This window comes from Phyllobates terribilis, unplaced genomic scaffold (genome assembly GCF_046119375.1).
Source record: "Phyllobates terribilis strain yellow unplaced genomic scaffold, ASM4611937v1 Scaffold_2__4_contigs__length_985480577, whole genome shotgun sequence".
In the NCBI taxonomy this organism is placed as follows: domain Eukaryota; kingdom Metazoa; phylum Chordata; class Amphibia; order Anura; family Dendrobatidae; genus Phyllobates; species Phyllobates terribilis.
This window is the reverse complement of record NW_027362762.1, coordinates 399,401,804-399,473,892: the sequence shown is the minus strand read 5'-3', so window position 1 is coordinate 399,473,892 and position 72,089 is coordinate 399,401,804.

Here is a 72,089-nt window from a genome sequence, read left to right as displayed (position 1 = left end):
TGAACTGTGATAGAAGAAATAGATATTTTAGTGGGAATTTCTCATTGATTTCTATGTATTTTGGGCTCATTCACACTTGTGCTTCATTACAGGGGGTCTTTAATTCCTGATGCACATTGATAGCAGTTTGTGTTGACTGATCAGTCAGGATCAAGTCTTTACAAAAATGTAGCAGCTGCAAATATACGCCCCCTGCTGTGCGATTTGTGCAATGCAACAAATGTAAAATTGTATGGGAACCCGTGATTCACAAATAGTGGCGACTACTTCTCTAATTCCATAGTGATCTGTTGTATCCAAAATATCCATCAGAAAAGCGAGTGTGAGCGTTTCCGTACCAGCAGTCCAGCACTTACATCCTGATGGGTGATCTCCTCATGGAGGATCTGATATTAGTTCTGTGCTGTAAATGGTGTAAATCTGTGTAGCGGTGAGATGTAATGGTCACTATGGATCTGCTGGTGTATGGAGGGTGATGGCTGCAGTGATGTAACCTCATCTACTTACCACTCCTCTTCATACTGGGCGATCAGTTCTCTCTTCCGCTTCCTCATGGCCATCCTTCCTCTTCTTCCTGGAAACATACAGAAAAGGTTAAAACATGAATATGTGAGGCATAACTTTTTTTAAAGACCCCCTATTAGGGTATGTTCACATGTGAAATTTTTGTCACATTTTTCCTAAGAAAAACGCAGCATTTTGCTGTTCTGGTAAAGTCTATGAGATGTCTGAAATCTCGTGCACACGCTGCTTATTTTTTTCCTTGCAGACTTGAAGCAGTTTCAGATCTGCAGCATGTCAGTTCTTTCAGAGGTTATCACCCACTTTGATGAATGGGGAAAAAAACACATAAAAAATGCATCAAGATAGCTCACAAAAACATGCAAAAATACAAGCTTTTTATGTAGGATTTTTCTTGCCAAGAGACAGGTTTTTGATGCAGACTGAACATGTCATATTCAACATCTCTACATACCCATAGAGTTCTACTGACAACCTAATGTGTAACCCATAGATTAACTCCATTACATGTGCTGCACTATTGCAGCTTCACTGACTCAATTAGTGCTTAGTTGTAATACCCAACATGACCCAATGACAGAAGTGGCGCTGTATCTAGAAAACAAAGCAAACCCTATTTTCTACTTATAAAGGAAAAAACTTTTCACCGCTTGTATATGTCTACACAGATTGATTTTATGTCTTATGATAAGAAAAAATCATCTACATTGTACTGACTGTAGTGTGATCCGCCATATAAACCTCTGTATATATCCGGTACCTCCCTGTATAGTAACTGATGATCCAGTGCAATATTCTCCATATCTCCACTATAGTGTGATATAACTATGATATACAGGCTAATAATGACCATGCACTTCTATATATTAGATCTGGCGATATCTTGGAGAAATATGTGGCCCAGTGGTTTACAGATTAATATTTACACATCATTATCCACAATTTTATATTTATTTAAAGTCACCAATTCTTACCCTATTTATCCATAATCACCCCGTTATCTATATTTGGGTTTTTATGGGGAAATCATTTGCTTTTTTATATCCAATTAATTTCAGTTTTCTGATAATATAGATCCCAACTGTCAGAATCCGGGATGACATAAATCTGCAGCTTCTTCATCACACAGTGATACTCACCTCTGTAGAGCGGCAGGCAGCGGCTGTCAATCAATCCGCAGATAACAATCCGGGTGTAAATCAATCCGCAGGTAACAATCCGGGTGTAAATCAATGAGCAGGTAATAATCCGGGTATAAATCCAAAAAAGAGTCGCTTCTATCGATCAATAAGGAGCCGGTCCTATCTCTAATAGAGCTATCGCAGACTGGCACCAACTGACAGTTTTTTTCTTGCTTTAAGTTCAAATCCTGCGATGCGATTGGTTGTTGGTTGCGGCACATGCCATGATGATGCGGTGATAGATTTAAAGGGAAAGCGCAATCTAATAATATTATAAGGAGATACAGTGTATTACTTTATTATCCATCTTTATAGTTTTCATCCTTACTCTTGTTAGTGTTATTTGGAAAAGCAGCCATGTTGTTTCCATGATTGTAATACAATATGTCATACATTTATAGACTTTTTGCTTTAGGTTTTATCAGTGAATGGGATTTTACACTTGTAATAAAACCTCAGCTTGCTCTTTTCTGACGTCCTCCCAAATTATTTGTTGTTTGGAAAACGGCAGCAGTGAATAATGGTGACACTAAAGTCATGTGATGTGAGATGTGTGATGTATACATATGATGGAGCCTTCAGTGTATATGGAGTAAGAATAATTGTCATTTGCTTTCTTGCTTCCTGTAAAGTCAATATGTGAAGAGACTCATTATTTAACCAATTAAACCCCAATCATGACCAGGCACATTTCTTTTTTCAATTTGAGCTTCCTCAAAATGATTTTCTTGTTCGGTTATTAACAACATATTTGCTTCCTCTTCAATTCTTAATTCTTTAGGCCTATCATTTATGGCATTTTTATATTTATGTTTTTTTATTTTTTAAAATATAAGTGAAAATATTAATTGAAAAAGGAAATACATGTTTGTTTTACATATTTTTTTCTATTTTTTTTTATGACCACAAAGACTGAAAAAACAACATTTTATATTGTGTTACCCCCAATACATTACAAATAATTGTATATATCGGACATATGGGGGGTTAAAACAATGGTTTGCACTAGTAGTGGCTTGCCTCTTTTTGAATATTGTTTTATTTATTGCCTTTTCTTTACGTTTTACCTATTTCACACATTGTGCCCCCATAAGGTGGTAGAATAAGTCAGGAAACATTAACACATCTTGTTCTTGCTGATTTGCTCAGTAACTGGAGCAGCCATATAAGCCACATAGGGCAAATTCCGCCTCCTGTTGGCACCTCCATAGCTGATGTGGATCAGACCCGGCAGCCCCTGCTCCATCCTGACACCCGGCGATCACACGATCACTAGGACCGGGCGAGGAATCGCTCTTATTGCCTGAGTCCTGAGTCAGCTGCACAATTTCTCCATCTAAGCGCTCACTCACACAAGCGCATAACATTGCTGAGTGCTGTGCGATAAAACATAGTATAGCACTCGGACCAGTGATATTCTATGGGGCAGCTCAGATCTGCCATTAGTTTCTCATGCCGATTCGGAGAACAATTGCAGCATGATGCTAGTGCATTCAATAATTGAATCGTACTCACCCATACAAGTCTATGGGTACGTGCTAAACATCGAACTGCACTCGGATATCATCTCAGTGCAGTGCGATTACCACAGACCCGGCAATGGAGGAGATGGAGAAATTACTTTCTCCATCTCCTCCGGATCTGTGCCAATCTATTCCTTTATTTTTTCAGAGAATTATTGTGGATTTCAACCCTTTGACCAAGTTTGCACAGATGTCCTCATCCTCCCAGAGCAAATGACTCAGTGGGCAATGCAATAGCATACGTGCCTCAACAAATATCTGGATATAGGTTGTATGACACACTATGACAGGGTTTTTTAAGTTTTTAGTCGTTATTTAGATTTTTTACATTACAGCACCTGTTCTCTTTGCCAATGATCCAAAATAGTACGGCAGTAAAGTGGAAACATCCATCCACTTCTTGCTACAGATCCAGAGGTGTAGGTGCCTGTTTAGTTATGCAATTTGCGTCTCTGTCATTTTCTTCAGTTTTTGGGCCCTAACCTTCCTAGTGGCAATTGATAATAATTCCATATCATTAGAACATTCCATAACCTGATAGGTGGGGTTCTGACCTCTAGGACACCCACTCATCCTTAGGCCACGGCCCCACTATCAGTATTTGGTCAGTATTCGGTCAGTATTTTTTCTCAGGAGTGGAAAATACTGACCAAATACTGATAGTGGGGCCGTGGCCTTACAATAAGGATTTTTATTTCTTTTTTTTTCTATTTCCATCTGTGGAAAACTGATGTAACTCAGACCACACTCTGATGGTAAAAACTGACACACTGACCAAAAACACTAAAAGAAACTTCACAGAAGTGTGAATGAAGGCTAAGGCTATGTTCCCAAAATGAGATTTTGGTGAGTTTTTGATGTTGCAGATGTTTGGCAGCATTTCTTTACCTATTAAGTAAATTAGGTTGCTTCCTTTTTTATAGCGTTCTTGACGCTGCATTGTTTGTCTTTGATTGATGTGTCATGTTTTAAACAAAGCTGCTTTGTTTTTAATATGTTGTGGAATTTGGCTTTGACTTTGATACAGTCAGGAATTGAAGCTCGAGGAAGGTAATTTGCATATGTCCCGTGCAATCTGGGAAGAGTGAAGAATCGCTGTGCGTCTGAAGATCTTTGGGTGTAGCTGAATCGAGCTGCTTGAAGGAAATCGACAAACCAGGAATTGTAGCTCGAGGAAGGTAATTTGCATATTTCCAGTGCATTCTGGGAAGAGTGAAGAGTCGCTGTGCGTCTGAAGATCTTTGGGTGTAGCTGAATCAAGCAGCTTGAAGGAAATCGACAAACCAGGAATTGAAGCTTGAGGAAGGTAATTTGCATATTTCCGGTGCATTCTTGGAAGAGTGAAGAGTCGCTGTGAGTCTGAAGATCTTTGGGTGTAGCTGAATCAAGCAGGTTGAAGGAAATCGACAAACCAGGAATTGAAGCTGGAGGAAGATAATTTGCATATTTCCGGTGCATTCTGGGAAGAGTGAAGAGTCGCTGTGAGTCTTTACAACAATTCAACAACAATTTATTTTGTTCAACATGGAGAAGGAGATTACCCACGTGGTGTGCTGCAATGTGTGCTATATGTTTACAGACTTGCCAGAGGTAAAAACAAACTTTACGTGCCAGAAATGCAAGCTTGTGACTCTGTTAGAGCAAAATGTGCAAAGTCTTCAAGAGAGAATAGCTACACGGAAGCTCATCAAAGAAGATGAGGATTTCCTTGACATAGCAGAAGAATCTCTTTCGAATGTTGCAAGAGAAGAACTTTTCAGCGTTCCTGCAGAAGCTAATGACAGAGTAGAAATAACTATTCAGAATGTTCGTAGAGAAGCACCTTTCAATGTACCTGCAGAAGCATGTGACACAAAGAAGCAGAAGGATGAGGAGGCAGTCAGCACCCATATCGATGAAGAACCGCTACCAGGCTCTCACGCAGGACAACTACGAAGATGTACATCAAAAATGTGCTTTACCTACAAAGAACATTCCAGTAAGCAATCAGAAGCCTCTTGAAGAGAGAAAAAGTAGCGCTGTGGTGAAGAAGAAAAGGAGAGTGGTGGTCTTGGGGGATTCCTTCCTGAGAGGAACAAAAGTCGCTATCTGCCAACTGGACATCACATCACGAGAAGTGTGCTGTCTTCCAGGTGCCCTAATCAAAGATGCAACAGTAATGGGTCCAGAAAATTCTTATCTTCTCTCACTGACAACTTTATCTTTCAAAAGGGAGAATAGAGAAAAAGAGGATCTGCCATCTTGGACCTAATTCTTATCAACAGGGAGGAAATCGTTGAAGAAGTAAAGATGGCTAGGAATTTAGGAGGCAGCGATCATGCTATCCTCAAATTTTTTGGATTGCAAGAGGAGGAAGACTTGTGAGGACTCAGACTTTAAGGTTGGACTTCAGAAACTCAGATTTTAAAAAGGGCAGGGAAGGTCCAATGGCTTGATGGTCTAAAGGACAAAACTGTCCAAGAAGGATGGGAGATTTTGCTAAATGGAATTCTCACTGCACAATCAATAACAATCCCAAGAAGAAGGAAGAATTGGAAGCATTTAAAGAGAACAGGATGGATGAACACAGAACTTATACACTTGCTAAAAAGGAAAAAAAAATATAACAAATGGAAAGGGGAGCATAGATAAAGAAAAATATAATGCTGTCTGCAGGTAATGCAGGGCAAGCATTAGAAGAGCTAAAGCCCGTAATGAAGTAAGGCTTGCAAGGGAGACCAAAAGCAATAAAAAAAAGTATTTTGGGGGAATGTCAAAAGAAAAAGATAAGTCAAAGATGTCATAGGATTTTTACAGGATGAAAAGGGTGACATGGTCAAAACTTTTAAATTACTATTTTACATCTGTGTTCTCTAAGAAAGCAAATGTAACATCAACTGATCTTCACTGTACTAGAGAAGGAATAAAATAATCCACACTATCTATAAACAGAGAGATGGTGACGGAACACTTTGCTAATTTAAATTAATTTAAATCTCCTGGTCCAGATGAATTACATCCTAGGGTACTGAAAGAGATAGCAGAGGAAATTGCAGAACCACTAGCCAGAATCTTTGAAAATTCCTGGAGAACAGAAGAAGTCCCAGAAGATTGGAGAAGGACAAATGTTGTCCCTATTTTCAAAAAAGAAAGAAGATGGAGCCAGGAAATTACAGGCCAGTGAGTCTTACTTCAATACCAGGAAATATCTTTGAACAAATTATTAAACAACATGTATGTAAGTATTTGGATAAGAATATAGTAATTAACCAGAGACAGCATGAGATTGTAGCAAACAAGTCATGCCAGACTAAGCTAATTTCCTTCTATGATGGAATCACTGACTGGGTGGATCAGGGAAATGTGGTAGATATAGTATATCTCGACTTCAGCCAAGCATTTTATAAAGAATCTCATACTATCCTTACTGAAAAAATTACCAAGTATGGGATTGAAAAGGCTACTGTTAGGTGGATTCATATCTGTCTCAGTGATTGTACTCAAAGAGTGGTAATAAATGATTGCAAATCCAATTGGAAGAGTGTTTCAAGTGGGGTACCACAAGGCTGTGTCCTGGCCTCAGTCTTGTTCAACATTTTTATAAATGATCTAGATAAGGGAACTGAAGGTAAACTAATCCAATTTGCAGATGACGCAAAGCTAGGAGGGATAGCTAACATTAGAGAAGACAGAAAAGAATTCAGAAGGATCCACATAAGCTTGAACAATGGGCAGCTAATAGAATGGTATTTAACAGGGAGAAATGCAAGATTCTACATTTGGGCAAGAAAAATAGAATGGGAGGAATAGAAATAAGCAACAGCACATGTGAAAAAGACTTGGGTATACTAATAGATCACAGATTGCACATGAGTCAGCAGTGTGATGCAGCAGCAAAAAAAGGCAAACACAGATCTGGGTTGTATTAAGAGAAGCAAATAGTCTAGATCACATAAAGTAATTATCCACCTCTACTCCTCTTTGGGTCATACCTCATCTGGAATACTGTGTCCAGTTCTGAGCAACACATTTTAAAAAAGACATAATAAAATTTGAGCAAGTTCACAGAAGAGCTACCAGGATGGTGAGCAAACTGCAAACTATGTGCCACGAGGAACAGTTAAAGGATCTTGGAATGTTTAGCTTACAAAAAAAAAACCTAAGAGGAGACTTAATAGCTGTCTACAAATATCTGAAGGGATGTCACAGTATAGAGTGATCATCCTTATTCTCATTTGCACATGGAAACAAGAGAAGCAATGGAAGAAACTGAAAGGGAGAACATACAGTTTAGATATTAGAAAAAACTTTTTGACAGTAAGAGTGATAAGTGAGTGGAACAGCATGCCATGAGAGGTTGTGAGTTCTCCTTCAATGGAAGTGTTCAAACAGAGGCTGGACCAACATCTTTCTGAGATGATTTAGCGAATCCTGCTTTGAGCAGGAGGTTGGACACGATGACCCTGGAGGTCCCTTCCAACTCTAACATTCTATGATTCTATGATCCTATGTGCGGATTAAATGAGCCTTTGATGCATTTCCACTGCGGGAAGCGCACTAAAAATGCATGTGCATTTTTTACCTGCTGATTTTTCTCATTTAGTGCAAGTCTATGGGTAAAATCTGCACAAAAAAATCAGTGAACTCGCAAGAGAAATTGACATGTGGCGAATTTAAAACATGCACCACAGGGCAGTTTATGCTGAGTAAAAAAGAAGCTTAGTGGGCATGTGATATGTACTCACAAAACCCTGATCTCAACATCATCAAGTCTGTCTGGGATTACATGACGAGACAGAAGAATTTGTACAAACTTACTTCCACAGATCTGTGGTTAGTTCTCCAAGATGTTTGGAACAATCTACCTGCTGAGCTCCTTCAAAAACGGTGTACAAATATACCTAGAAGAAATTATGTTTTTCTTAAAGGGACTCTGTCATCACAGAATGACATAGAATCATAGAATGTTAGAGTTGGAGGGGACCTCCAGGGTCATCTAGTCCAACCCCGTGCTCAATGCAAGATTCACTAAACCATCTCAGACAGATGTCTGTTCATCCTCTGTTTGAAGACTTCCATTGAAGGAGAACTCACCATCTCTCGTGGCAGCCTGTTCCACTCATTAATCACCCTCACTGTCAAAAAGTTTTTTCTAATATCTAATCTGTATCTTCTCCCATTCAGTTTCATCCCATTGCTTCTAGTCTGTCTTTGTGCAAATGAGAATAAAGCTGACCCCTCTACAATGTGACAGCCCTTGAGATATTTGTAGACAGCTATTAAGTCTCCTCTCACTCTTCTCTTTTGCAAGCTAAGCATTCCCAAATCCTCTAACCATTGCTCATATATCACTGTTTGCAGACCGGTCACCATTTTGGTCGTTATTCTCTGAACTTACTCCAGTTTCTTTTTTAAGATGTGGTGCCCAGAACTGGACACAGTATTCTAGATGAGGTCTGAACAAAGAGAAGTAGAGGGGGGAAATTATTCCACATGATCTAGACTGTATGCTTCTGTTAATGCAACCTAGAATTGTGTTTGCCTTTTTTGCTGCTGCATCACACTGTTGACTCATGTTCAGTCTGTGATCTATTAGTATACCCAAGTCTTTTTCACATGTGCTGTTGCTTAGCCCTATTCCTCCCATTCTGTATATGCTTTTTTAATTTTTCTTGCCCAGATGTAGGACTTTGTATTTCCCCTTGTTAAAAACCATTCTGTTAGTTGCTGCTCAGATTGTTTAGATCTTTTTGAATCCTCTCTCTCTCTCTTCTCTAGTATTAGCTATCCCTCCAAGCTTTGTGTCATCAGCAAATATAACCAATTTACCCTCAAATCCTTCATCTAAATTATTGATATAGATGTTGAACAACACAAGGATCCAGGACGTGCTATAGCACTACAAAGTGCAGCTTTATTTGTACGTTAGCACAGAATGACTGACTGTTCAAACCAAATACAGGTGCTTCGTATTTCATTGCGGGGCCAATTATTCGAACACACCTTCTTGCATGCTTGGTAACACAATTCTGCTATTATTTTTGGGGTTGGAGGTGTTTTGACGGTATTCTCTGTATGGTAAAAAATTACCTGGAAACATAATTCTACAGATCAGTACAACTATGTTGATACTAAAGTTGCATAGATTATTTTTTATTTAAGAGCTTAAAAAACCCCAAATTTTGTAAAAGAAAATATTTTATTTGTGTCGCCATTTTTCAAGACCGTTACGTTTTTATTTTTCCCCCAATAGAGCAATGTAAGTGCTTTTTATTCTGCATGGTGAGCTGACGGATTTATTGAGCACTGATTCCGGTTATGTCAGCATGAGCCGTTGAACTAATTGGTTGTCGCAGTCACATGAGCTACAAAAATGAAGTAACTGCTGCAGCCGGTAAACACAGACCAGAGCAGCAACTGAGATTATATTAATAAAATGATATATAGGAGATTGAACGGGAAAGTCCTTTACAGAGTGAACTATGAAGGAAGCCCATTTTAACATGTTCCTTTGTGCCCTCGGTCAACGGCACATTGTGAAGTTCAAAGATGTGACATGCCTTGGCCCGAGGGTAGAGAGGAACAGTGATAAACTGGTCTGATCGGGAATTTATAAGAAAAATAACTTAGATTTGAAATATGATAGCAATCTTGACAGAAAGTTGATGGAGCTTATTATAGTCAGTCGGGCTTTGCTCGGGTGTGTTTTATGATGAACCCGTCCTCAGCTGATTTCCATTGTTCCTTTCCTGTAATGAGACAGGACAATGGAAGGGTTTAACAGGAGTGCGAACACAATCTTAAACTTTCTAACATTTTCTATTGATGGCCTGGATATACACTGCTCAAAAAAATAAAGGGAACACTTGAACAACAGAATATAACTCCAAGTAAATCAAACTTCTGTGAAATCAAACTGTCCACTTAGGAAGCAACACTGATTGACAATCAATTTCACATGCTGTTGTGCAAATGGAATAGACAATAGATGGAAATTATTGGCAATTATCAAGACACCCTAAATAAAGGAGTGGTTCTGCAGGTGGGGACCTCAGACCACATCTCAGTACCAATGCTTTCTGACTGATGTTTTGGTCACTTTTGAATGTTGGTTGTGCTTTCACACTCATGGTAGCATGAGATGGACTCTACAACCCACAGAAGTTGCTCAGGTAGTGCAGCTCATCCAGGATGGCACATTAATGCGAGCTGTGGCAAGAAGGTTTGCTGTGTCTGTCAGTGTAGTGTCCAGAGGCTGGAGGCGCTACCAGGAGACAGGTCAGTACACCAGGAGACGTGGAGGGGGTCGTAAGAGGGCAACAACCCAACAGCAGGACCGCTACCTCCGCCTTTGTGCAAGGAGGAACAGGAGGAGCTCTGCCAGAGCCCTGCAAAATGACCTCCAGCAGGCAACAAATGCGCATGTGTCTGCACAAATGGTTAGAAACCGACTCCATGAGGGTGGTATGAGGGCCCGACGTCCACAGATGGGGGTTGTGCTCACAGCCCAACACCGTGCAGGACGCTTGGCATTTGCCACAGAACACCAGGATTGGCAAAGTCGCCACTGGCGCCCTGTGCTCTTCACAGATGAAAGCAGGTTCACACTGAGCACATGTGACAGACGTGACAGGAGTCTGGAGACGCTGTGGAGAGCGATCTGCTGCCTTCAACATCCTTCAGCATGACCGATTTGGCAGTGGGTCAGTAATGGTGTGGGGTGGCATTTCTTTGGAGGGCTGCACAGCCCTCCATGTGCTCGCCAGAGGTAGCCTGACTGCCATTAGGTACCGAGATGAGATCCTCAGACCCCTTGTGAGACCATATGCTGGTGCGGTTGGCCCTGGGTTCTTCCTAATGCAGGACAATGCCAGACCTCATGTGGCTGGAGTGTGTCAGCAGTTCCTGCAAGATGAAGGCATTGAAGCTATGGACTGGCCCGCCCGTTCCCCAGACCTGAATCCAATTGAGCACATTTGGGACATCATGTCTCGCTGCATCCACCAACATCACGTTGCACCACAGACTGTCCAGGAGTTGGCGGATGCTTTAGTCCAGGTCTGCGAGGAGATCCCACAGGAGACCATCCGCAACCTCATCAGGAGCATGCCTAGGCATTGTAGGGAGGTCATACAGGCACGTGGAGGCCACACACAATACTGAGCCTCATTTTGACTTGTTTTAAGGACATTACATCAAAGTTGGATCAGCCAGTAGTGTGTTTTTCCACTTTAATTTTGGGGGTGACTCCAAATCCAGGCCTCCATTGGTTAATAAATTTGATTTCCATTGATGATTTTTGTGTGATTTTGTTGTCAGCACATTCAAATTTGTACAGAACAAAGTATTCAATGAGAATATTTCATTCATTCAGATCTAGGATGTGTCATTTGAGTGTTCCCTTTATTTTTTTGAGCAGTGTATATGACATTACAGCCTCATTCCCCTGATGTTGCCAGATTGGTGAAACAAGTTGGGGTCTCGGAGGCTATGAGTTTATTCACTTTTTAATCAGCAAATGTGATTGTGGGTCAGAGTTATGATGCTATCTATTATGATGATGGACTGCAGACGTAATGTGTGTAGCAATTAGACATGTGACTCTAATAACTTTGCTGGGAAGCATTCAGAAGTTTGCTAACTGCCAACAGAGAGAGAGAGTACATACCCTCAGCAAGCCAAAAATCGCTATCTGTGTTTTTAATATAGAGTTTAGAAATTTCCTTAAGTACTTTATATAGAATAAAAGCTAATTTTTAAATCACAGTCATTAGCATAGGGATTTTATTGCCTTTGGCAAATAATAAATATAAAACAGGTCCATAACTGCATGGTGTAAAATACCTTCCACACCAATAATTGACAGCTTCGCACTCTGTTTAGTGGTGAAAATTGTACACATTACTTAAGCATTATTAGGACATCGGTAAGACACAGTAATGTAGAGGGGCCAGTCCTGGTGACAGGTATGTTTAAAAATTAGCTGATCGACAGCCAAGCGCTGCTGCAGTGATATCTGTTTCAAGTGCTGTCAACAAGTTCTCCCAAACTCCACAATGACAGATTTGTCTTATTATGCAGTTATCTGCCAAAAGTCATGTAATACTGTGCTAGTAAGCAAATGTGTTATTCAGGAGTTTCAAAAAGTAGAGTATCGTCTCTTGAGTCGACAATGATGGCAGTCATATTGATTGTCAACTAGCTCTTCTAGATACAGATACAACTAGAAAGAAGAATATTACACCAAACTGATTGAACAGGACAACGCAAGGACTATATTTCATATAGCACAAAGGGAGGCTGCTGCCCAAAAACTAGAATAAGTGTAGCAGAATTACTGATAAAATTTATGGACCAGTTAAGATATTTTCCAGAGTTGAGCAAAATGAGCAAAATGATTTGCAGAACTTTAGTCTAGTACCCACATTAGTAGTCCGTGACTCTGTGAACTTCCTACTACCTGCCAGTATCCTGGACACCTCTTCTAATTAGCTGGTTCTTGCAACGCCATGATTACGTTATTACGTCACTGACTTACTAATCATAAGAAGTGTCTAGGATACTAGCAGGTAGTAGGAAATATGCAGTGCTCTGGTTGAGCTGTCACAAACTACCAGCATGGCCTTTAGACCAGGGCCCTGAGAGTCATTTTGCTAATCTCTAGTATTCCTTATCCTCTAGGATCTCATGCCCACCTTATGATTTTCACAGCTCTCATGATGCTACACTAGGCGGCCCAATTAAACACCACACCAGGGAACCTGGAAGCTTAGGAAATTTGCATAGCTCCTGTCCCTAGCCAGAGAGCACTGTCATAGACCATGGACTGGGGTTGCACGAAGCAATCTCTACCTGCTATTATCACGTATTAGAGTACAGCCTACGATAGCCTATATAAAAGCCAAAGCAGGGAATGCAGCACAACATCTGTATTGTCAAAGTATGTCACACCTCACAGCTTAGCAATAGAAATAGAGAGAAAAAGTAAAGAAACACTTCAACTGAAATGAAAAGATAGGCTCTGATTCAAAACTGTGGTAAGACAACCTGAAATGTGCAATTTTTTTTTACTTTGGGTGCTTCCACGCCAATTTCAGCCAGCAAGTAACTGTGGAGTCGAGATGGGAAGAGTTGAGGCTACGCCAGTCCATCAAATTCATGAAAATTGTCTGTGCTTCTTATGCCAGAAATGTTTCTCTAGTCTTTGACTGGCGTAATATTTCTGGCGAGGCGTACAGAGGTGCAGGCCACTGATAAGATGCGCCTCTTACAGAATTTTAGCACATCTTATTCTCGGACACCCCTCATGAAGACAATTAAACGAAGCGTCAGTCTTAATGAATAAGTAGTGTGGGTGTTTGTAAGTGAACAACAGCCGTGAAGAATGGATGCCATATGTTTACTCATAGCTATATACTGTATGTGGAGGTCACTTTGAAATGACTACGACTGTGTTTGTGTTAACCCCTTCCTGAAAGGCGATTTTCCATTTTTGCACTTTTGTTTTTTCCTCCTCTTCTTCCAAGAGCTATAAGTTTTTTATTGTTCTGTCCACATGGCAATATAAGGGCTTGTTTTTGGGGGAAAAATTGTAATTTTGAATGACACCATTCATTTTATCATGTGATGTACTGGAAAGAGAAAAACTAATTCCAAGTGTGGCAAAATAGCAAAAAAGCGCAATTCTGCAATTGTTTTTCAAGTTTTTTATTTACCATGTTTACTATACGATAAAAGTGACCTGGCAATATGATTGTCCAGGTCACTACGATTATGCAGATACCAAACATGTATTGTTTTCATTTTTATTTAAGTGGTGAAAAAAAAAACGGAAATTAAAAAAAAAATCACTTCTGTTGTCATTTTCCAAGACCAGTAACGTTTTCAATTTTCGGGTGGTGGAGCTATATGACGGCTTATTTTTTGTGATCTGAGCTGATGCTTTTAGTGATATTATTTTGAAGTAGCTACAGTGTTTTGATCCCCTCTTATTGCATTTTATTGCAGTGTTGCAGCAGCCAAAAAAAATGTAATCCTTGCGTTTCGATTTTTTTTATCAATGCACAGTTTACCAATCGGGTTAAGTTACTTTATATTTTTATAGATTTGACTTTTACGAAAGCAGCGATACCAAATATGTGTATTTTTTTATTATTGCACTTTTCTACAGCCAAATTGGTTCACAGACAAAAACAGTTGAACTCAACTATTTTTGTGGTGCTGAAAACTAATAAAATTTGCTGATTGGATATAATTTTCAAGATCCAGAGGAAATTGTAATTACTTATGATACCTTTCATGCAGGCTTATAGAAAAATTGTGTCTTTATTATTTCATCATCCTTATAGCATTGTTAGTAGCTAGTCTATTTCATCATGTATTTAGTCTATTGAGCCTTCAGAATTCTATCATCTTAGGGTGACCAATCAAAAAATGCCAACTCATCTCTGATGTTGTAATCCTAATTACAGTGGCATCTCCTACTTTTAGGATTTCTTAGCTTACTTTCTTAGCATACTGATATGTTTCTATATGTTTTCCCCAATATGCCTCCTTCTTGCATTAACAAAGTGGATAGTTTTTGCTACATATGCGGAAAAGTCACTTTTGCGCCACAAAGGCAAAACTTGACTACCGTGATAAGTGAAGCCTACAACCTGTATTTTGGCTGCAGAATAGGAAATCAGGACAAGAGTTGGGCTCCACACATATGCTGTAATATATGTGATTCACATCTTACCCAGTGGTTGCGTGAGAAGAGGCAATCTTGCCTATTGCAGTCCCAATGCTCTGGAGAGAGTCAACCGATTAAACTATCAATTGTTATTTCTGCATGGTGCCCCCCATTAGGAAATAAGTTTCAAAGAAGAAGTGGACTTTACAGTATCCAAACATTCCATCTGCAATACACCCAGTACCACATACAGAAGAACTGCTGGTTCCAAAAGCACCAGAAACATTTTCTGTCCAGTCAAGTGAGGAAGAAGAGGGCGCTTGTGTCATGAAGAATCTTCCTCTCATGACCCAGACTATCTGTCAGCAACCTCAACTGAACCACACCTCATAACACAAGGTGAACAGAACAATATTGTCAGAGATTTGGATCTGCCTAAAGCCCCTGTCACACTAAGCGAGATCGCTGCTGAGTCACAAGTTTTGTGATGCAACAGCGACGTCAGCAGCGATCTCGCTACGTTTGACACGTAGCAGCGACCAGGCCCCTGCTGTGAGATCGCTGGTCTTGTGGAAATGGCCTGGACCATTTTCTGATCGTTGAGGTCCCGCTGGGTAGCATGCATCGGTGTGTTTGACACCTTACCAACGACCTCGTTGGGGACTCAGAACTGAGACACATAGGTGTGCATTTGCGTTGCATCGTTGCATCGTTATATAGGTCGCTACGGATCGCCGTATTGTTGCTGCGTCATTGGGAAAATCTGACTGTTTGACATCTCACCAGCGACCACACAGCGATGCAGCAACGATCCCTGCTAAGATCTGCTCTGCTCCAGGCTACAGCAGTGGAATCTCCTAGAGGCCGATGTTCATATTTCTTTGTTCCACAACCATGATAAAGAAAAAATCTTGTCCAATACTTCTTCATGGAGGGCGATCTTGTGCAATGCAACAACATCAACATCATCTCGCCCCCTATCTGTTGGTGTCTCCCAAGGTTCAGTTCTAGGACCCCTACTCTTCTCCATCTACACCTTTGGCCTGGGACAGCTCATAGAGTCTCACGGCTTTCATTATCACCTCTATCCTGATGACACACAAATCTACCTCTCCGCACCCGATATCTCTCCCCTACTAACCAAAATCCCACAATGTCTATCTGCTATTTCATCCTTCTTCTCTGCTAGATTTTTAAAACTTAACATGGATAAAAATAAATTCATCATCTTTCTACCATCTCATTCACCCCCCCCCACCTGACCTATCTATAAATGTCAATGGCTGTTCACTCTCGCCAGTCCCGCAAGCTCGCTGCCTTGGGGTAACCCTGGACTCTGATCTCTCCTTCAAACCACATATCCAAGTCCTTTCCACTTCCTGCCGACTCCAACTCAAAAATATCTCCCAGATCCGCACATTCCTCAACCACGAATCTGCAAAAATACTAGTGCATGCCCTCATCATCTCCCGCCTCGACTACTGCAACCTCCTGCTCTGTGGCCTCCCTTCCAACACTCTCGCACCCCTCCAATCTATCCTAAACTCTGCTGCCCGACTAATACACCTGTCCCCCTGCTATTACCCCGCCTCTCCTCTCTGTCAATCTCTTCACTGGCTCCCCATTGTCTAGAGACTCCAGTTCAAAACCGTAGCCATGGCATACAAAGCCATCCACAACCTGTCAACTCCATACATCTGTGACCTAGTCTCCCGATACATACCTGCATGCAACCTCTGATCCTCACAAGATCTCCTTCTCTACTCGCCTCTTATCTCCTCTTCCCACAATCGCATACAAGATTTTCCCCATGCATCCCACCTACTATGGAACTCTCTGCCCCAACATATCAGACTCTCGCCTACCGTGAAAACATTCAAAAGGAACCTGAAGACCCACCTCTTCCGACAAGACTGCAACCTACAGTAACCCTAGCCCAACCATACCACTGCACGACCAGCTCTAACCTCACCCATCCCTTGTAGACTGTGAGCACTCGCGGGCAGAGTCCTTGCTCCTCCTCTTCCAGTCGCCATCATGCTTTGTTCAAGATTATTGTAATTGTTTTTGTATGTATACCCCTTTTTCACATGTAAAGCGCCATGGAATAAATGGCGCTATAACAATAAATAATAATAATACATTACCATTCAAAAGTTTGGGGTCATTTAGAAATTTCATTATTTTTGAAAGAAAAGCAAATTTTTTTTCAATGAAGCTAACATTAAAGGAATCAGAAATACACTCTATACATTGTTAGTGTGGTAAGTGACTATTCTAGATGCAAATGTCTTGTTTTTATTGCAATATCTACATAGGTGTATAAAGGCCCATTTCCAACAACCACCACTCCAGAGTTTTAATGGTACATTGTGTTTGCTAACTGTGTAAGAAGGGTAATGGAAGTTTAGAAAACCATAGAAAACCCTTGCACAAGTATCTTAGCCCAGCTGAAAACAGTTTGGCTGATTTGAGAAGCTATAAAATTGACCTTCCTTTGAGCTAGTTGAGAATCTGGAGCATTACATTTGCTTGTTCTATGAAACTCTCAAAATGGCCAGAAAAAGAGAACTTTCATGTGAAATTCGACAGTCTCTTCTTGTTCTTAGAAATGGAGGATATTCCATGTGAGAAATTGCCAAGAAACTGAAGATTTCCTACCACGGTGTGTACTACTCCCTTCAGAGGAGAGCACAAAAAGGCTCTAACCAGAATAGAAAGAGAAGTGGGAGGCCCCACTGCACAATTGAGCAACAACACAAATACATTAGAGTCTGTAGTTTGAGAAATCGTTGCCTCACAGCTCCTCAACTGACAGCTTCATTAAATAGTACACGCAAAACGCCAGTGTCAACGTCTACAGAGAAGAGGCGACTCCGGGATGCTGGCCTTCAGGGCAAAGTGACAAAGAAAAAGCCATATCTGAGACTGGCTAATAAAAGGAAAGGATTAATATGGGAAAAAGAACACAGACATTGGACAGAGGAAGATTGGAAAAAGTTTTATGGACAGAGGAATCAAAGTTTGAGGTGTTTGGATCACACAGAAGAACATTTGTGAGACGCAGAACAACTGAAAAGATGCTGGAAGAGTGTCTGACACCATCTGTCAAGCATGGTGGAGGTAATGTGATGGTCTGGGGTTGCTTTGGTGCTGGTAAAGTGGGAGATTTGTACAAGGTAAATGGGATTTTAAATAAGGGAGGCTATCACTCCATTTTGCAACGCCATGACATACCCTGTGGACAGCGCTTGATTGGAATCAATTTCCTCCTATAACAGGACAATGACCCAAAGCACACCTCCAAATTATGTATGAACTATTTAGGGAAGAAGCAGGCGGCTGGTATTCTATCTGTAATGGAGTGGCCAGCGCAGTCACCACATCTCAACCCCATTGAGCTGTTGTGAGAGCAGCTTAACCGTACGGTTTGCAAAAAGTGCCCATCAAGCCAATCCAACTTGTGGGAGGGGCTTCAGGAAGCATGGGATGAAATTTCTCAAGATTACCTCAGCAAATTAACAGCTAGAATGCCAAAGGTCTGCAATGCTGTAATTGCTGCAAAGGGAGCATTCTTTGACGAAAGCAAAGTTTGAAGGAGAAAATAATTCTTTCTAATAAAAATCATTATTTCTAACCTTGTCAATCTCTGGACTATATTTTCTAATCATTTTGCAACTCATTTGATAAATAAAAGTATGAGTTTTCATGGAAAAAAAAAATTGTCTGGGTGACCCCAAACTTTTGAACGGTAGTGTATATTACATACCTAATTTAAAATGCGCAAGGCATGAGACCCTCTCTCCAAATTTTTAGAGGGTCATCATGTGGACCTCGTTCATAATTTTTAGAGGGTGATCAGGCAGCTCTCGCTCCAAATTTTTAGAGGCTCATCCTGCAGCCCTCGCTCCAAATTTTTAGAGGGTCATCATGCGGCCCTCACTCAATATTTTTAGAGGGTCATCAGGTGTTCCTCATTCAAAATTTTTAGAGGGTCATCAGGTGGCACTCACTCAAAATTTTTAAAGGATCATCAGGTGGCCCTCACTCATAATTTTTAGATGGTCATCATGCAACCCTCGCTCTTAATTTCTCCTGGGTGTGCATGATGCCCTCCTTCATAATTTTTACAGGATGTGTATAAGCCCTACCTATACAATTCTCTTACATATATACATGTATACCCACCAGGGGTAAATGCTTTTCAGCCCTTGCACATAATGCGCAGGCTTTGCTAATCTAGGAGTCCCACTCCTCAAAAATGGGAAAAAAAATCTTTTCTGATGCTCTCCTCTAAGTGTCTTCTAGGGGTCTTCTACTTAGTGCATAGGCTTTATGAGTCTAGGAGTCCCACTACCTAACAATTTTAACAGAATGTGTACGAGGCCCTCCTTTATGTCTAATGCAGAGTGTATCGGAATCCCTCTTCCTTATAATTTTTGGCAGTTCTTGCATTGTCCACATTGGCTTTGTGAGTTTCAGAGTCCCTCCTTCATAAATTAAACAAGATGTGTCTGACCATGTCACACACAGCACATGCCCAGATAAGGTAGTAAAATTTTAAAATTACATTTACCAGTGACTACCGATGGGTGTAAAACACTCAGACAAAAAATATGAAAAAGGTCCTAATTATTAAGCAACAACCAGAGGAACAACCTCTCTACTATGTCATCTACTGTAGTCATAAGTGACAGGGAAATATAGTGAGAGATGGCCCGGCTATTAATGGATGGAAAATACATTTTCTTTCTCTTTTTAATTTTGCCTGATATAAAGTTGACTCGCCCCCTGGGCCTATGCTGTGCTGCTGTGCAGGGGGAATACCCAGAGCCGGATCGCTAGGGGTTGTAGTTCTCCGTGGCGATGACCCGGTCCGTGCCCAGGGTGGTCAAACCAGTGGCAGTCTATTTGTATTGTAATAAGTGTCCGACTACGCCACCCGTGGATTGCGGTCAGTGGGGACCGCCGCTGCGCTGCAGACCGCTGAGGCTGATGTTGTTTGCGCAGCCGAGTATGGGATGACTCCCCACGGGAGAAGTATTGCCTCAGGGCAGCTAATGTGGAAGATGATGGGAGTGATGGTCTGAGGGTCCCAGTGCTAATGGTGCAGGAGCGGCAAGGAATCACAGAGACGGGAGGTGCAGTTTAGGGTCTTTACTGATGGTACAAGGCAGACCCTCCCGGGAGTACTGGCTAGTATAAGGGGCCTGGTCAGTCTGCGAGCAAGCAGGAGTTCCCCTGGCCAGGTGGAGTTGTAGGCCTCCCAGTTTATCTGCACTCTTCCTGGCTACCTTGCTGTCAGCGGTTACAAGTAGCCCACGTCCCTGAGTATACCGTGTGGTGCTCACCCGTATGGCTGGTGACTTGGGGCCTTCTGTTAGCCTCCGCTCCTGGATGGCGGCGCTGGTCCCTTCTTTGTGACTGAGCCTCCGGGCTTCTATGGCCAGAGGACCTGGAATCCCCTGCCGGCTGGTTTCTGCTGCTGGGTGTATATCAGTCCCCACAGCCTCGGACTCCTGTGTCCGGTTTTAGTGTCTTCGTCCAGGGCGAGCTCTGCTCAGCTCCAGCCCCTGGACTTCAGCTATTGCTCCTACAGAGCTCCTGTTCTCACTTTCCCTGTGTCTGGAACTGAACTCCAGGCTCTGACTCTGTCTAATCCCGCCCCAGACCCAGTTTATAAGGACAGATTCCTCCCCTCCCAGGTCTGGGCGGACCGTGTTGCATGCTTAGGGATCCTGACCAGAGAAACCTCCCACTTGCTCTCAGACATAATATCTCTATTACTGTGGCAACCAGACCCCTGGGGTGTCACATTCCCCCCTAGTAAATTTTAGTACTCCGGGACTAAACACATTTTTAAAGAAACATAAATACAGGGTGTAACAATAATAAGACAACATATTTACAAGAAGCTTTAGTCTGTAGAGGTCACGGCGTTTCCGTGACCAGGTGTCCATATCACCCAAGGTGAAGTTTATGAAACAAAGGGGGTGTCCATGTCACCCAACAAGGCGAAGTCTTGGCACAGAATAGGGGACCTGTCCAAAGCAAACCCCTTGCGTTGCCCTTGGGCGTGGCTGCAAGGGTAGAGCTAACTACTTTGGACCGCAAGTAGGCCACGCCAGACAGGTTTTCTCTTCTGCGACCGTCTTCGCAAGAGGCACCAAGGTGCAACTATCTACAAAACTGTTCCGGTTATCCAGTGTCCATAACCTGTTAGTCCAAATAAATCTGCAGGGTAACTGAGAAACATAATTAGTAACAGGCAACAAACATAAACCATAAACATTTTTCAATAAACAGTCAACTTTACAGTGCATTGGTTTAGATTCTCCAGCGAGTGGGCATCTGACCTCTAGTGACTCTAGTGGACCTAAGGAGCTCACTAACTGGTCCTGCACTACAGGGTGTAGGAGGTGTTATGGGTAAGCTGGGCAGCTGTCTGCGCACTCTTTGGCTCACTAGGGGCACGGCAGGCTCACTACTAGCAGAGGGTTAATCCTCCTGTACTGCTGGTGTGGACTCTTCTGCCTCTTGGGCCGGCTGCTCTTCCAGCTCTACTGGTTCCTCTGTAGGCACTTGCGGGGCTGGCTGGAGAAAGGTGAGGACGGGTACCACGACAGCGCCGTTTACTTGTGTCCAAGACCGGGGAAAGTCTCCGAGTACGGTACTGATCATTTCTTCCCTTTCCTCTGCGGGTTGAGGGTTTTCTTGATCTTCTTCAGGGCTTTGCAGCTGCTCGGGACACTTCTTCAGGTGGTCTCTGTAGACAATGGCTGTGGTTTCTCCTCCATCCTTACTAATTACGCAGATTTTTGGGTTCTCATGGCTTGATGGCAGTACAGTGTATGGGTCCTTCTCCCACTGGTCGTCCAACTTGTGGAGCCGCCTCTTCCTCTTCAAGACCTGCTCTCCAGGTACCAGGGGAACAGCGGGAGCATACTGGTTATAAGCCTTCTCTTGCCTTTCTCTAGCTTGAGACAGACTTCGCTCGACGCTCTCCTGTACTTTCCGATACTGCTGCTGCCGTTCTGTATCCCAGTCTGCCTCTGGCGAGGTGTCCTCAGGCGTCAGGACTCCCATATCCAGGTCAATAGGCAGCTTACCAGGTCTTGCTCTCATTAGGTAAGCCGGGGTACAGTTGGTGGAACCTACAGGGATGTGGTTATACAGGTCCACCAGATCGGGCAGTTTCTCAGGCCACAGACTGCGTTCTTCCAGGGGCAATGTTTTTAGCAGATCTATCACCACCTGGTTCATCTTCTCGCAGAGTCCATTGGTTTGAGGGTGATAGGGCGTTGTTCTTATCTTCTTGCAGCCATACAGGTTGCAGAACTCCTGGAAGACCTCCGCTTCGAAGGCTGGTCCTTGGTCTGTCAACACTTGGTCCGGGTACCCGTGTGGACGGCAGAAGTTCTGCTGGAAGGCTCTAGCTGCGGTTTGAGCCGTTAAGTCCTTGACCGGGACCACCACCAGGAACCGGGAGTAATGATCTACGATTGTGAGGGCGTAGACATACCCAGTTTCACATGGTCCAGGGCTACCAGTTCCAGTGGCTGTCTGGTGATGATGGGCTGCAAGGGAGTCTTCTGGCTGGCTCGGTCTTTTCTTCTCAGGTGGCACGGGCCACAGTCTCTGCACCACCTCTCGATGGCTCCTCTCATGCCTACCCAGTAGAACCGTTCACGCAACAAGAACTCCAGCTTCTTCCATCCGAAATGCCCTGCTCCGTTGTGGTATGCCTCCAGAACCATAGCCGCGTCTCGTCTTGGGACCACTACCTGCCAGGTCAACTCATGTGTTCGAGAGTTAACCATTCTCCGGCACAGCTTCTCCCTGTAGAGGAACAGCTTACTTTTCTCCTTCCACAGTTGCTTGGTCTCCTCCGGAGCGTCTGGGTCAAGACGGGCATCGGCCTGGGTCAGCATTTCCTTCACCGAACGGACTGCGGGATCACTGTCTTGCGTCTCCGCACAGTTGTAGTGGGGCAAGGGATTGAACGTCACGGAGCGCCTGTCCTTCACACAGTGGGAATACAGGGTAATCCCATGACGGTGGAACGCAGGGAGCTCAACTTCTTCCAGATCTTCTGGATCTTCCCCTACGTCCGGTAAGTTCGGCATTCTAGACAGGGCATCCGCGTTGGCATTTGAGCGTCCTGCCCGGTATTTGATGGTGAATTCAAAGTTGGACAGGCGGGCCATCCATCTCTGTTCCAGTGCACCGAGCCTTGCAGTGTCCAGGTGTGTCAACGGGTTGTTATCCGTGTACACGGTGAATTTGGAGGAGGCAAGGTAATGCTTGAAGCGTTCGGTCACTGCCCACACTACTGCCAGGAACTCCAGCTTGAATGAGCTATAATTCTCAGGGTTCCTCTCCGTGGGCCGTAGCTTTCGGCTGGCGTAAGCGATTACCCGTTCTTTCCCTTGCTGGATCTGGGACAGTACGGCTCCTAGCCCGATGTTGCTTGCGTCCGTGTGGAGGATGAAGGGCTGGTTGTAGTCTGGATATGCCAGGATTTCATCCCCCGTGAGGGCCATCTTCAGCTGGCAGAAGGACTCCTCTTCCAGCTTTTCCCACCTAAAGGACGGCTTCTGGTTTTTGGCTTTCCGAGATTGACCTATCAGGAGGTCCTGCATAGGGGCTGCCATTTTGGTGAAACCGGGAATGAATCTTCGGTAGTAGCCTACCAACCCGAGGAACTGCCGCACTTCCTTTATGCTGGAGGGTCTTGGCCAGTCCTTAATCACGGTGATCTTATCAGGGTCGGGAGCCACTCCGTCAGCACTCACCACGTGTCCCAGGTACTGCACCTTTGGTTTCAGGAGGTGACACTTGGAGGGTTTCACCTTTAGGCCGTAATTTGCCAGAGCTTCAAACACTTCTGCCAGGTGTTTCAGGTGGTCCTCGTAGGTCTTGGAATAGACGATGACATCGTCCAGGTATAACAGGACCGTCTCGAAGTTCCGGTGTCCCAGACAGCATTCCATCAACCGTTGGAAGGTTCCTGGTGCATTGCAGAGCCCGAACGGCATACAGTTAAATTCGCTGAGACCCATCGGGGTGGTGAATGCGGTCTTCTCCCGGTCCGCCTCTGCTACAGGAACCTGCCAGTACCCGCTAGTGAGATCCAAAGTAGAGAAGAAGTTAGCAGATTTTAATGCAGCTAAGGACTCTTCTATCCTTGGTAACGGGTACGCATCTTTGTGTGTGATACGGTTGACCTTCCTGTAGTCTACACACATTCTCATGGTGTTGTCTTTCTTTTTCACTAAGACTAGTGGAGCTGCCCAGGGGCTACACCTGTCCCTGATTACCCCAGCCTCCTTCATGTCTCTAAGCATCCCTTTGGCGTGCTGGTAGTGTGCCGGGGGTACGGGTCGGTATCTCTCCTTTATGGGAGGATGGTCTCCCGTGGGGATGTGGTGTTCTACCCCCTTTACTTGCCCGAAGTCTAGCGGGTGTTTTACTAAACACTCTCTCGTACTCTCGAACCACCCGATAGACTCCCTGTTTCTGGTGTGAGGGAGTGGAGTCAGTACCCAAATGCAGTTGCTGACACCAGTCCTCCATTGGTTTCTTAGAGCCGTTACCTTCCTCTGGTTGAGATGGAGGCAAGGGTTCCATGGCCTGTACAGAATTCTGGTTTATGGTGAACAATTTGGCAAGCGTAGCATACCGGGGCAGGTGTACTTCTCTCTCCCCGATATTTATGATGCGAACGGGCACCCTCCCATGGCGTACATCGACCACCCCCCGTGCTGTCAAAATGGTGGGCCTACTGTCTGAGTAGACGGGTTCTACCATTGCTTGGTAGTCTCTACCTCTTAGACCAATAGCTGCCAAGCACCAAATTGTCATCTGACTTTTTGGAGGCATGGCAATAGGGAACAGGTCACACATTCTCACGCTACCTATCTCACCACCAGATAGTTCCACCTGTTGCCGCTTCATCAGTGCCCGGATCTCTTTTTGGAACACACGTTGCTGGCCGGAACTGGCGTTCTTGGCAACCTGCTGTAAAATGAGAATCACCTCTGCAAGACAATTTTCAATCACATTAGTTCCCAAGGTTATTCTACGGTGACTCTCATGACGGTCTATGTCCACTATAATCAGTCCTTGTGCCGCCAGTTCGACTTTACCGATCTTAATGGTCACCTCTTTGAATCCCACCTGCGGCACGGGCTGACCATTGCTGGCGATGATACTCAGGTCGTCATCTGGGTAGCGGGTTATGTCCGAGTCATTCCAGTACTGCTTAAAGAGCACGTACGGGATGGTGGTCACCTGTGACCCAGTGTCTTGTAGGGCACTCATAGGAATGCCATCCAGTACCACAGGCAAGATTGGACGTCCCCCTACGTATTTATCACGCCAGTTTGATGGGCCTGATGGTCTTATGCCTGGGGGTTGGCCCTCTACCCCAGGTTGTGCCCGTTTAAATGACAGTACCTTGCCACATGTCCGGGTTGATTGCAGCGGCGGCAGATGGGTCGTCCGTCCTCGTTGTATCTGTCGCTGGGTCTTCCTCTGGCCGGTGGGGTCCTCCTCAGTCGGCGCCACGGGACGTCCTCCGGTCCGGATGCCAGCTGGATCTTTCCTGGAGAAGAGACCTGTAAAGACTGCACAGTTCTGGTTAGCGCGGCAACGCTCTTAGTCAGCTCTTGGACCTGATGGTGCAGGTCTGTAGCCGGGTCACTGTTTAAAGCCTGCGCATCAGCTCCCACAGGCCCTGCAGACGAGGGCGCCGTCTCCTGGTGGTAAGTGATAGCAGTGCGCCTGTGGGTCACAGCGCCACCTGGTGCCGGTTCTCGGAGCACCCGGATGGCTCTGTCCTTGAACTGTGCAAAGTCCAGGTCAGGGTCCTGTAAGGCCATTGCCCACAACTGGGTTCGGTGGGCATTGCACAGTAGACCCTCAATAAATTGTTCAGTCAACAGCTTATCTTCATTTCCCACGCTGTCAGGGTCTGCCTGCTTAATGGCTCTCAGGGCCTCTTGTAGGTTTAGAGCATAGTCTCTTATACTCTCATGTGCCCGTTGTTTGCACCCATAAAATCTTAGTTTTATTTCGGCTGAGGTGCGGGTGTCAAATGTGTCTTTCAGCCGGGTTATTATGTCTCTGACAGTCCTCTTCCTCCCAGGTGGCCAGGACTTTACCTCCCTTTGGGCTGCCCCGATTAATTGGGCCACCAGGATGCTCACTTTTTGCTCTTCTGGGAGGGGGTACACCTGGAAGAGGCTATCCAGTCTTTCTCTAAAGTCATTTAGAGTATGTGACTCCCCTGAGTACTAGGGTAGCCAGGTTGCCCCCGGGATATAGGGCATGGTGAATGGCATAACTGCTGCAGCGGTTGCGCTGGCGGTGGCTGTGGCAGTGGAGCTCCCCTCGGTATCCGGCATCCTCCTCCCCCCTAGTGGACCGTGGCCTACCTTGCGATGCTCTTCTTCCGTAGGCTGCGGCTCCGCAGTCGATCGTCGGGGTTGAGGACCTGGCGTAGCGCTCCGATGACGTCAGCGTCGCTCTTCCTCCCTTCCAGGACCTTGCGCAGCGTCACTGTGTGGGGCGGAGCGTGGGGCGGAGCTTCGGGTCTCGCGCGCTTTCGGCGTCCACGCCCCTCTTCTTCCTGCTCGGCGTTCCGAAGATGGCGTCCGAAGGCGGGAAGCAGCTGCGGATGGCGGGAAGAAGGCAGAAGACGGCGGGAAACGGTCCAAGATGGCGTCTAATGGCGGGAATCGGCTCCGGATGGCGGTAAACGACTCCGGACGGCAGGAAACTTCACCACAGGTAAGTATAAAAGTCTCTTTTTCAGGCACGCAGTACCCGGTGGTTGCGGGCACGAAATCATGCCGACTACGCCAAAGTTGACTCGCCCCCTGGGCCTATGCTGTGCTGCTGTGCAGGGGGAATACCCGGAGCCGGATCGCTGGGGGTTGTAGTTCTCCGTGGTGGTGACCCGGTCCGTGCCCAGGGTGATCAAACCAGTAGCAGTCTATTTGTATTGTAATAAGTGTCCGACTACGCCACCCGTGGATTGCGGTCAGTGGGGACCGCCGCTGCGCTGCAGACCGCTGAGGCTGATGTTGTTTGCGCAGCCGAGTATGGGATGACTCCCCACGGGAGAAGTATTGCCTCAGGGCAGCTAATGTGGAAGATGATGGGAGTGATGGTCTGAGGGTCCCAGTGCTAATGGTGCAGGAGCGGCAAGGAATCACAGAGACGGGAGGTGCAGTTTAGGGTCTTTACTGATGGTACAAGGCAGACCCTCCCGGGAGTACTGGCTAGTATAAGGGGCCTGGTCAGTCTGCGAGCAAGCAGGAGTTCCCCTGGCCAGGTGGAGTTGTAGGCCTCCCCGTTTATCTGCACTCTTCCTGGCTACCTTGCTGTCAGCGGTTACAAGTAGCCCACGTCCCTGAGTATACCGTGTGGTGCTCACCCGTATGGCTGGTGACTTGGGGCCTTCTGTTAGCCTCCGCTCCTGGATGGCGGCGCTGGTCCCTTCTTTGTGACTGAGCCTCCGGGCTTCTATGGCCAGAGGACCTGGAATCCCCTGCCGGCTGGTTTCTGCTGCTGGGTGTATATCAGTCCCCACAGCCTCGGACTCCTGTGTCCGGTTTTAGTGTCTTCGTCCAGGGCGAGCTCTGCTCAGCTCCAGCCCCTGGACTTCAGCTACTGCTCCTACAGAGCTCCTGTTCTCACTTTCCCTGTGTCTGGAACTGAACTCCAGGCTCTGACTCTGTCTAATCCCGCCCCAGACCCAGTTTATAAGGGCAGATTCCTCCCCTCCCAGGTCTGGGCGGACCGTGTAGCATGCTTAGGGATCCTGACCAGAGAAACCTCCCACTTGCTCTCAGACATAATATCTCTATTACTGTGGCAACCAGACCCCTGGGGTGTCACACAATTATACAGGAAAGAATGTTTCCTATCATTTTTTCCTGTAAAATACACTTTAGCTTTGGTTTTATTTGTTTTATTGTCAGTCCATAAAAGTGGAGTAATACTCAGACAACATTGTTCCCAACAGCGACCTGGGAGTCAGGGATGTGCCCAGGTGTCTTCCCTATGCTGTTCCCATTCCATTTGAGCGCTGTTTCCATCCATTTCAGAGATTTTCCTGCTACCCCAGCCCTCCTGTAGGATCTTTCAGGGAAATGCTCGAGTTTCCCATTGACTTCCATTATACTCGGTACTCAAGTCGATCCCATCTGTGGGTCTGACCTGCTCGATTTAAGTACCAAACTTCTCTGGATTATTATTCAGGGAAAAAAAGTAGATGCACCATTTTAATCAAGTCTCACATCTAAGACTTAACTCTGCTTCCATACATAAAGGTATGAAATACTCAGACACTTCACAGAGATTTAAAAAAATGTGAAGTTTGTTATATATTTTATATGTGCTGGTTACCTCCTATCATTCATGAAGTGCGTGCAGCAACACTCAGGACAGGAAAAACACAGTGGAGGAAACCAGCAAGAAATCCATGGCTGCTGTACTGCCCTTCCTCCAGGCATGCTAAGGGAGGTTACCACTATAAAATATGACAAGAGTGACAAAATAACAATTGTGTGTATAGGATATAGTGTGTGTATGTGTTTCTATATTTGTTGTTATTGTATGTATGAGTGTAGTGTCTACATACAGTGGTACATGTGGGAATGTGTGTGTTTTTCTATGAGTGACTATTAAAGGGAACCTGTCAAAAGTTTTTTGCCTTATAAACCCTGCCCATCACCTTTAAGATCATAAGAATGAGGTTCCTGCAACCCCTTAATATCCTCAGATGTGCCCCTTTATACCTCAGAAAAAGTGTTTTATACTTGCCCCGCGCTGTATGTAAATTTCACGGTCTGGTCCGGTCCGATGGGTGTCTCTACATTGTGATCAATGTCGCTCTGGTCCCTTCAAATGCCACCCCCCGTCTCTTCAAACGCCGCCTCTTATAAGTGCATGTACGTAGATGACGTCTCTCTGTCATCGAGTAGTTCCCGTAGTCTTGCGGCTGTGCAGTGGAATCGGAAAGCTGAGCAGGCGCGCCTCATTGTACCCTGTTGAACAGCCAGTGATCCCACTGCGCAAGTGCGAGACATCTTTATTGGTAGAAGAGAATGAAGTAAGAATGGAATTTAAAGTTGCGGAAAAAGATTAGCAGGATCCTGGTTCAGCGGCTGAGTCATTACTCCATGGCAGCCGAACCAGAATACTGTGAATCTCCTACTTCTTACAGCATCTCTGGCACCTCTTCTGATTAGTAGACCCCAGGACTATGTGACATGCATGACATCGAGGAGGCCTACTAAGCAGAAGAGGGGCCAAGGAGGCTGTCAGTAGAAGGAGCTTTACAGTCCTCTGATGCAGCCGCCATGGACTACTGATTTGACCACTAAGCCATCGTCCTGCAAATCTTTTGATTGAACTCTAATGCTAAATATACATGTAAATAAGAGACAGTGTGTTTTTGTATGGAATGTTTAATTAATATTATATTTATACTCATCTTTTTCCAGATATTTCTGTAGGAGACCTGTCTCCATCATAATGTTTGTAATTCTTACTAGGTGCTTCCCCGTTCATAAGTTTTGAATATATTTTGCATTGAGTGACAGCGGTCATCTTATGATTGTTATTTAATAGTGTTGAGCGAGCATGCTCAACACTGCTCGGTACTCGCCCGAGCATCACGCTACTCGGGATGTTCGGCGAGCACCGAGCATTTCCGGGTTACTCGGGCGGGAGCTCGGGTCTCCGACCTGCATGTTTGGCGCTCTTTACAGAGAAAAAATGAACATGCAGGGATTGCCAGCCAGTCACTGTAATGCTGCAGCCATGTTGGTTGTGGGCATTACAGTGATTGGCTGGCCGCACAGCGTCACCTCGAGTATTTAAAACCGGGCGCCGCCATCTTGGACACAGTCGCTCCGGATTAGACAGTGTAGGGACAGCGCTGCTGATTTAGGGAGAGATATAAACTGCGAAATAGTTAGTGTAGGGTCTGTAAAGGCTGCCAGAACAAACAAACAGTCCTTTTCAGGACTAATATCCATCCCAGATACCAGGCAGGCAGGCTGTATAGGAGACACAGTGGTTATACCAGCAAACGTTGCATTACAGTCCTGTGTGCTCCTGTTGCTCAAATTGCTGGACTTAGCACCAGGTGTCGGGGGCCAGGAAAAATCCTTTTTTTTCATCTAAATCCTCCTTTTATTTTCCTCCTTCACACTGTACAAATACCCGTCTTATTAACCTTTTGGTGTGTGTCCCCCCCCCAAAAAAAAGCGTGTCTCTGATTTTTCAGACACAAATATTACTGTTGAAAATAGTCTGGTGTAGGCTAGAGAAACAGAAGTGTTGTTTTGCACTTCCATGGTTCAAACCTCTGTATTATCCATTTTAGGCCATTTGTATAAAAAAAAAAAAAAACAGTTTGAGTGTGTCGCTCACTGTTCAGCCGCAAATATCTCTATTTAAAAAAGTGTGGTATACCCCAGTAAACAATAACTGTGGTTTTGCCATCCCATGGTAAAAAATCTCTATTATTCAGCTTTTGGTAGTTTTTTCCGTAAAAACAGTAGTGTCTCCTGACTGTTGTGACACAAAAATATGTCTGTTGAAAATAGTCTTGTGTAGGCCCAACATCCCAGTGTGGTTTCGCAGTTCCACGGGTCAAATCGCTGTACTATCCAGTTTTGGGCCTTTGGTATCTAAAAAAAACTCAGGACAGGAAAAACCCAGTGGAGGAAACCGGCAAGAAATCCATGGCTGCTGTACTGCCTTTCCTCCAGGCATACTAAGGGAGGTTACCACTTTAAAATATGACAAGAGGGACAAAATAACAATTGTATGTATAGTATATAGTGTGTGTATGTGTTTCTATATTTGTTGTTATTGTATGTATGAGTGTAGTGTCTACATACAGTGGTACATGTGGGAATGTGTGTGTTTTTCTATGAGTGACTATTAAAGGGAACCTGTCAAAAGTTTTTTGCCTTATAAACCCTGCCCATCACCTTTAAGATCATAAGAATGAGGTTCCTGCAACCCCTTAATATCCTCAGATGTGCCCCTTTATACCTCAGAAAAAGTGTTTTATACTTGTCCCGCGCTGTATGTAAATTGCACGGTCTGGTCCGGTCCGATGGGTGTCTCTACATTGTGATCAATGTCGCTCTGGTCCCTTCAAATGCCACCCCCAGTCTCTTCAAACGCCGCCTCTTATAAGTGCATGTACGTAGATGACGTCTCTCTGTCATCGCGTAGTTCTCGTAGTCTTGCGGCTGTGCAGTGGAATCGGAAAGCTGAGCAGGCGCGCCTCATTGTACCCTGTTGAACAGCCAGTGATCCCACTGCGCAAGTGCGAGACATCTTTATTGGTAGAAGAGAATGAAGTAAGAATGGAATTTAAAGTTGCGGAAAAAGACGCTGCATTGTTTGTCTTTGATTGATGTGTCATGTTTTAAACAAAGCTGCTTTGTTTTTAATATGTTGTGGAATTTGGCTTTGACTTTGATACAGTCAGGAATTGAAGCTCGAGGAAGGTAATTTTCATATGTCACGTGCAATCTGGGAAGAGTGAAGAGTCGCTGTGCGTCTGAAGATCTTTGGGTGTAGCTGAATCGAGCTGCTTGAAGGAAATCGACAAACCAGGAATTGAAGCTCGAGGAAGGTAATTTGCATATTTCCGGTGCATTCTTGGAAGAGTGAAGAGTCGCTGTGAGTCTTTACAACAATTCAACAACAGAAGCTAATGACAGATTAGACATAACTATTCAGAATGTTCGAAGAAAAATGTGGCACCCCAGGGGTCTGGTTACCACAGTAATAGAAATATTACGTCTGAAAGCAAGTGGGAGTTTTCCTGGTCAGGAGCCCTTAAGCATGCAACACCTCCTGCCAGTCCTGGGAGGGGAGGACTCTGCCCTTATAAACTAGGTCTGGGGCGGGGTTAGGGGAGAACAAGCAGACACAAGGAAAGAAACAGCAGGAGCTCTGTAGGAGCAGGAGCTGAGTGCCAGGGGTTGGAGCTAAGCAGAGCTCGCCCTGGCAGAAGAATCTAAGTACCGGACACCGGAGTCCGAGGCTGTAAGGATCTCTAAGTCCAACAGCAGAACCCAGCCGGCAGGGGATTCCAGGTCCTCTGGCCATAGAAGCCCGGAGGCTCAGTCACAAGCAAGGGACCAGCACCGCCATCGAGGAGTGGAGGCTAACAGAAGGCCCCAAGTCACCAGCCATACGGGTGAGCACTACACGGTACACTCAGGGACGTGGGCTACTATCACCCGCTTATAGCAAAGTAGCCAGGAAGAGTGCAGACAGACGGGGAGGCCTACAACTCCACCTGGTCAGGGGAACTCCTGTTTGCTCACAGACTGACCAGGCCTCTTATGCTAGCCAGTACTCCCGGGAGGGTCTGCCTTATTATCATCAGTAAAGACCCTGAACTGCACTGCAAAGACTCTGAGTCGTTCCTGTTGCGCTCGTGCACCATTACTCCCATCATTCACACTCATTGCCCTAAGGCTATACTCCTCCCGTGGGGAGCCATCCCATTCTCTGGTGCGCATACAACACCAGCCTCAGCGGCGGTACACCCTGACTGCAATCCACGGGTGGCGTAGTCGGACAATTAACCTAAAACCTTACAAATATACTGCCACTGGTTTGACCACCCTGAGCCACGGGACCGGGTCACCGCCACGGAGACTATAACCCCGGAGACCCGGCTCCGGGTATCCCACACACGTGCCCACACGGCCCAGGCTATGCGTCAACTTTGGCGTAGTCGGCAGGATTTCTAGCCCGCAACCACCGGGTACTGCGCGCCTTTAAAAGCCTGTCATACCTGCCGTGGTGAAGTTTCCCGCGATCTTCAGCCGTTTTCCCGCCATCCGCAGCTGTTTTCCCGCCATACGCAGTCGTTTTCCCACCATCGGGTGCCATCTTCGGGACGCCACGCGGGAAGAAGAGGGGCGTGGACGCCGAAAGCGCGCGAGACCTGAAGCTCCGCCCTACGCACCGACGCTGCGCAAGGTCCTGGAAGGGAATGAGAGCGACGCTGACGTCACCAGTACGCAACGCAAGGTCCTCGTCCGGAGCCGCACCAGCGGAGCCGCAGCCTACAGAAGAGGATCGTCGGAAGGTAGGCCACACTTAACTAGGGGGGAGGAAGATGACGGACACGGAGGGACCCTCTACCACCAGCGCGGCCACCGCCGCAGTAATGCCATTTACAATGCCTTACATCCCCGGAGCGGCCTGGCTGCCCCAATACTCAGGGGAGTCGCATACCCTAAGCGACTTTAAAGAGAGACTGTACAGCCTATTTAAGGTATACCCCCTGACGGAGGGCCAGAAAGTGAGCATATTAAAAGGCCAGCTCACCGGCGCAGCCCAACGCGAAGTAAAGTCCTGGTCAGTCCGGGACAAGGAGACCGTAAAGGAGAGCTTAGCCCGGCTGAAGGACACTTTTGATACCCGCACCTCAGCCGAGATCAAAATTAGATTTTATGGGTGCAAGCAGCGGGCCCAAGACAGTATAAGAGACTATGCTTTGAGTTTGCAAGAGGCCCTGGGAGCCATTAAACAGGCAGACCCTGACAGTGTGCGGAATGCAGATGAAGTATTAACTGAGCAATTCATTGAGGGTCTGCTGTCCAACGCCCACCGACCCAGTCACGTGCAATGGCCTTGCAGAACACTGGTTTAGACTTTGCAAAGTTAAAAGACAGGGCCATCCGGGTGCTCAGAGAACCGGCAACGGGTAGTGCTGTAACCCACCGGCGCCCTGCTATTACCTATCACGAGGAGGCGGCGCCCTTGTCTGCAGAGCCAATAGGAGCTGGTGCGCAGGCTTTGGACAACAACCCTGCTACAGACCTGCACCATCAGGTCCAAAAGCTAACTAAAAGCGTGGCCGCGCTAACCCGAACTGTGCAGTCTTTACAGGTCTCTCCTCCAGGTAGGATCAAGCTGGCCACCAGTCCGGAGGACGTCCCGTGGTACCAACAGAGCAGGATCCCATCGTCCAGAAGAAGACCCAGCGACAGATCCAACGAGGACGGACAACCCATCTGCCGCTGCTGCAATCAACCCGGACATATGGCAAGGTACTGTCATTTAAACGGGCACGACCTGGGGCAGAGGGCCAACCCCCAGGCATAAGATCATCAGGCCCTTCAAAGTGGCGTGATAAATATATAGGGGGACGTCCAGTCTTGCCTGTGGTACTGGATGGCATTCCTATGAGTGCCCTACTAGACACTGGGTCACAGATGACTACCATCCCGTACGTGCTCTTTAAGCGGTACTGGAATGACTCGGACATAACCCACTACCCAGATGACGACCTGAGTATCATCGCCAGCAATGGTCAGCCCGTGCCGCAGGTGGGATTCATAGAGGTGACCATTAAGATCGGTAAGGTTGAACTAGCGGCACAAGGACTGATCATTGTGGACATTGACCGTCGTGAGAGTCACCCTAAAATAACCTTGGGTACTAACGTGATTGAAAATTGTCTTGCAGAGATAATTCTCATTTTACAGCAGGTTGCCATGAACGCCAGTTCCAGCCAGCAGCGTGTCCTCCAAAAAGAGATCCGGGCACTGATGAAACGGCAACAGGTGGAATTATCTGTTGGTGAGATTGGTAGCGTGAGAATGTGTGAGTGACCCGTTCCCTATTGCCATGCCCCCGAAAAGTGAGATGATGATATGGTGCCGGGCAGCTATTGGTCTAAGAGGTAGAGACTACCAAGCAATGGTAGAGCCCGTCTACTCAGACAGTAGGCCCACCATTTTGACAGCACGGGGAGTGGTCGATGTACACCATGGGAGGGTACCTGTCCGCATCGTAAATATCGGGGAGAGAGAAGTACACCTGCCCCGGTATGCCACGCTAGCCATATTGTTCACCATAAACCAAAATTCTGTGAAGGCCGTAGAACCCTTGCCTCCATCTCAACCAGAGGAAGGTAACGGCTCTAAGAAACAAATGGAGGACTGGTGTCAGCAACTGCATTTGGGTACTGACTCCACTCCCTCACACCAAAAACAGGGAGTCTACCGGGTGGTTCAGGAGTACGAAAGAGTCTTTAGTAAACACCCGCTAGACTTCGGGCGAGTAAAGGGGGTAGAACATCACATCCCCACAGGAGACCATCCACCCATAAAGGAAAGATACCGACCTGTACCCCCTGCCCACTATCAGCATGCAAAGGGGATGTTGTGGGACATGAAGGAGGCTGGGGTAATCAGGGACAGCTGTAGCCCCTGGGCAGCTCCACTAGTTCTAGTGAAAAAGAAGGACAACACAATGAGAATGTGTGTAGACTACAGAAAGGTCAACCGTATCACACACAAAGATGCGTACCCGTTACCTAGAATAGAAGAATCTTTAGCTGCATTAAAATCTGCTAACTTCTTCTCCACTTTGGATCTTACTAGCGGGTACTGGCAGGTTCCGGTAGCAGAGGCGGTCAAGGAGAAGACTGCATTCACCACCCCGATGGGTCTCAGCGAATTCAACTGTATGCCGTTCGGGCTCTGCAACGCACCAGGAACCTTCCAGCGGTTGATGTAATGCTGTCTGGGACACCGGAATTTCGAGACGGTCCTGTTATACCTGGACGATCTCATCGTTTATTCCAAAACCTACGAGGACCATCTGAAACACCTGGCAGAAGTGTTTGACGCCCTGGCAAGCTACGGCCTAAAGGTGAAACCCTCCAAGTGTCACCTGCTGAAACCAAAGGTACAGTACCTGGGACACGTGGTGAGTGCTGACGGAGTGGCTCCCGACCCCGATAAGATCACCGTGATTAAAGACTGGCCAAGACCCTACAGCATAAAGGAAGTGCGGCAGTTCCTCGGGTTGGTAGGCTACTACCGAAGATTCATTCCCGGTTTCACCAAAATGGCAGCTCCTATGCAGGACCTCCTGATAGGTCAATCCAGGAAGGCCAAAAACCAGAAGCCGCCCTTCAAGTGGGAAAAGCTGGAAGAGGAGTCCTTCCGCCAGCTGAAGATGGCCCTCACGGGGGATGAAATCCTGGCGTACCCTGACTACGGCCAGCCCTTTATCCTCCACACGAACTCGAGCAACATCGGGCTAGGAGCCGTACTGTCCCAGATCCAGCAGGTGAAAGAATGGGTAATCGCTTACGCCAGCCGAAAACTACGGCCCATGGAGAGAAACCCTGAGAATTATAGCTCATTCAAGCTAGAGTTCCTGGCAGTGGTGTGGGCAGTGACCGAACGTTTCAAGCATTACCTTGCCTCTTCCAAGTTCACCGTGTACACGGATAACAACCCGTTGACACACCTGGACACTGCAAGACTTGGTGCCCTGGAGCAGAGATGGATGGCCCGCCTGTCCAACTATGAATTCACCATCAAATACCGGGCGGGACGCTCAAATGCCAACGCGGATGCCCTGTCCAGAATGCCAAACTTACCGGACGTAGGGGAAGATCCAGAAGAACTGGAAGAAGTCGAACTCCCTGTGTTCCACCCTCATGGGATTACCCTGTATTCTCACCGTGTAAGGGACAGGCGCTCTGCTACGTTCAATCCCTTACCCCACTACAGCTGGGCGGAGACACAAGACAGTGATCCCGCAGTCCGTCTGGTGAAGGAAATGCTGACACAGGCTGATGCCCGTCTTGATCCAGACACTCCGGAGGAGACCAAGCAACTGTGGAAAGAGAAAAGTAAGCTGTTTCTTTACAAGGAGAAGCTGTGCCGGAGAATGGTCAACTCTCGAACACATGAGCTGACCTGGCAGGTAGTGATCCCAAGACGAGATGCGGCTATGGTTCTGGAGGCATACCACGACGGAGCAGGACACTTCGGATGGAAGAAGCTGGAGTTCCTGTTGCGTGGACGGTTCTACTGGGTAGGCATGAGAGGAGCTATCGAGAGGTGGTGCAGGGACTGTGGCCCGTGCAACCTAAGAAGGAAGGACCGTGCCAGCCAGAAGACTCCTCTGCAGCCCATCATCACCAGGCAGCCACTGGAGCTGGTAGCTCTCTACCATGTGAAACTGGCTCCAAGCAAATCTGGGTACGTCTACGCCCTCACAATCATAGATCACTACTCCCGGTTCCTGGTGGTGGACCCTGTCAAGGACTTAACGGCTCAAACAGCAGCTAGAGCCTTCCAGCAGCACTGCTGCCGTCCACACGGGTATCCGGAGCAAGTGCTGACGGACCAAGGACCAGCCTTCGAAGCGGAGGTCTTCCAAGAGTTCTGCAATCTGTGTGGCTGCAGGAAGATAAGAACAACGCCCTATCACCCTCAGACCAACGGACTATGTGAGAAAATGAACCAGGTGGTGATAGACTTGCTAAAAACGTTGCCCCTGGAAGAACACAGTCTCTGGCCTGAAAAACTGCCTGATCTGGTGGACTTATATAATCACATCCCTGTAGGTTCCACCAACTGTACCCCGGCTTACCTAATGAGAGCAAGACCTGGTAAGCTGCCTATTGACCTGGATATGGGAGTCCTGACACCTGAGGACACCTCGCCAGCGGCAGACTGGGATACAGAATGGCAGCAGCAGTATCGGAAAGTACAGGAGAGCGTCGAGCGGAGTCTGTCTCAAGCAAGAGAAAGGCAAGAGAAGACTTATAACCAGCATGCTCCCGCTGTTCCCCTAGTACCTGGAGAGCAGGTCTTGAAGAGAAGAGGCGGCTCCACAAGTTGGACGACCAGTGGGAGAAGGACCCGTACACAGTACTGCCCTCAAGCCATGATAATTAGTGTTGAGCATTCCGATACTGAAATATCGGGTATCGGCCGATATTCGCGGTATCGGAATTCCGATACTTAATTCCGATACTTTTAGAATATCGAATACCGGAATCGGAAGTTCTCATAATGCCTGCGCTCTGCAGGATGACAAGCTGGATGGCAGCGCTCAGCTGCGATCCAGCCTGTCATCAGAATGCCATCCCAGCGTGGGAGAATTCTCCTGATTATTTAAAAGCCGGCGGGCGGTAAAAAGCCGCCGGCTTTTAAACAATCACACAGCCCCATACTGCTTCCCCGCAGCCTCCCACCCCGATCCTCCGCTCCCCCCGCCACCTCCCATCCCGATCGGAAATTAGGACCGGGCAGGGAGCGCAGCACCAAGGAGCGGGGAGCGAAGGACCCGGGCGGGGAAGCTGGCAGTGAAAAGACTTCACCGCCGGATTTCCCGTTCTGTGCTGCGCTTTCCCGCCGGTTATTTCAAATGAACAGCTGAGGTATCAGGTGATGCTGATCAGCTGTTCATTTGAAGTAGCCGCGGTGCCCTCAGAGGGTGCATGTGAGTTCATGCTTGACTGCATTGCATGAACTCACATGAACTTTCCCACAGCCGCACAGGTCAGCCTCACCTCCCAGACCGGTCATGATTGGTGTGTGTGGGTGTCTGTGCGGGTGTGCGCGGTGTGTGTGCGGTGTCTGCGGGTGTGTGCGATGTGTGCGGGTGTGTGCGGTGTGTGTGCGATGTGTGCGGGTGTGTGCGTGCAGGCAGATATAGGCCGATGTGACACTACTACTCCCATCGGCCTATGTCTGTCCCCCGTCCACTCGTGCCAGCAGGATCAGCTTGATGGGAGCAGTAGTTCCCATCAGCCTGATCCTGCTATTTAAACTGCCCCATATGTTATTTTGGCCCCCATAGGTTTATATTTTTGCCCCTATACATGTTTTATTTAGGCCCCCATATTTTTTTTTGTTTTTGGTCCCCAATAAATTTTAAATACATGTCATTGGTGGCCAGTGGTTACCAAAAATAAATTAGTTTATACATTACCTGTCCCCGCCGATCGCCACCTAAAATAAAGTAAAAAATAAAAAACTACACCTATACTCACCTAGACACCTAATTCCCCGAAGCCATCGATCTCCTGTATTAAAATGTAAAATAATAAACCACAACCTTATCCTTACCCCTCCGTAGTAGTCCACGAGTCTCCCACGAAGATCTCCAGTTTAGAGCAGCCACATAGAATGTGACCGCTCTGAACCGCCGCCGCCGCTAGAATGACGGGGCCGTAAAGCAGCCCCGTCATTGCATAAGCGGGTTCGCCGAAGTTCAGGCAGCGCTGCTCCGGTTAGCTGCTTTACGGCCCCGCTGTACCGTGAGAAATTCCCACGGTACAGCAGTGCCGTAAAGGAGGTCTCCGGAGCTGGGCTGACTGAATGCACTCCGGTGACCTCAGTCAGTGGCTCCCGCTGCCGGGAGCGGACGTGTTCCCGGCAGTGTGAACTTACAGCAGCCATGCACAGCTGTCACCATCTCCAGATGTGACAGCTGTGCATGGGAGATCAGCGCAGGAACGTGGACAGGTAACTTTTTTTTTTTTTAGTAAACTAAGAATTAAATAAAATGTTGTGTTTTATTTCAAATAATTTTTTTTTTTTCTGGGTGTAGTGTGTGTTTTTTATTTTTAACTCTTTGTAGGTTAGTAATGGGGGTGTCTTATAGACGCCCCTCATTACTAACCTGGGCTTCATGGCAGCTGGCACTGACATGAACCCCAACCCTATTACCCCCTGCCACCGCACCAGGGCAGCGTGGAAGAGCGAGGCTAAGTGCCAGAATTGGCGCATCCTATGGATGCGCCATTTCTGGGGCGGCTGACGGCTGGTGTTTCTAGCCTGGGAGGGGGCCAATATTCATGGCACCCTTCCTGGGTTATTAATATCAGCCCCTAGCTGTCTGCCTAGCCTTTGCTAGCTATTAAAATAGGGGGGACCCCACGTCATTTTTTTGGGGGGTCTCCCATTTTAATAGCTAGTAAAGGCTAGGTATTCAGCTGGGGGCTGATATTAGTAGCCTGGGAAGCTCCGTGTGTATTACCCCCTTCCCAGGCTTCAAACATCTGCCCCAGCCGTCTGCTTAACCTCCGCTAGAGACTAAAATTATGGGGGATCCCACGCCAATTTTATTTTTAATAAATCCTTTATTTTAACACTAAATGACACTTGAGGGGTTAATAAAGATGTAGTCCCTAAATTATTATTTATTTTTTAATTAATTTTTCCCAAAAATTTTGACGTGGGCTTTGCCATATTTTTGTATGCCAGCCAGGTACAGCATCCAGGAACGGGCTGCCCCCAACTCCCAGCTGCCTATTTGTACCTGGCCGGACACAACAATATAGGGAAGCCCTTTTTTTTAAATTATTTCATGAAATAATTTAAAAAAATTGACGTGGGGCTTCGCACTATATTTGTGTCCAGCCAGGTACAGCAGGCAGGAACGGGCTGCCCCCAACCACCAGCTGCCTATTTGTACCTGGCTGGACACAACAATATAGGGAAGCCCTTTTTTTAATTATGTAATGAAATAATTAAAAAAAAATTGACGTGGGGCTTCGCCCTCTTTTTGTGTCCAGCCAGGTACAACTAGGCAGCTGGGGGCTGTAATCCGCAGTGCTGGGAGGCCCAAGCTTTCTGGGCCACCCCCGCTGCAAATTGCAGTCCGCAGCCACCCCGGAAAATGGCGCGTTCATAGAAGCGCCATCTTCTGGCGCTGTACCCAACTCATCCAGGGCCCTGGTGCGGTGGCTCACTGGGTAATAAAGGAGTTAGGGCCAGCTTGGCATTATCAGCTGGCCCTAAGCCCGAAATTCATGGGGTCACGCCAATATTAGACATGACCACCATGAATTTCTAGTAAAGTATTTAAAAAAAACACAACACCCAGAAAAAAGTCCCTTAATTGAAATAAACACACAATTCTTTATTGTTCTAAATTAAACCATACTTACCATCACGCCCATTCCAGCTGAAGCCAACGATCTCCTGCCATAAAATAAAAATAATAAAGCAACCTCATCCTTACCTTTCCATGGTTCCCACGACAGCTTCAGCTCTGCTACATCGAGATGACAGGCTGGACCGCAGCAGAACGCTGCCATCCAGCCTGTCATCACACAGACACTGAGAAGCGCAGGCATGCTTGCGCTCCTCAGTGTCTCGCTGTGACGGCATAAAGATGAGCCGAGGTCATGTCCAATGAACTCGGCTCACCTCATGCACGTCACTGACAGCGTGGGAAAATTCTCCTGCACTCAGCGCTTCAGTGTGAGAATTCTCCCACGCTGTCAGTGACGTGCATGAGGTGAACTCATGTCCAATGAACTCAGCTAACCTCATGCACGTCACTGACAGTGTTTGTGGTTTTTTTTTAACTTTGACTATGGGGTTAGTAATGGGGGTGTCTTATAGACGCCTCTCCATTACTAACCTGGGCTTGATGTCAGCTGGCATTATAAGCTGACATCAACCCCAACCCTATTACCCCACTGCCACCGCTACAGGGCAGTGGGAAGAGCGAGGCTAAGTGCCAGAATTGGCGCATCCTATGGATGCGCCATTTCTGGGGTGGCTGACGGCTGGTGTTTCTAGCCTGGGAGGGGGCCAATATTCATGGAACCCTTCCTGGGCTATTAAAATCAGCCCCCAGCTGTCTGCCTAGCCTTTGCTAGCTATTAAATTAGGGGGGACCCCACGCCATTTTTTGGGGGGGGTCCCCCATTTTAATAGCTAGTAAAGGCTAGGTATTCAGCTGGGGGCTGATATTAGTAGCCTGGGAAGCTCCGTGGGTATTACCCCCTTCCCAGGCTTCAAACATCTGCCCCAGCCGTCTGCTTAACCTCTGCTAGAGCCTAAAATTACGGGGAACCCCACGCCAATTTTTTTTTAAATAAATTCTTTATTTTAACACTAAATGACAAGTACAGTAATCAACACTATCACTGTACTTCATATATATGTGACTGACATGTTTTTATCTATCTAATCTATGTGTGATTCTCTATTTCTTCTATTCTAAATTGTCGGGTACCACTGCTGAATTGCCAGCCGGCTTTTTTAAAGAGACGGTGCATGAAAACACTATTATTTTTTTTAATAAATCCTTTACACTAAATGACAAGTACAGTAATCAACACTGTCACTGTACTTCATATATATGTGACTGACATGTTTCTATCTATCTAATCTATGTGTGGTACTCTATTCTTTCTGTTGTAAATTGTCGGGTACCGCTGCTGAATTGCCGGCCGGCTTTTTTAAAGAGACGGTGCATGAAAACACTATTATTTTTTTTAATAAATCCTTTACACTAAATGACAAGTACAGTAAGCAACACTGTCACTGTACTTCATATATATGTGACTGACATGTTTCTATCTATCTAATCTATGTGTGAAGCTCTATTCTTTCTTTTGTAAATTGTCGGGTACCGGTGTATGCCGCTGATGAATTGCCGGCTTTTCGCGTAATAAATTCTACATTATTCTTAGTTGTTTTACTTCATGTAGAATTAACCTACAAGGAAAGAAAGGGTTTATTTTCATTCCGATATTTGTGTCCCATTGACTTGCATTGGTTTCCGGTATCGGAATCGGCGATATCCGATACGTTTTGGGTATCGGCCCGATCCAATCCGATACGATATTTCCTGATATCGGAAGGTATCGCTCAACACTAATGATAATCCAAAAGTCTGCATAATCAGTAAGGATGGAGGAGAAATCACAGCCATTGTCGGCCCAAGAGGCAGAAGAATCCATACCAGCAGCCCAGGAGAATCAACCCTCTGCTAGTAGTGAGCCTGCTGTGCCCCTAGTAAGCCAAAGAGTACGCAGAAAGCTGCCAGGCCTACCAACAACACCTCCTACACCCTGTAGTGCAGAACCAGATAGTGGTTTACCTAGATCCACCAGGAGCACTAGAGGACAGATGCCCGCTCGAGGGGGAGAATCTAAACTGTAATGTGAATTTACCTGTAAACTGCAAATGTTGAAAATGGTTTATGTTTGTTGCCTGTTTATTAATTATGTTTCTCTAGTTACCCTTCAGGTTTATTTGGACTGACAGGTTATGGACGCTGAGTAACCGGAACTACATTATAGATAGTTACACTAGGTGCTTCTTGCGAAAACGGCCACGGAAGAAAAACCTGTCTGGCGTGGCCTCCTTGTGGCCCAAAGTAGCTAGCCTCAGCCTTGCAGCCACGCCCAGGGCCAACGTTTAGGGTTTGCTTTGGACAGGTCCCCTACTCTGTTCTAAAAACTTCACCTTGGGTGATATGGACACATGGTTACGGAAATGCCGCGACCTTAAAGACAAAATGTACTTTTTCCTGTTGTTGTTTATACCCTGTTATATTATGTTTTAAAAATGTGTTTAGTCACGGAGTACTAAAATTTACTAGGGGGGAATGTGGCACCCCAGGGGTCTGGTTACCACAGTAATAGAAATATTACGTCTGAGAGCAAGTGGGAGGTTTCCTGGTCAGGAGCCCTTAAGCATGCAACACCTGCTGCCCAGTCCTGGGAGGGGAGGAATCTGCCCTTATAAACTGGGTCTGGGGAGGGGGTTAGGGGAGAACAAGCAGACACAGGGAAAGAAACAGCAGGAGCTCTGTAGGAGCAGGAGCTGAGTGCCAGGGGCTGGAGCTAAGCAGAGCTCGCCCTGGCAGAAGAATCTAAGTACCAGACACCGGAGTCCGAGGCTGTAAGGATCTCTAAGTACAACAGCAGAACCCAGCCGGCAGGGGATTCCAGGTCCTCTGGCCATAGAAGCCTGGAGGCTCAGTCACAAGCAAGGGACCAGCACCGCCATCGAGGAGCGGAGGCTAACAGAAGGCCCCAAGTCACCAGCCATATGGGTGAGTACTACACGGTACACTCAGGGATGTGGGCTACTATCACCCGCTTATAGCAAGGTAGCCAGGAAGAGTGCAGACAGACGGGGAGGCCTACAACTCCACCTGGTCAGGGGAACTCCTGTTTGCTCACAGACTGACCAGGCCTCTTATTCTAGCCAATACTCCCGGGAGGGTCTACCTTATTATCATCAGTAAAGACCCTGAACTGCACTGCAAAGACTCTGAGTCGTTCCTGTTGCGCTCATGCACCATCACTCCCATCATCCACACTCATTGCCCTGAGGCTATACTCCTCCCGTGGGGAGTCATCCCATTCTCTGCTGCGCATACAACACCAGCCTCAGCGGTCTGCCTCGCAGCGGCGGTACACCCTGACCGCAATCCACGGGTGGCGTAGTCGGACAATTAACTTAAAACCTTACAAATAGACTGCCACTGGTTTGACCACCCTGAGCCACGGGACCGGGTCACCACCACGGAGACTACAACCCCCAGAGACCCGGCTCCGGGTATCCCACACACGTGCCCACACGGCCCACGGGGTGCGTCAGAAGCACCTTTCAATGTACCTGCAGAAGCATGTGACACAAAGAAGCAGAATGATGAGGAGGCAGTCAGCACCCATATCGCTGAAGAACCGCTACCAGGCTCTCACGCAGGACAACTACGAAGATGTACATCAAAAAAGTGCTTTACCTACAAAGAACATTCCAGTAAGCAATCAGAAGCCTCTTGAAGAGAGAAAAAGTAACGCTGTGGTGAAGAAGAAAAGGAGAGTGGTGGTCTTGGAGGATTCCTTTCTGAGAGGAACAAAATTCGCTATCTGCCAACCGGACATCATATCACGAGAAGTGTGCTGTCTTCCAGGTGCCCTAATCAAAGATGAGTCTGATAGGGTATGAAGACTCTTCAGTGCTACAGACGACTACCCATGCCTGCTAATACACATAAGAACAAATGACACAGCAAAAATTGCCTGGAAACTATATGCAGAGACTTTGAAAACCTAGGCAGGAAAGTGAAGGAATTTGGAGCCCAGTTCGTCTTCTCATCCATCCTCACAGTGAATGGACATGGAACAAGGAGATTGAACAGGATTGTACAGGTGAAACATTGGCTACATTGATGGTGTCATCAGCAATATTTTGGGGTTTTTGTCCATGGAGTGAATGACCTGTATGATGGACTCTTTGCTAGAGATGTGTTGCATCTTACGAAAAAAAGGAAATGCATATTTAATAGACGCTTTGCTACACTCATCAGGAGAGTTTTAAACTAATTCAATGCAGGATGAGAAATATACGGCCAGGAAAAGGTATTTGATATTAGAAGTGGAAATAAGAAACAAAGACAACACATTCTGAATGAAAATAGAGGAGCAAGAGAAACCGACTACAAACTGAAATGTGTCTATACAAATGAACAGAACATGGGAAACAAACAAGGAGAATTGGAGCTGCTAACACAGGAACAGAGATCTGATTGGAATACAAACCTTGAAGGCTGCAACTTATTTATAATAAACAGGCTTAACAAGAGGGGAGGAAGTGTTGCATTGTATGTTAAAAAAGCGTATATCTTCACAGAGATCCAAGCTTCAGAGAATGGTAGCACTGTAGAAACTGTTTGGGTAAGAATATGAGGAGAGAAGAACATAAAGGACACTATTGTAGGTGTTTATTATAGACCACATGAACAGACTGAAAATATGGATGAACTCCTTTTACATCACATGTCTTTGTTCTCAAAAAAGTACAACATAGTGATCATGGGAGAATTTAACTATCCAGATATTTATTGGGAATCTCTCAGGCAACAGTAATGGGTCCAGAAAATTCTTATCTTCTCTCACTGACAACTTTATCTTTCAAAAGGGAGAATAGAGAAAAAGAGGATCTGCCATCTTGGACCTAATTCTTATCAACAGGGAGGAAATGGTTGAAGAAGTAAAGATGGCTAGGAATTTAGGAGGCAGCGATCATGCTATCCTCAAATTTTTTGGATTACAAGAGCAGGAAGACCTGTGAGGACTCAGACTTTAAGGTTGGACTTCAGAAACACAGATTTTAATGAACTCAGAAAAAGGGCAGGGAAGGTCCAATGGCTTGATGGTCTAAAGGACAAAAATGTCCAAGAAGGATGGGAGATTTTGCTAAATGGAATTCTCAGTGCACAATCAGTAACAATCCCAAGAAGAAGGAAGAATTGGAAGCATTTAAAGAGAACAGGATGGATGAACACACAACTTATACACTTTCTAAAAAGGAAAAAATATATATAACAAATGGAAAGGGGAGCATAGATAAAGAAGAATATAATGCTGTCTGCAGGAAATGCAGGGCAAGCATTAGAAGAGCTAAAGCCCGTAATGAAGTAAGGCTTGCAAGGGAGACCAAAAGCAATAAAAAAGTATTTTGGGGGAATGTCAAAAGAAAAAGATAAGTCAAAGATGTCATAGGATTTTTACAGGATGAAAAGGATGACGTGGTCAAAACTTTTAAATTACTATTTTACATCTGTGTTCTCTAAGAAAGCATATGTAACATCAACTGATCTTCACTGTACTATAGAAGGAATAAAATAATCCACACTATCTATAAACAGAGAGATGGTGACGGAACACTTTGCTAATTTAAATGAATTTAAATCTCCTGGTCCAGTGAATTACATCCTAGGGTACTGAAAGAGATAGCAAAGGAAACTGCAGAACCACTAGCCAGAATCTTTGAAAATTCCTGGAGAACAGAAGAAGTCCCAGAAGATTGGAGAAGGACAAATGTTGTCCCTATTTTCAAAAAAGAAAGAAGATGGAGCCAGGAAATTACAGGCCAGTGAGTCTTACTTCAGTACCAGGAAAGATCTTTGAACAAATTATTAAACAACATGTATGTAAGTATTTGGATAAGAATATAGTAATTAACCAGAGCCAGCATGAGATTGTAGCAAACAAGTCATGCCAGACTAAGCAAATTTCCTTCTATGATGGAATCACTGACTGGGTGGATCAGGGAAATGTGGTAGATATAGTATATCTCAACTTCAGCCAAGCATTTGATAAAGAATCTCATACTATCCTTATTGAAAAAATTACCAAGTATGGGATTGAAAAGGCTACTGTTAGGTGGATTCATATCTGTCTCAGTGATTGTACTGAAAGAGTGGTAATAAATGATTGCACATCCAATTGGAAGAGTGTTTCAAGTGGGGTACCACAAGGCTGTGTCCTGGCCCCAGTCTTGTTCAACATTATTATAAATGATCTAGATAAGGGAACTGAAGGTAAACTAATCCAATTTGCAGATGATGCAAAGCTAGGAGGGATAGCTAACACTAGAGAAGACAGAAAAGAATTCAGAAGGATCCACATAAGCTTGAACAATGGGCAGCTAATAGAATGGTATTTAACAAGGAGAAATGCAAGATTCTACATCTGGGCAAGAAAAATAGAATTGGAAGAATAGAAATAAGCAACAGCACATGTGAAAAAGACTTGGGTATACTAATAGATCACAGATTGCACATGAGTCAGCAGTGTGATGCAGCAGCAAAAAAAGGCAAACACAGATCTGGGTTGTATTAAGAGAAGCAAATAGTCTAGATCACATAAAGTAATTATCCACCTCTACTCCTCTTTGGGTCAGACCTCATCTGGAATACTGTGTCCAGTTCTGAGCAACACATTTTAAAAAAGACATAAAAAAATTTGAGCAAGTTCACAGAAGAGCTACCAGGATGGTGAGCAAACTGCAAACTATGTGCCACGAGGAACAGTTAAAGGATCTTGGAATGTTTAGCTTACAAAAAAAAAACCTAAGAGGAGACTTAATAGCTGTCTACAAATATCTGAAGGGATGTCACAGTATAGAGTGATCATCCTTATTCTCATTTGCACATGGAAACAAGAGAAGCAATGGAAGAAACTGAAAGGGAGAACATACAGTTTAGATATTAGCAAAAACTTTTTGACAGTAAGAGTGATAAGTGAGTGGAACAGGATGCCATGAGAGGTGGTGAGTTCTCCTTCAATGGAAGTGTTCAAACAGAGGCTGGACCAACATCTTTCTGAGATGATTTAGCGAATCCTGCTTTGAGCAGGAGGTTGGACACGATGACCCTGGAGGTCCCTTCCAACTCTAACATTCTATGATTCTATGATCCTATGTGCGGATTAAATGAGCCTTTGATGCATTTCCACTGCGGGACGCGCACTAAAAATGCATGTGCATTTTTTACCTGCTGATTTTTCTCATCTAGTGCAAGTCTATGGGTAAAATCTGCACAAAAAAATCAGTGAACTCGCAAGAGAAATTGACATGTGGCGAATTTAAAACATGCACCACAGGGCAGTTTATGCTGAGTAAAAAAGAAGCTTAGTGGGCATGTGATATGTACTCACAAAACCCTGATCTCATCATCAAGTCTGTCTGGGATTACATGACAAGACAGAAGAATTTGTACAAACTTACTTCCACAGATCTGTGGTTAGTTCTCCAAGATGTTTGGAACAATCTACCTGCTGAGTTCCTTCAAAAACGGTGTACAAATATACAGTACAGACCAAAACTTTGGACACACCTTCTCATTTAAAGATTTTTCTGTATTTTCATGACTATGAAAATTCTACATTCACACTGAAGGCATAAAAACTAGGAATTAACACATGTGGAATTATATACTTAACAAAAAAGTGTGAAACAACTGAAAATATGTCTTATATTCTAGGTTCTTCAAAGTAGCCACCTTTGGCTTTGATGACTACTTTGCACACTCTTGGCATTCTCTTGATGAGCTTCAAGAGGTAGTCACCGGAAATGGTTTTCACTTCACAGGTGTGCCCTGTCAGGTTTAATAAGTGGGATTTCTTGCCTTATAAATTGGGTTGGGACTAGTGTTGAGCCACCCCCGTAGTGTTCGAGTTCGGTTCGGTTCGTCGAACACCCGTATGTTCGCCGAACTGTTCGTCGAACTGTTCATCGAACACCTTCGAACACCGTTAAAACCAATGGCAGGCAAACAAAAACACATAGAAACACATAGAAAACACCTTCAAGGGTGTCCAAAAGCTGACAAACTGCTCAGAAGACACAACTAACACATGGAAAAGTGAGGTGGAGGAGTAAAAGGAGGGGGAGACACAGATATAGGTGACGCGCCCCCTGGGACATATTCCTTTTTGAGGGGAATACCCGGCACCGGATCAGATGGGGGGTTGTAGTCTCCGAGCGGCTGTGACCCGGTCCCGTGCCCAGGGCGTCAATCTCAGTGTGATGTGGCAGTTCTACAGATGTTACTAAAGTTCTTTTGTGTCGACTACGCCACCCGTTGTATTGCGGTCACTATGGCCGCCGCTGCAGCAGGGTCCGCTGAGGCTGATGGTGTAGGTGCAGCTTTTGATGGTATAACCCCCAACGGGTGGGGTATAGCCTCAGGGGGTCAGGTGCAGAGGATGGGGGTTGTGGTGGTGCAGCATAGATGTTAAAGGAAGACAGAGTCGGGTTGTGCAGTTTAGGGTATTTACTCACTGCTGATGTTCCGGTCACTCCAGCTGCTAGTGACCACCCGAGCCGTGCTGCGTCCACCAGGTCCTGGATCCAGCCAACCCCCAAGCGAGTCCGGAGCGTGACCCTGAGCTCTCCTTCTGTCCTTTCTCTGGCCGTCCCCACTAGTGATCCACCCAGGTCCAGCTCCCTCGGGCCTTCTGTTGGGTGACCCTTGGCCTTGGGTTCCCTGACCCTCCACGTGGTATGCCTTCGGGGTGGATGTGGTGGGTGACCGTGACAAACGCTGCCCACGGTCTCCGGTCTCTGGCTGGGGTGTGTTTTCTGCCCCCCACCAGCTTGGGTTCCGGTACCCTGATGCCGGCTCTTCACCCGTTGTTTTAATTTGGGATCTTGGAGTCCTCTCTTCTGCTTCCCCCTCTGGGTCTCTCTTTCTCTGCTCCACTCTCTCTCTCTCTAGGGCTCTTCTCTGCTCCTCTTCCTGATTCTGACAGACTGACCCTGATCTCTGATGGTGCCCACCTTATATACACCCTCTATGTGTGAGCTCAGGTGACCAGCACCCAATGAGCTCCTATCTTTACCCAGGCTGCTCCCCCTATCTGCCCCTACACTACATGGGATGTACCACCCCCCTCCCACTCCAGCCAGGAACAGACTCGGTCGTACCTGCACATTTCTAAGTGGGAGTACCGTTGGTCTGTTCCCCGGAAATGGGATGTGTGTAGTGCATGCAGCCTACCGAGCTCAGTTCCACACTCCTTCCTTACCCGGGAGTGGAATATCACACCTCTGGGTTGAGGTGCAATACCCCTGTAGCAGCCGAATCCTCAGGGTGCTACATTCCCCCCTGGTAAATCACAGCACGTCCTCGGGCTGTAAGACATAAACACCAAAACATACAAATTTTTTTATAAACATAGAAAACATATAAAACATTATATATATATAAAACTTTTCATATAACATTCTCGTAGTCGTTTCTTGTTTCAGGTTCCTCCTCCGGACACTGTGCAATGTGTGTCCGGGAAAAGTGCGACAGTCTCTTAGAAAAACTGGTTTTCTATAAAACCGGTAGGGGGCGCTTTAGGACGCGCAACTATATACAAGGAAAGTTGGCCGCTCTCAGTCCTCGGCCAGTTAGAGGGAAGGGAATGGCTGCTCACAGTCCTCAGCCTGTAGGATGAAGGGGTTAACGGGTAAACAGTTCACTGGTCCCAACGGGGACTATTTTAGCAGCAACGGTTCACTGTGCCCCTACGGGCAACTATATACAGTCTCTACTCCCGTCCTCAACGACGGCTCCCTCCTGCTTTTTCTTGGTGATATGGTGTTGCTTCAGACCCGTCCGGGTCCTCTGGCTCCTCCTCCCCGTACCGCAACTCTTCCTCCGTCAAGCGGTGTACGTGGAGGGCGTAAGGTCCTTTGGCACACTTGTGCCGGGTGAAAGTGACCTCGTCTCCTACGTAGAGGTCACGGCCTTTGTGACCTTCCGGCAGGTGGGACTCGACGTCTCTGCGGGTCACAAAAACGTCACCGCGGTTGTTACGGTCCCGAATAAAGCCCCACCCATGCTGCGGGTTGAACTTTATCACCGTCCCGATGGTGCGGGGACAGTGCGCTGCACGGGGGTTCCTCCTAGTCCGGCTCTTCTGCTCCGCGCTCCGGATTTGGGCCTGTTGTTCTCTGACCCGCCTCTCCTCCCGTTCTCTCGCAAACTCTGCTAGCTGCTGACGACAACACTCAGTACGCTCAGCGGCGACTGCCCGAGTTTCTCCGGTGAACCCCATCAAATCTTCTCCCGTGGGGTCCCACTCGAATTGGGCTTCTTCTAAAGGAGGCGAGACCCGAGTCACGGGCTTCGGAGCCGGGATCAGGGGCTCACACAAGGGCCCTAGTCTTTGTTGCCGCTCCAGCTCATGGTATCCTTCGGGCCAGATGAAGGGCCGCCCGTCCGGCCATGTGAGCTGGCTGAACAAGTCCTCCCCCAGGTGTGGCACCCTTGGTTTTACGGGCGCGGGCGCGGTGGTGGTGGCGCCCGGGTTGCCCAGGCCTTGCGGCCAGGCCTGGGGCACCTGGAAGGTGAAGGGCACCGTTAGGACGGCGGCGCCCTGGGCTACCTGGCCTTGCGGCCAGGCCGGAGGCTCCGCGGAGGTAGGGGGCGCTGTTGGTGATGCGGCGCCCGGGGGTACTAGGCCTTGCGACCAGGCTGGTGGTATTTCCTGCTTTGTCACGCTCCGGGTCGAGGCGCGTGACGTCACAGGGGTCGCTGCGGCGGCTTCCGGTCGGGGCCTAGTCCATAGCGGTGACATGGCGGCTACGGGCACAGCAGGGGGACTTTCGGGCTCTGCGACGGGGAGCTGGGGCAGGTAAGCGGTGTCACGGCTTGGGGTATAGGCGTCCCCTTTACCTGCCTCCATGCGTTCGGCTCCCTTCTCGGCGCCGTCTCCGGCCTTGGGTCCTCCCGCGCCATCCTCAGAGGCGATCTGCTTCCTCTTCCAGGGTAGCGTGCTCCGTTGACTGGTCTCAGCTTGCTGGGTCATCTCCCGGCTCCACTCCGCCAGTATCTCGCGCTGCACCCGGGCCATCCTCCTTGCGAGGCCCTCCAAGGCAGTTTGTGCACACTCCCGGTCTCGGGGGAGCTGCGCTAAGATCTCCGCTAGACCTAGCGGGGTTGTGGACTCTAGCAGGCTCCTGACCATCGGGTCGGTGCTGCTCTGCTCTTCTTCCGGCAGGCTCCTGGCCAGCGGGCCGGTGCTGCTCTGCTTTCTCTCCATCTCCGGGTGAGCTCCTCCGCTACTCCTCGTTAGACCTCTTGCCTCCGGGTCCGCTCGCTCCAGACTGCTCCAAGCGGCACCCATCTTTTCTCTTCTCTTTCGTCTCCTCCCACTTAGAGGGCGGTCCCGGGGCAACTCGGTGACTGTCAGCTCCAGGGGTAGTTCTTTCACGCTGACAGACACCTCCAGCATCACAGTCTCTGTTGGTGGGGGCGGTTTCCACTTTTGGCGCCATTTTCTGTCCCGGCCCACGATGGGAGGTGGCCTCTTGCCCTCCTTTGGCACGCCCATAATGGCGTCCGCTGCTCTTCCAAGGCGGGAAATCTGCGGATTTGGCGGGAAGCGTCGCCCAGTGGCGGGAAACTCTGCAGATGGCGGGAACAAGTTGGAAATGGCGGACAATCGGCGGGAAACGACTGGTGATGGAGTCCGATGGCGTGGACCCTCCGGAACCGGCGGGAGACTTCTTTCTGAGGTAAACTTGCACTTTTCTTCAGGCACGCAGTACCCGGGTGTTGCGGGCACGTAATCCTGCCGACTACGCCAAAGTTGACGCGCCCCCTGGGACATATTCCTTTTTGAGGGGAATACCCGGCACCGGATCAGATGGGGGGTTGTAGTCTCCGAGCGGCTGTGACCCGGTCCCGTGCCCAGGGCGTCAATCTCAGTGTGATGTGGCAGTTCTACAGATGTTACTAAAGTTCTTTTGTGTCGACTACGCCACCCGTTGTATTGCGGTCACTATGGCCGCCGCTGCAGCAGGGTCCGCTGAGGCTGATGGTGTAGGTGCAGCTTTTGATGGTATAACCCCCAACGGGTGGGGTATAGCCTCAGGGGGTCAGGTGCAGAGGATGGGGGTTGTGGTGGTGCAGCATAGATGTTAAAGGAAGACAGAGTCGGGTTGTGCAGTTTAGGGTATTTACTCACTGCTGATGTTCCGGTCACTCCAGCTGCTAGTGACCACCCGAGCCGTGCTGCGTCCACCAGGTCCTGGATCCAGCCAACCCCCAAGCGAGTCCGGAGCGTGACCCTGAGCTCACCTTCTGTCCTTTCTCTGGCCGTCCCCACTAGTGATCCACCCAGGTCCAGCTCCCTCGGGCCTTCTGTTGGGTGACCCTTGGCCTTGGGTTCCCTGACCCTCCACGTGGTATGCCTTCGGGGTGGATGTGGTGGGTGACCGTGACAAACGCTGCCCACGGTCTCCGGTCTCTGGCTGGGGTGTGTTTTCTGCCCCCCACCAGCTTGGGTTCCGGTACCCTGATGCCGGCTCTTCACCCGTTGTTTTAATTTGGGATCTTGGAGTCCTCTCTTCTGCTTCCCCCTCTGGGTCTCTCTTTCTCTGCTCCACTCTCTCTCTCTCTAGGGCTCTGCTCTGCTCCTCTTCCTGATTCTGACAGACTGACCCTGATCTCTGATGGTGCCCACCTTATATACACCCTCTATGTGTGAGCTCAGGTGACCAGCACCCAATGAGCTCCTATCTTTACCCAGGCTGCTCCCCCTATCTGCCCCTACACTACATGGGATGTACCACCCCCCTCCCACTCCAGCCAGGAACAGACTCGGTCGTACCTGCACATTTCTAAGTGGGAGTACCGTTGGTCTGTTCCCCGGAAATGGGATGTGTGTAGTGCATGCAGCCTACCGAGCTCAGTTCCACACTCCTTCCTTACCCGGGAGTGGAATATCACACCTCTGGGTTGAGGTGCAATACCCCTGTAGCAGCCGAATCCTCAGGGTGCTACATAGGCATGTCATGCCCTTCTAAAATCAAGAAAGGCTGGAGTAAAAATCTAAAATCAGCCTACCAACACCCAGACGTCGTGACAAGAAAATTAAAAAAAGAAATATCTTTTGGTAGAATGGCGGTTCCATTCAGAACACTTTCCTTACAAGACGTAGTGGTATCCCCGTTGTGAGGTGTGCCAAAAACGGAACCCAATACATTCGGACTAATCCACCATTTGTCATATCCAAGGGGCAGGTCAGTAAACGACAACATCGACGCGGAACCAAGTACAGTAGTATATACTGTACATCCTTTGGCAAGGCAATCAGGCGGATCAAGAAGTTGGGAAGGGTCACCCTAATGGCCAAAACAGACATTGATGCGGCGTTCCGGTTACTTACTACCTGTGCCTCCGAATAGTGTTCACCTATTGGGCTGCTTCTGGGAAGGAGCATACTATATAGATCGCTGTTTGCCCATGGGGTGCTCCAGATCCTGTTCACTATTTGAGGCGTTTAGTTGCTTCCTCAAATGGGTTGTAATGGACGTTTCTAAGGGGGCACATATTATCCATTACCTCGACAACTTCTTATTCCTGGGCCCAAAAGATTTGCCACAGTGTGAATACACGCGGTAGTCCACCTGTGAGAAGGAGAGAGCTGGAGGGAGAGCGGACACCACAGAGCCGAGTGGTTAGATGGAGAACGGAAGAAGGAAAGAGGGCGAGGGAGGTAAGGGAGTACAGTGGAAGGCCGACCTCAGCTCGCCCACGTTCCTGCTGGGCGGGGAACAGCCCTGGGAAGAAAAGCAGCTTGCGCATCCCTTTGAGGTTACGGGCGCGAGCGGGCAGAGGGACTACGCTGGAGTGCGAAGCCGACACGGCCAGTCCGTTCCTGCCCATGCGACCTCCGTGTCGCCGGGTTTGTGCCAGAGCCGCGGTGGACCCTGACGGCGAGCCCCCTCTCCCAATACTGGTGCCTGTCCGCTGGTAGGGGAGTAACATCTGCAGAAGAAAGATCATCTTCCAGCCAAACTAAGATGTCTACTTCTTTTCATGGACAATGTTATACGATCCCTTTCTTACGGACACGCCCATCGCTACAAATTCCAGATGAGGCACAAAAACAGCAGGTGCTTCAATGGATATCAAGTGCTCCTTCAAGTTGGCTCTCCTCCACCTCAACTTCAACATCACAAATACTCCAGTCCTCAGAGGCGTTGCCCCAATCGCACTTGCTTCCTCACAGCTCCCAAGTCTCCAGCTTACCGTCTGAGTATGGGGTAACACAGATGGTTGAATCTGCAGAGCTGTTTACTCATACTATAGCCTGGGAATCAGAGGTCTTCTCCAGAGCATCTGTGAATCCAGACGAGGAAATGATCTGCACTGATGCCCAGAATGTTTATGAGTCGGATCCAGGCCCAGATGAAAAAGGTTCTGAGCATAATGTAGACCCTCGTTCCAAAACTGTAACTCCTGTTGGTGGAGACAATCAAAAAGACGATGATGAGACTCACATACCTGATTGGAGCGACAACTTGACTTTTCGGTCAGGGCAGGAAGAGGTTGGCTCTGAGGACAACGGGTGTGAGAAAACACAGGGTGATGATGACGAGGTTGGAGATTCCACTTACTGTGAACCCACAGTCAGCCAGTCGATGAGGTCAGCAGAGGAGGTGGAGGAGGATGCTATTGACGACGAGGTTTGGTTGCGCCTTCCTGGACAGAGATGGAGTACTGGAAGCACGTCAACAACTGCATCCTCAACCACAACTCTGCCTCTGACCACAAGTCGTGGTGGCTCTTTGGGTAGCATGGGCTCTAAGCCTTGCATAGCCTGGGCATTTTTTGAGGTCGATAAGGATGACCCAACTCATGTTATCTGTAACATTTGTCACCAAAAGCTAAGTAGAGGCCAAAAAATCCATAGTTTGAGTACTTCATGCATGAACCGTCACATGGATATGAAGCATAAGTTACAGTGGGAAGCTCACTGTGCTACAATGAGGCCTAGCGGGCCGGGCCAACCACCGTCTGCCCCATCTTGTGCATCCGCAGCTTCTTCATCCTCTGTGACTGGGGGGACAAAAGGCACACATGTTTTTGGATGCAGACCTTACACCTCTTTACCCGCAACAGCCAGTGTGATTGGCAGGTCGTCAGTTCATTTGGAAGTGAAAACACCTGCTGGTGTTGAGCGCTCTCCGACATCGAGAGCACCACCTTTGCATCTTCCTCACAGACCCGCAGTTTGCCGGGGACACCCTACTCAACCATTTCCTCCTAGCCATGAGAAAGCTAAGAGGTTGAATTTCACCATCTGGAAGCTCTTGGCTACAGAAATGCTGCCTTTCCGCCTGGTGGACACAGAGGATTTTCGAGACCTTATGTCCGTCGCAGTGCCCCAGTACCAGATGCCCAGTCGGCACTACTTCTCAAAGAAAGCTGTGCCTGCGCTACACCAGCATGTCGCACACAACATCACCGCTTCTTTGAGAAATTCTGTGTGTGACAGGGTGCATTTCACCACAGACACTTGGACGAGTAGGCATGGACAGGGGCGTTACATGTCACTGACTGGGCACTGGGTAACTATGGTGACAGCAGGACAAGGGGCTGCTGTCCAAGTCTTGTTGTCCACACGAGTTGTCCGTCAATCCTCTTTATCTCGAAGTTCCTCCACTGCTTCTACCTCCTCATCCTCCTCTCGGTCCTCCACCTGCACCCAAAGCCTGTCTGGTAATGCCACCCGCTTTCTAACTGTGCAGAAGGAATCCTGCACACCTCCTTACTATGCTGGCAGCAGGGCTCAACGGCATCAGGCGGTGTTTACTTTGAAATGTCTGGGAAATGTGAGTCACACAGCTGAGGAGTTGTGGTCAGCTCTGGAGACCCAGTTTCATGAATGGTTGTCTCCACTGGACCTGCAACCAGGGAAGGCCGTGTGCGACAATGCTGCAAACCTGGGTGCGGCCCTTCGCCGGGGCAATGTCACACACGTGCCTTGTATGGCTCACGTGTTGAACCTGGTTGTCCAGCAATTTTAAGCCCACTATCCCGGAATAGATGGCCTTCTGCAGAGGGCACGGTCGCTGTGTGCTCACTTCCGCCGTTCGCATCCCGCAGCTCAATGACTTACATCTCTACAGAAGTCGTTGGGCCTGCCAGTTCACCGGCTGAAATGCGATGTGCCGACACGGTGGAATTCAACTCTGCACATGTTGCAGCGACTGTGGCAGCACCGATAAGCCCTGGTGCAATATGTTCTGGCGTATAGCCTGGGCCAACGAGATCCAGAGGTGGGGCAAATCACGCTGCAGGAGTGGTCTCAGATCAGGGACCTATAAAGTTGACGCGCCCCCTGGGCCGTGGGGCCCCGGAGCCGGGCCGGTAGACGCTGGGGGTTGTAGTCACTGTGGCGGTGACCCGGTCCGTGACCCAGGGCGGTCAATCCAAGGGTAATTTGTATATATGGGTTTTATAATGTCCGACTACGCCACCTGTGGAGTGCGGCCAAAGGGGCCCGCCGCTGCGGAACAGTCCTCTGAAGTTGGTGGTTTTTCAGCAATGGTATTATTACTCCCCACAGGAAGAGTGTAGCTTCAGGGCAGTGTGGGTGGATGATGGTGGTTGTAGTGCAGGGAGTCAGTAATGAACACAGAGTCCGTGTGATGCAGTCCCAAGATCTTTACTCACAGTTGTTGCAGTCCAGATTACAGGTACCAGAGCAATCTCCCCATCGTGCTGTGTGTACTCAGTGAGGGGCTCAGTCCACCCCCAGATAGCTCCAGAGTACTTAGCAGGACCCCCTTCTGTGTGTCCTTTCTCTGGCCTTCTCCCTGCACCTCACACCCAGTGACACTTCTATCCGGTACCCTCGGGCCTTGGCGGGCGACGTGTGTTCCATCTCCTGGGTCCTATGTGGCTACCTTCTTAGTGAGACTGGTGTGGACTTTGGCCTGCAGTACATGAAATGCTGCAGCCTCCGGTTTCTAGTTGAGCCTTGCTGTTTCTCCGCTAGTTGAGGTACCGGTTCCCCTTATCTGGCCTGACCCCTCTACCTCCTGGTAGCAGCGGGCGTACGGGTGGCATTCTGCACGGCCCGTACCCCTAGGGTCCCTTCGGTTCCTGGAGCCTTCCTGCTCCCACTCCTCTCTTCTCTCCTTCAGTCCTGGGCCTCCCAGGCTAGGCCCGCCTCTGGAGCAGAGCTCATGCAGAGCCTCTGCTCCTGTCACTTCTCCTCCTCTGACTGGCTTTCTCTTTCTAAGATGGCTTCCTATTTATACTCTCCCTGTCATGTGCTCCCCTAAGCTGCTTTCTCCACCCACACCCACTACATAGGACCCTCCCACCAGCTAGGGACCTGGGACTGTGCTCTCCCTTAGGAGCAATCTCGCCCTACCCCCACTGCGGGTATGTGTTGGATGCAGGTGTTAGGGTCCCGAGACATACTCCTTCCTTACCTGAGAGTGAGATGCAGTACCTCTGTGGCGACTGAACCCTCAGGGGCACCACACACCCTTCTGCACAGTTTTGAAATGGCGAAGAAGATGTTTAGTGCTGACGACTATGCCATTATCAGCATGACTGTTTTTGTGATTTACATGCTGGAGCACACGTTAAACAGAATTCAGAGTCAGGTGGTGGGACAAGAGGAGGTGGAGGAAGTAGAGGAGGAGTCATATGCGGAAGGGATAACATCTCCAAAGTCCAGACGGTCGGCAGCACCAAGGCGGCAGGCATGGGAGGGTGGGGGAGAGGGATTACCCAGGGCGCATGGTAGCAGCTAAACTGTTGAGGAAGGTGCAGGAGCCGAGGAAGAAGTGGAGGACGAACTGGCGATGGGCATGTAAGACTCATCAGATGAGGGAGACCTTGATCACATTTCTGTTGTGCGAGGTTGGGGGGAGAGGGCAGAGGAAGGAAGCATGATTCTTACCTCACTACCAACACAACAAGGACTTGATGCACACAACATCCTCCTAGATGCGCAAGACACATGAGTGCCTTCTTGCTGCACTACCTGCAACATGACCCTCGGATTGTCAGAATTCGAAGTAATCCCGACTACTGGGTTGCCACACTCTTAGATCCCCGGTACAAAAGTAAATTTGCCGAAATAATTCCTGCCATAGAAAGGGATTCACGCATGCAGGAGTATCTGCAGAGGCTGTTGCAGAATCTTACATGTGCTTTTCCACAAAACACCAGTGGTGCACGTAGTGAATCTCACAGTTCTAACTTGCAAACCGTGGGACTGTCGAGTCTTCATCACTCAAACCGTAACAGTAACACAGTATCTGCTGGTAACAGCAATTTTGTGGAATCGTTTCACCACTTTTTTTAGACCATCCTTTGCAAGGCCACAGGAGACAAGAAGTCTGACACATAGTCAACGCCTAGAGAGGATGGTACAGGAGTATCTCCAAGTGAACATCGAAGCTATGACTGTGTCACTGGACCCTTGCTCATTTTGGGCTTCCAATCAGGAAAAATGGCCGGAGCTCGCCACTCACGCCTTGGAGATCTTGTCATGCCCTGCAGCCAGCGTTCTCTCTCAATGTGTGTTCAGCGCTGCTGGTGGTGTGCTGACAGATAAGCGCACGCGGCTTTCCACTGAGAATGTAGACAGACTCACGTTCATAAACATGAACAAATCATGGATCCGCAAGGACTTTTCTACCCCTGTGTCATCCTGGGGAGACTAAAAGCTTGAGGATTTGGTAAAATCACCTCACCAACCGTTTTAAGCAACTCTTGGGCAATTGATGCCACTTAAGTGGTGTCTGTGCCACAATTTTTGGAAAAACTGGAGACTCTTTTTGGAGTCCCCTTGCTGTGTTTTACGTGACGTTGGCATCGTCAATTCCAGGTGGGTTGGGTCGCTCCCCCCCCTTTTAACTGTAAGAAACTACATACACTATGGCTTGGGGTAACACAGATGGTTGAGTCTGAAGAGCTGTTTACTCAGAGGTCTGCTCCAAAGCTTCAGTGTCTGCTAGTCAGCGTAGAATTTTTAACTGCATCTAGCCTAGGCAATACTTTGGGCGTTGTAGCCCAGCTGCGTAGCAAGCTGCACCGCCTGTGTATCTAATAAGAATTTTTAAATGCATCTAGCCTAGGCAGACTGTGGGGACCCCCAACCAAACCCAGACGCTCAGCCCCCCTACCGCCCCCCTTTCCTTGACAATACAATAATGTAACTCTTACAACTGGATGGGTGAGGATCGGTCACAGCTTTATTAACTCTTTATACTCATTCCATTAGAAAGGCATTTTATTTCTAAAATAATTCAGCTTGTTGCAGCATGCCCTGGGTCTCCACACCGGCAAGTTGGCCAACAAGTGTAACTCTCCAACATGTCCTTTCTATTTCCAGGCCACGGAGGATCATGCGTACTCGTATGCAGGACTCTGACCCCCATCAATCACTCTTAACGCTTGTTCCACTCCGTCCTGCAGTCCTGACAGGAATATGTCCAGTCCAATATCCATTAAGTGAATACCGTCAGGCCGTATGAGGCCTGAGTTATCTCCCTCCAGTTGTCGGTGTTGTATCACTACACCACCTCTGTCTCTTCTAAATTTTGTCATCCGAATATTTATTACCCGCCTTGTCCGTTCGATGGCCGTGATGTCTCGCGCACCTTGCCATACCGCTATTGGCACAATCTCTGACCATACTATAGTTAGTTTTGTGAAAAATTCTCTGAAGCGCTCAGTGTCTAGTTTCATTATTGTCATTAGTTATGCACTCTTGTGATGACCTTGGTAATTTCCCCGGGCCTGTATAACTAAGATGACCGGACCTCTTGCCTCTCTCCCTACCTTGATTACCTCCATTAGTACCTGTGGCCATAGCAGGCCTCTAATACCTCTCCAGTTGAAATATGTGTTATGAAACTCTAATTTCCTCCCGCCTGGGCGGACATTCGCCCTTTTTTCTGCCCAATATATATGCGAGTGGCCTATCACCCACACTGTTGGCTTAGCGTCACCTGTAAAAGAAACAAACCACGTTAGGATAACAAGTCCGGTCTTATGTATCTTACCAAACATGTGGATCGCCATCTCCCTATCCTCTGAACTTCCGATTCTGACAGACCTGCTCTTGCTGCTTCCGTGGCCTCGTCTATGTGGAATGAGTGTGTCCCGTAATCTTTGGGGTGGTTCCCTGCCGATGTTATGCATTTATTAAATATAGCTAGGAACTGGTATCTTGATAATGGTGTTCCATCAATGTGTGATAGGAAGAAATTACTTTGTGATCTGATGGTTATATATGTTTTTACTATTGTTACCCGACTCAGTGTACCGTTTGTGGGTTGTAGAAGTACCCAAGTGCCCCTGCCCGCTGGAACCGTTTTCGATAGGCGTATGCGTAGACGTATTGCATTATTGGCTATGACTATGTCCTGGTGTAATAAGCCTCCACTGGTGGTAATTTTGGATTGAGGGACTAATTCGCTTATGCATAGCGCCCCGAAGAAGGCGATCTCAAATGCAGTAGACAGTAGTGTTGCTTCAAATTGTGAGTGTCATGTTAATGGTGTTAGGGATATGATGTGAGAAATCAGTTTTAGTGACACGGGACGGGACGTCTACACTCCTGACTTGGCTGACCCCTTTTCCACCCTTTTATGGATTGTCTGATGATGAAACTCTTTGTCACATTTCCCCAATTCAGTAGTTGGAAGTGAAATGCTACTCCGGTCAGACACCGCTGCGCTGACGCCCCTGATATACCCCTCATCATTAGCTGGTGGAGAAATTCTATGGTGACTTGTAATCTGGCTTGTTCACATTGGTCAACCCGTCTGCCTGCTACTAGTCGTGTCCACTCTTCCCATGTCTTACCGTATGCTTGCCACGTCAACGGGGCAACTGACGCTCTGATTAATGGCATCAACTATGCGCCACTAGATCCCATAGGGAGGGTGGGCAACTGTTGCCCGATGGGTGGGCGTTGGGCAGGAGCTCTGTGAAAATCTGCCAATTGAATTGTGATAAAGCGTTAGCAGCAGCTTTAGACCCCTCAGTATCGTGGCTAGCGCGGACCCATGCATTGTGTTTTAGGCACAGGAATGCTAGCCGGCGTAGACGGGAGAGACGATGATGCCATCTTATTAATGCAGTGCGCTAGGCTGGTGTTTTTTGTTAGGAAGCGTATATTTTTGTTAGCCAGGAGAGCGCCCCATATTTCTATTGCTACCACTATTGGGAAGAAAAAAAATTTTCCGGGCTAGATGCAGCTAAAAATTATTATTCATTTCAAAGCTGGTGGAGCTTGGTATAGATGGCCTAATACAATGAGTACCACACACTGCTACTATGCCCAAAATTATTTTCCAGGCAAGATGCAGCTAAAAATTATTAGTAATTTGAAAGCTGGTGGCGCTTGGTATAGATGGCCTAATAGAATGAGTACCACACACAGCTAATATGCCCAAAATTAGTTTACAGGCAAGATACAGCTAAAAATTATTTTGAATTTGCAACCTGGTGGAGATTAGTATAGATGGACTAATAGAACAAGTCCCACACACTGCTACAAGCCGAAGCCCAAATATTTTTTCAGAGCTAGATGCTGATAAAAATTATTTTGAATTTGCAACCTGGTGGAGGTTAGTATAGATTGACTAATAGCACAAGTCCCACACACTGCTACAAGCCGAAGCCCAAATATTTTTTCAGAGCTAGATGCAGATAAAAATTATTTTGAATTTGCAACCTGGTGGAGGTTAGTATAGATGGACTAATAGAACAAGTCCCACACACTGCTACAAGCCCAAGCCGAAATATTTTTTCAGAGCCAGATGCAGAAAAAAATTATATTGCATTTGCAATCTGCTGGAGGTTAGCATAGATGGACTAATAGAACAAGTCCCACACACTGCTAGAAGCCAAAATATTTTTTCAGAGCTAGATGCAGAAAAAAATGATATTGAATTTGCAACCTGCTGGAGGTTAGTATAGATGGACTAATAGAACAAGTCCCACACACTGCTACAAGCCGAAATATTTTTTCAGAGCTAGATGCAGAAAAAAATTAGATTGAATTTGCAACCTGGTGGAGGTTAGTACAGATGGACTAATAGAACAAGTTCTACACACTGCTACAAGCCGAAGCCCAAAAATTTTTTCAGAGCCAGATGCAGATAAAAATTATTTTGAATTTGCAACCTGCTGGAGGTTAGTATAGATGGACTAATAGAACAAGTCCCACACACTGCTAGAAGCCAAAATAGTTTTTCAGAGCTAGATGCAAAAAAAAATTATATTGAATTTGTAACCTGATGAAGGTTAGTATAGATGGACTAATAGAACAAGTCCCACACACTGCTACAAGCCGAAATATTTTTTCAGAGCTAGATGCAGAAAAAAATTATATTTAATTTGCAGCCTGCTGGAGGTTAGTATAGATGGACTAATAGAACAAGTCCCACACACTGCTAGAAGCCGAAATATTTTTTCAGAGCTAGATGCAGAAAAAAATTATTTTGAATTTGCAACCTGCTGGAGGTTAGTATAGATGGACTAATAGAACAAGTCCCACACACTGCTAGAAGCCGAAATATTTTTTCAGAGCTAGATGCAGAAAAAAATTATATTGAATTTGCAACCTGCTGAAGGTTAGTATAGATGGACTAATAGAACAAGTCCCACACACTGCTAGAAGCCGAAATATTTTTTCAGAGCTAGATGCAGAAAAAAATTATATTGAATTTGCAAACTGATGGAGGTTAGTATAGATGGACTAATAGAACAAGTCCCACACACTGCTAGAAGCCAAAATATTTTTTCAGAGCTAGAGGCAGAAAAAAATTATATTGAATTTGCAACCTGCTGGAGGTTAGTATAGATGGACTAATAGAACTAGTCCCACACACTGCTAGAAGCCGAAATATTATTTCAGAGCTAGATGCAGAAAAAAATTATATTGAATTTGCATCCTGCTGGAGGTTAGTATAGATGGACTAATAGAACAAGTCCCACACACTGCTACAAGCCGAAATATTTTTTCAGAGCTAGATGCAGAAAAAAATTAGATTGAATTTGCAACCTGGTGGAGGTTAGTATAGATGGACTAATAGAACAAGTCCCACACACTGCTAGAAGCCAAAATAGTTTTTCAGAGCTAGATGCAGAAAAAAATTATATTGAATTTGCAACCTGATGGAGGTTAGTATAGATGGACTAATAGAACAAGTCCCACACACTGCTACAAGCCGAAATATTTTTTCAGAGCTAGATGCAGAAAAAAATTATATTTAATTTGCAACCTGCTGGAGGTTAGTATAGATGGACTAATAGAACAAGTCCCACACACTGCTAGAAGCCGAAATATTTTTTCAGAGCTAGATGCAGAAAAAAAATTTTTTGAATTTGCAACCTTCTGGAGGTTAGTATAGATGGACTAATAGAACAAGTCCCACACACTGCTAGAAGCCAAAATATTTTTTCAGAGCTAGATGCAGAAAAAAATTATATTGAATTTGCAACCTGCTGGAGGTTAGTATAGATGGACTAATAGAACAAGGCCCACACACTGCTAGAAGCCGAAATATTTTTTCAGAGCTAGAGGCAGAAAAAAATCATATTGAATTTGCAACCTGCCTCAGGTTAGTATAGATGGACTAATAGAACTAGTCCCACACACTGCTAGAAGACGAAATATTATTTCAGAGCTAGATGCAGAAAAAAATTATATTGAATTTGCAACCTGATGGAGGTTAGTATAGATGGACTAATAGAACAAGTCCCACACACTGCTACAAGCCAAAATATTTTTTCAGAGCTAGATGCAGAAAAAAATTAGATTGAATTTGCAACCTGGTGGAGGTTAGTATAGAGGGACTAATAGAACAAGTCACACACACTGCTACAAGCCGAAGCCGAAATATTTTTTCAGAGCTAGATGCAGAAAAAAATTATATTGAATTTGCAACCTGATGGAGGTTAGTATAGATGGAATAATAGAACAAGTCCCACACACTGCTAGATGCCGAAATATTTTTTCAGAGCTAGATGCAGAAAATAATTATATTGAATTTGCAACCTGATGGAGGTTAATATAGATGGAATAATAGAACAAGTCCCACACACTGCTAGAAGCCGAAATATTTTTTCAGAGCTAGATGCAGAAAAAATTATATTGAATTTGCAACCTGATGGAGGTTAGTATAGATGGACTAATAGAACAAGTCCCACACACTGCTAGAAGCCGAAATAGTTTTTCAGAGCTAGATGCAGAAAAAAATTATATTGAATTTGCAACCTAATGGAGGTTAGTATAGATGGACTAATAGAATGATGCTATGCCCAAAAGGTTTTACTTCACTAAGTGCAGTAAAAAAATTTGTATTCTATACACAGGTGGTGTAGCTTGCAACACAGATAGGCTTCTCCACTGACTAACACACACTGCAAGAGGACAAAAAGGATTAGCTTTGCTAGATTTAGCCAAATGCTGTGAAAAAAACTTGCACAGCACTGGCACAGACCTGCCTTGCAAAAAGTGATAGCAACTGATGTAACCTAGCCCTCTAAAGGACTGCAATTACAATTAGTCTTTACTCCCAACCTATCTATTTAATAGCACAGACCTGCCTGATAAAAGTGATAGGAACTGATGTAACCTAGCCCTGAAAAGGACTGCAATTACAATTAGTCTTTACTCCCAACCTATCTATTTAAGAGCACAGACTTGCCTGATAAAAGTCATAGGAAATGATGTAACCTAGTCCTTAAAAGGACTGCAATCACAACTATTCCCTACTCCCAAGCTCTCTGTAGATTTGTGCGAAAATTGGCTTGAAATTAACAAAGTATAGCGCACACAGCAACAGCGGTGCCGTTTAACACGCAGCTGCAGCAGTGAGAAAATGGTGGCGACGGGGAAAATGGCTGGGTCTTATAGGGCAAGGACATGTGACATACACTGCCAATGACACATGCCCTTGCTTGTGTGAAAAAAAGCAGTTCGCTCCGTGTGTGCGCTGCTGATAGGCTGACAGATTGCACCTCCCCACTGTAAATGCGGGAAAGAGAAAAAAAAATGGAGATCTTCATTATTTCTGCAGAGATCCATCCCCTGCCCCTACCCCCGCCCCGCGGTACACTCAAACTGTGTATTAACATTAATTTTCAGCATTACTGAGAAAAAATCCAGTTATGATTTTGGTGCATGAACTGTTATCGAACACAACCTCGAACAGCCGAATTTTTTTCAAATCGTTCGTGTTCGCCGAACGGCTCGAACACCGCCCAAAACAGCTCGAATTTGAGATTGGCGAACAGTTCGAGTCGAACACCGCTCATCTCTAGTTGGGACCATCAGTTGTGTTGTGCAGAAGTCAGGTGGAAACACAGATGATAGTCCTACTGAATAGACTGTTAGAATTTGTATTACGGCAAGAAAAAAGCAGCTAAGTAAAGAAAAACGAGTGTCTATCATTACTTTAAGAAATGAAGGTCAGTCAGTGCGAAAAATTGGGAAAACTTTGAAAGTGTCCCCAAGTGCAGTTGCAAAAACCATCAAGCGCTACAAAGAAACTGGCTCACATGAGGACCGCCCCAGGAAAGGAAGACCAAGAGTCACCTCTGCTTCTGAGGATAAGTTTATCTGAGTCACCAGCCTCAGAAATCGCAGGTTAACAGCAGCTCAGATTACAGACCAGGTCAATGCCACACAGAGTTCTAGCAGCAGACACATCTCTTCAACAACTGTTAAGAGGAGACTTTGTGCAACAGGCCTTCATGGTAAAATAACTGCTAGGAAACCACTGCTAAGGACAGGCAACAAGCAGAAGAGACTTGTTTGGGCTAAAGAACACAAGGAATGGACATTAGACCAGTGGAAATCTGAGCTTTGGTCTGATGAGTCCAAATTTGAGATCTTTGGTTCCAACCACCGTGTCTTTGTGCGACGCAGAAAAGGTGAATGGATGGACTCTACATGCCTGTTTCCCACCGTGAAGCATGGAGGAGGAGGTGTGATGGTGTGGGGGTGCTTTGTTGGTGACACTGTTAGGGATTTATTCAAAATTGAAGGCATACTGAACCAGCATGGCTACCACAGCATCTTGCAGCGGCATGCTATTCCATCCGGTTTGCGTTTAGTTGGACCATCATTTATTTTTCAACAGGACAATGACCCCAAACACACCTTCAGGCTGTGTAAGGGATATTTGACCAAGCAGGAGAGTGATGGGGTGCTACGCCAGATGACCTGGCCTCCACAGTCACCAGACCTGAACCCAATCGAGATGGTTTGGGGTGAGCTGGAACGCAGAGTGAAGGCAAAAGGGCCAACAAGTGCTAAGCATCTCTGGGAACTCCTTCAAGATTGTTGGAAGACCATTTCTGGTGACTACCTCTTGAAGCTCATCAAGAGAATGTCAAGAATGTGCAAAGCAGTCATCAAAGCAAAAGGTGGCTACTTTGAAGAACCTAGAATATAAGACATATTTTCAGTTGTTTCACACTTTTTTGTTAAGTATATAATTCCACGTGTTAATTCATAGTTTTGATGCCTTCAGTGTGAATGTACAATTTTCATAGTCATGAAAATACAGAAAAATCTTTAAATGAGAAGGTGTGTCCAAACTTTTGGTCTGTACTGTACCTAGAAGAAATTATGTTTTTCTTAAAGGGACTCTGTCATCACAGAATGACATAGAATCATAGAATGTTAGAGTTGGAGGGGACCTCCAGGGTCATCTAGTCCAACCCCCTGCTCAATGCAAGATTCACTAAACCATCTCAGACAGATGCCTGTCCAGCCTCTGTTTGAAGACTTCCATTGAAGGAGAACTCACCATCTCTCGTGGCAGCCTGTTCCACTCATCAATCACCCTCACTGTCAAAAAGTTTTTTCTAATATTTAATCTGTATCTTCTCCCATTCAGTTTCATCCCATTGCTTCTAGTCTGTCTTTGTGCAAATGAGAATAAAGCTGACCCCTCTACAATGTGACAGCCCTTGAGATATTTGTAGACAGCTATTAAGTCTCCTCTCACTCTTCTCTTTTGCAAGCTAAGCATTCCCAAATCCTCTAACCATTGCTCATAGGACATTGTTTGCAGACCGCTCACCATTTTGGTCGTTAATCTCTGAACTTGCTTCAGTTTCTTCATGTCTTTTTTAAGATGTGGTGCCCAGAACTTGACACAGTATTCTAGATGACGTCTGAACAAAGAGAAGTAGAGGGGGACAATTATTCCACATGATCTAGACTGTATGCTTCTGTTAATGCAACCTAGAATTGTGTTTGCCTTTTTTGCTGCTGCATCACACTGTTGACTCATGTTCAGTCTGTGATCTATTAGTATACCCAAGTCTTTTTCACATGTGCTGTTGCTTAGCCCTATTCCTCCCATTCTGTATATGCTTTTTTAATTTTTCTTGCCCAGATGTAGGACTTTGTATTTCCCCTTGTTAAAAACCATTCTGTTAGTTGCTGCTCAGATTGTTTAGATCTTTTTGAATCCTCTCTCTCTCTCTTTTCTATTGTTAGCTATCCCTCCAAGCTTTGTGTCATCAGCAAATTTAACCAGTTTACCCTCAAATCCTTCATCTAAATTATTGATAAAGATGTTGAACAACACAGGGTCCAGGACGTGCTATAGCACTACAAAGTGCAGCTTTATTTGTAAGTTAGCACAGAATGACTGACTGTTCAAACCAAATACAGGTGCTCCGTATTTCATTGCGGGGCCAATAAGTCAAAAACACCTTCTTGCATGCTTGGTAACACAATTCTGCTATTATTTTTGAGGTTGGAGGTGTTTTGACAGTATTCTCTGTATGGTAAAAATGACCTGGAAACATAATTCTACAGATCAGTACAACTATGTTGATAATAAAGTTGCATAGATTTATTTTTATTTAAGAGCTTAAAAAAAACTGAATTTTGTAAAAGAAAATATTTTTGATTTGTGTCGCCATTTTTCAAGACCGTTACGTTTTTATTTTTCCCCCAATAGAGCAATGTATGTGCTTTTTATTCTGCATGGTGAGCTGACGGATTTATTGAGCACTGATTCCGGTTATGTCAGCATGAGCCGTTGAACTAATTGGTTGTCGCAGTCACATGAGCTACAAAAATGAAGTAACCGCTGCAGCCGGTAAACACAGACCAGAGCAGCAACTGAGATTATATTAATAAAATGATATATAGGAGATTGAACGGGAAAGTCCTTTACAGAGTGAACTATGAAGGAAGCCCATTTTAAGATGTTCCTCTGTGCCCTCGGTCCACGGCACATTGTGAAGTTCAAAGATGTGACATGCCTTGGCCCGAGGGTAGAGAGGAACGGTGATAAACTGGTCTGATCGGGAATTTATAAGAAACATAACTTAGATTTGAAATATGATAGCAATCTTGACAGAAAGTTGATGGAGCTTATTATAGTCAGTCGGGCTTTGCTCGGGTGTGTTTTATGATGAACCCGTCCTCAGCTGATTTCCATTGTTCCTTTCCTGTAATGAGACAGGACAATGGAAGGGTTTAACAGGAGTGCGAACACAATCTTAAACTTTCTAACATTTTCTATTGATGGCCTGGATATACACTGCTCAAAAAAATAAAGGGAACACTTGAACAACAGAATATAACTCCAAGTAAATCAAACTTCTGTGAAATCAAACTGTCCACTTAGGAAGCAACACTGATTGACAATCAATTTCACATGCTGTTGTGCAAATGGAATAGACAATAGATGGAAATTATTGGCAATTATCAAGACACCCTAAATAAAGGAGTGGTTCTGCAGGTGGGGACCTCAGACCACATCTCAGTACCAATGCTTTCTGACTGATGTTTTGGTCACTTTTGAATGTTGGTTGTGCTTTCACACTCATGGTAGCATGAGATGGACTCTACAACCCACAGAAGTTGCTCAGGTAGTGCAGCTCATCCAGGATGGCACATCAATGCGAGCTGTGGCAAGAAGGTTTGCTGTGTCTGTCAGCGTAGTGTCCAGAGGCTGGAGGCGCTACCAGGAGACAGGTCAGTACACCAGGAGACGTGGAGTGGGTCGTAGGAGGGCAACAACCCAACAGCAGGACCGCTACCTCCGCCTTTGTGCAAGGAGGAACAGGAGGAGCACTGCCAGAGCCCTGCAAAATGACCTCCAGCAGGCCACAAATGCGCATATGTCTGCACAAACAGTTAGAAACCGACTCTATGAGGGTGGTATGAGGGCCCGATGTTCACAGATGGGGGTTGTGCTCACAGCCCAACACCGTGCAGGACGCTTAACATTTGCCACAGAACACCAGGATTGGCAAAGTTGCCACTGGTGCCCTGTGCTCTTCACAGATGATAGCAGATTCACACTGAGCACATGATACAGAGTCTGGAGACGACGTGGAGAGCGATCTGCTGCCTGAAACATCCTTCAGCATGACCAGTTGGGCAGTGGGTCAGTAATGGTGTGGGGTGGCATATCTTTGGAGGGCTGCACAGCCCTCCATGTGCTCTCCAGAGGTAGCCTGACTGCCATTACGTACCGAGATGAGATCCTCAGACCCCTTGTGAGACCATATGCTGGTGCGGTTGGCCCTGGGTTCCTCCTAATGCAGGACAATGCCAGACCTCATGTGGCTGGAGTGTGTCAGCAGTTCCTGCAAGATGAAGGCATTGAAGCTATGGACTGGCCCGCCTGTGCTGCAGACCTGAATCTGATTGAGCACATCTGGGACATCATGTCTCACTCCATCCACCAACATGACGTTGCACCACAGACTGTCCAGGAGTTGGCGGATGCTTTAGTCCAGGTCTGCGAGGAGATCCCACAGGAGACCATCCGCAACCTCATCAGGAGCATGCCTAGGCATTGTAGGGAGGTCATACAGGCACGTGGAGGCCACACACAATACTGAGCCTCATTTTGACTTGTTTTAAGGACATTACATCAAAGTTGGATCAGCCTGTAGTGTGTTTTTCCACTTTAATTTTGGGGGTGACTCCAAATCCAGACCTCCATTGGTTAATAAATTTGATTTCCATTGATGATTTTTGTGTGATTTTGTTGTCAGCACATTCAACTTTGTACAGAACAAAGTATTCAATGAGAATATTTCATTCATTCAGATCTAGGATGTGTCATTTGAGTGTTCCCTTTATTTTTTTGAGCAGTGTATATGACATAATAGCCTCATTCCCCTGATGATGCCAGATTGGTGAAACATGTTGGGGACTCGGAGGCTATGAGCTTATTCACTTTTTAATCAGCAAATGTGATTGTGGGTCAGAGTTATGATGCTATCTATTATGATGATGGACTGCAGACGTAATGTGTGTAGCAATTAGATATGTGACTCTAATAACTTTGCTGGGAAGCATTCAGAAGTTTGCTAACTGCTAACAGAGACAGAGAGTACATACCCTCAGCAAGCCAAAAATCGCTATCTGTGCTTTTAATATAGAGTTTAGAAATTTCCTTAAGTACTTTATATAGAATAAAAGGTAATTTTTAAATCACAGTCATTATGCATAGGGATTTTATTGCCTTTGGCAAATAATAAATATAAAACAGGTCCATAACTGCAAGGTGTAAAATACCTTCCACACCAATAATTGACAGCTTCGCACTCTGTTTAGTGGTGAAAATTGTACACATTACTTAAGCATTATTAGGACATCGGTAAGACACAGTAATGTAGAGGGGCCAGTCCTGGTGACAGGTATGTTTAAAAATTAGCTGATCGACAGCCAAGCGCTGCTGCAGTGATATCTGTTTCAAGTGCTGTCAACAAGTTCTCCCAAACTCCACAATGACAGATCTGTCTTATTATGCAGTTATCTGCCAAAAGTCATCTAATACTGCGCTAGTAAGCAAATGTGTTATTCAGGAGTTTCAAAAAGTAGAGTATCGTCTCTTGAGTCGACAATGATGGCAGTCATATTGATTGTCAGCTAGCTCTTCTAGATACAGATACAACTAGAAAGAAGAATATTACACCAAACTGATTGAACAGGACAACTCAAGGACTATATTTCATATAGCACAAAGGGAGGCTGCTGCCAAAAAAAAACCAGAATAACTGTAGCAGAATTACTGATAAAATTTATGGACCAGTTAAGATATTTTCCAGAGTTGAGCAAAATGAGCAAAATGATTTGCAGAACCTTAGTCTAGTACCCACATTAGTAGTCCGTGACTCTGTGAACTTCCTACTACCTGCCAGTATCCTGGACACCTCTTCTAATTAGCTGGTTCTTGCAACGCCATGATTACGTTATTACGTCACTGACTTACTAATCATAAGAAGTGTCTAGGATACTAGCAGGTAGTAGGAAATATGCAGTGCTCTGGTTGAGCTGTCACAAACTACCAGCATGGCCTTTAGACCAGGGCCCTGAGAGTCATTTTGCTAATCTCTAGTATTCCATATCCTCTAGGATCTCAAGCTTACCTTATGATTTTCACAGCTCTCATGATGCTACACTAGGCTGCCCAATTAAACACCACACCAGGGAACCTGGAAGCTTAGGAAATTCGCATAGCTCCTGTCCAC